The following is a 60,948-nucleotide window of genomic DNA, read 5'->3' on the forward strand; positions in this document are numbered from 1 at the left end:
CTGAGACCCATGTACAATTGTTGTTAGAAAAATACAATTCTTGCAAAATGAAAGAAATGGACTCAGTGACCGAGCATGTCAATAAAATGACAGTGCTTACAAAGGACCTTGCTGCAGTTGGGAATCCAGTCGCCGATCGCATGCAAGTGTCCATTGTCCTTAACAGTCTCACTCCATCTTGGGAGTCTGTTGCTGCAGCTGGGAATCTAGTCGCCGATCGCATACAAGTGTTCATTGTCCTTAACAGTCCCACTTCATCTTGGGAGTCTGTTATAATTGCATTGAACCATTCTGCACAAGGGATAACCATGTTAAATCTTCCCATGCATCTTAGTATTGAAGCTGAGAGAAGAATAAGGAAGAAGTCAAATGAGCTCCACTTTGCCCAAAGTTCATATTCTCAGATCCTCAATAAACCTTTCAATTATCAGAAAAATAATAAGTATAAGGGAATGAGGAGAAAGTTTAAAAATAAAAAGAATATTGAGAAAACTTGTTTTTACTGTAAAGAAATCGGGCACATCAAGTTTAATTGTCCTAAGCTGAAAAATAAAAATAGGAACCAAAAGAACAACCTTATTCGAAATAATCAAAATAAGAGAAATGACATGATCTGCGTAGTCCTAGAATCAATAGTTGCCGATCATGACCCTGAGAAATTGGTGGGTGTCTCGAGGACCAAGGATGGATTCATAGAATTGAAAGAGATTGCAGTAGGTAACCAGCGGATTTATATGGGAAATGACACCTACTGCGATGTACTAGGTGTTGGTACTTTCAAGCTGTGTTTACCAGGAGGAACAAATCTCTTATTAACTAATACATTGTATGAGCCCAACATGCGGCACAATTTGATTTTTGTCCCAAGGCTAGACAGTAAGGTTAAGAAATAAGGTTCAGGTTTGGTCGGGTTACCATTGGGAAGCATTCTAGAGCTTTGGTGTATGGTACTAAAGTTGACAATTTGTATCGACTGAATATTAATGAAAGTTCATAATTTTCTGGTTATATTGATGCTGCTTTTGATGCTTTTATGTGTATGGATGATCCATATTTATGGCACTTAAGATTAGGACATATAAATGAAGACAAAATGAATTAAATGGTTAAAAGATGCTTGCTCCTCAATATAGGAGAAATTGTGTTCAAAACATGCGAGCCATGTATTTCTGGTAAATTAACTAAAAAGCCTTTCCCTAAAGGGAAAATGTCTAGTGAAGTACTTAGTATTGTTCACTCTGATATATGTGGCTCATTAAATGTGAAAACACATAGCGGTATGGAATATTTCATAACATTTATAGACGATTATTCATGTTATGGATATGTATACCTAATTAATAAGAAATCAAATGCATTAGAAACATTTAAAGAATATAAAGCAAAGTTAGAAAATCAGTTAGGTAGACATATTAAAATTCTTTGAACATATAGGGGATATGAATATTACGCCGCCTTATTTCATGAATTTTGTAAGGAGCATGATATAATTCACCAAACAACTATGCCATATACACCACAACAAAATGGTGTAGTTGAAAGGAGAAATAGAACTCTAATGGACATGGTTCGGTCCATGATGAGCCATTCAAATTTATCACCTCATTTTTTGGGTGAGGCTCTCAACATTGTAATATATATCATTAATCGTGTTCCAACTAAATCTATAGACTTGACCCCATAAGAATTATGGACAGGTAGGAAACCTGACCATACTATCTTGAAAGTTTAGGGTTCGTGGGCACATGTGTTTATACCATCATAAAATAGAGATAAATTACAAAGTAAAACTATAAAATGCTCTTTTTATAGGCTATTCAGAAAATTCTAAATGGTATAGATTCTATAACCATGATATTAAATCATTAGTAGAGAGTCGTGATGCTTATTTCTTAAAAAATATAGATGATGAAAATATTTTAAATAAGCCTATTGACTTATTTGAAATTGATAAAGATAAGGGTCTGGAAGCCCCTGTTTCTTAGACTCCCTCTACATTTGGTGAGAATGATTCAATTGAATTAAGTATACCAGATAGGCCTTAAAGAACTAGAGTCCTACTTACGACCTTAGAAGAATTTTATGTATTTATGAATGAAGATAATTATTCTTCAATGAGTAAGGATACAATAGATGAACCTCAAAGCTACAATGAAGCTATTAGCTCACAAGACTCAGCTGAGTAGACTCAAGTCATGGATGATGAACTTGATTCTATTAAAAGAAATCAAGTCTGGGAGTTCGTTGACCTCCCTAAAGATAGAAAAGTCATCGGTTGCAAATGGATCCTATAGAAAAAGCTTAATGCAAATGGATCCATTGATAAATATAAAGTTAGGTCGATAGCTAAAAGATTTACCCAAATGGAGGGTATAGATTATGTAGAAACTTATTCTCCAGTAGCAAAATTTTTCATCTATTAGGATCATCCTTACATTAGTTGCATATTATGATCTAGAATTATTTCAGATGGATGTCAAAACAGCTTTCTTAAATGGATAATTAAAAGAAGATATATACATGAAATAACAAGAAGAATATGTAATTAAAGGCCAAGAAGACAAAATATATAAATTTAAAAAATATTTATATGGTCTAAAACAGTCTTCTAGGCAGTTGTACTTTACTTTTCATAATGCAATCATTGAAATTGGTTATATAGCCAATAGGTTAGACAATTGTGTATATGTCTGGAATAGTGGGAGTAATTTTGTTATATTGTCAGTATATATGGGTGATATTTTGATAGTCGGTAATGTTATTGGCATGATTAACCATACCAAATCATGGCTAAGTTCTCATTTTGAGATGAAAGATATGGGAGAAGCCTCATATGTATTGGACATTAAGATAACAAGAGATAGAAGTTCAAGATTTCTATGTTTATCTCAAGAAAATTATTTTAAAAAGTGTTTTAAAGAGATTTAAGATGGAAAATTGCAAGCCCATAGATACGCTTGTTTGTAAAGGCTTATGTCTATTAAATTATCAAAGAAAATATGTCTATTAAATGATAGTGACAAAGCCGAAATGGAAAGAATTCTATATACTCAAGCTGTAAGATGCATAAATTATGTCATGTTATGTATAAGACCTGATTTGAGTCATGCATATGGTCTTGTAAGTAGATTTTAGAGTAATCCTATGATGACTCATTGGTAAGCTGTAAAAATGACACTCAGATATTTTCAGAAAACTAAAAATTACAAATTGTGCTTCCAAGCTGACAACTTAGAGGTTACTGGGTACTCTGATGCAGATTTTGCAAGAGACCCAGATGATAGAAAATCAACCTCAGGAATTGTAGTCCTCTTTGGAGGTGGATGTGTTTGTTGGTCTACTAAGAAACAAGGTTGTGTAGCTCGGCATACTATGAAAGCCGAGTATATTGCTTGTGGCATTGCTACAACTTATGCCATCTTGTTTAAACATTTAATAAAATGATTTGAAGCTGGATATAGCCGACGGACCTGTTAAAATTTTTTGTGATAATCAGACTGTTATTTCATCAATTAGAAATGAAGCTTATAGTTTCAAGGGTAAGCACATTGAAATTTATTATCATTATATTTATGATATTATTGGAAAGAATGAAATAACTTAAAGTTATTTGTCATTTTCAAATATGATTACAGACCCTTCAACAAAGAGATTGAGTGCAGAAATATTATCAAAGCATGTAGCTTTGATGAGACTTAGAAATATTTAAGCCAGGAACTCCCAAATGGGATATTTTTTTATGTCTTGGTCATGAGAGGAAAACCGTATTAGCGTGAAAAACCATGACATGACTTTGGATATTTTTTGTTGTGAGATGTATAATCGCACTTGCATGAAAGCCTCATGACAAAATATGCTCATAAATGTTAAATTCATTAAGTGGTAAAGACTTTATGATATTTCAATATATGTGGCCCTCATGGCCAAGTAAGAGATGTTGGTACGTGTGTGGCCATGGGGCCTTTAAACGTGTAATATTTCTCTCTCTTATAATTTAATGCTTATCACTTAAAAAATGAGACTTCTTAGAGAGAGAAAGTGCAGTTATCAAACGGCTAGAAAGTAACCACCAACTTCCTAGAATTACAGGGCCACGTTTTCTCAGAAATTTCAGGAGGAAACCGAACGTTGGAGAACGATCTCCTCTATCCCTCTTTAAGAAGAGTTTCATGGCCATGGAGAAGGACACAGAAATTTAAAGAGTTCTCACAGTTTTGGTAAAAGCCTGATCTTTGAGATCGATAGTCTCATGACACTGCTCCTAATCCTAGGAGTGGGTCCATCTCTTCCCTCAAGTTTTTCAACACAGATAATGTATTGCAAGATCCAGTATTTCATGGACACGAAATCCTTTTTTCTTTTCATATTCATACATCTCAATGTCTTCCACATCAAAACCACATTTTATGATGGATTTTTGAGGTGCACCTTAATTGTACATTTTAAGGTTGCCCTTATAAATATGCACAATCTATATAATTTTTAGAGCTTTAAATTCTATAATTAAAAGCGTTTTATTTCTTAGCTTTAAATTTTATGATTCTAAGTAAAAATTTTGGCGACAACAGAAACTATCGTCCATACTCATTTTTTCTTATTTTTAGACTTTTTTTTAACCAAAATAACATTCATGGTAGTCGGATTACCGTGAAGGCATGATACATTACGGTACTTAAAGTACCATAATGACTCTCAAAGGTTATATGACCAAAGTGTATTACGACACTAAAAAAACCGTGATGGTTTTTATATATTATATCCCGAAAACCCCTTTCTTTCGACTTTGCATGCTCAATACTTCCATACATTCGTCCGGGTCTAAAGAGAGGCAATGTCAGGACCGACATCTCGACCTCCATAGGCTGCCTTGTCTCATCCATCTCAAAATAAATGAGCTCCCCACCACTCAAAGCAATCACCACTTGAGATCTATTTGAACCCATCTTAACAATTGTCTTTTTTCTTGGTGTTTTCCACTCGTTAATTCGACCATCTTCCCTCATGAGTCTAATGCCACCAAGGGGAACTTGCATCAAAGAATCCTCACTCAAAATGGAAATAGCAAGAGAGGGGGCAGTATCAAGAAACCCATTATTACTAACTGGACCATCATGGTCTTTCGAGTGCAATGTAATAAACCTTATATTCAAAGTATCATATATATTTTGAAAATCATTACGGTATTTTAAGTATCGTAATGCATCATGCTTTCACAGTAATACGACTACCTATTTTGAAAAAAAAAAAAGAAGAAGAAGAAGAGAGGATATAAACGAGGTTTATAAAAGTATAATATATTTTTTTAATAGCCTAAAAATTAAGATATATTTTTCGAATTTTAAGTAAAATTTATGGCGGGACGGAAACTACGTCTTCTTGGAGGAATTAGACGTGCGCCTCACTATTATCGTTTAAGGTTGACGCCATACCCAAATTTACATCAAATTTATAACGAACTAAAACGAACAGAGAGCGTTCCCCCACCTCCCTCTCTCTGCTCGGTTGCCCAGAAATTGATGTTTCTCTAAACTTGTCTGCAACAACATGTAAGTGGCTGCAACTTTTGAAACCCTAAATCTTTGGCTCTCTTTTATTCACTTCTCTTGTTTTCCTAATAATGGAAAGTAATGGTTGTTTCTTTCTTTGAATCTGCAAAAGAATGTGCAAACCCTTGATGCAAATTCATGAGAAGCCTTTTTTTTACTTCACCATCATTGTTCCACACCGAAAAGTACAACATTTTGATCATCATAATTCTTTGTTATGCATTAAAGCAGTTTAAGCCCTCTAATTGACAGCCATTCTGAGATATGATTCTTGGATTACGCTTGAATGGTTTTTTTATCTGCAATAATGGTTTTGCATTTTGGAAAATTTCCTGGGTTCTTGTTCGGAAGCTGGTTTTGATTCATTGACTTTGCATTTAGGGTTCATTGATAGAAAGGAAGGAGATTGACAATGGAGAACCCTACGATCAAGATGGTTAGTATAAGGAAGACGGTGATGCAAATGCTCAGAGACAGGGGTTATTTGGTGGCTGACTTTGAGATCGAGAGAACCAAATTCCCAGTTCACTGAGAGATTTGGCGAGGATTTCAAGAGAGAGGACCTGGTTATCAACAAGGCAATGCGCAATAATCCTTCCCATAAGGTCTTTCTCTAGCCCCCAATGCGCATCTCTGGATAACTTGAATGATCACTCATTTGGATGTTGTTCTCTCTCTTTATGGATGCTTAGAGGAATGCATTATTCTGTCTCATTAGTTTTGTGATTACCCTGATGGACTTGCAAGAGTGAGTTTCCAAACCTGCTCTGATCCTCACTTTTATAATGAGCTGATGACTGCACAATTAGTTTTAGACTCCATAAGACTTTTACATCAATTTTGCAAAATAATGATACACAAATAACACTTAAAAACGAAACACTTATTTTGATGTACAAAAATTGTTACAGTATGGTGGGAAGAAAGAAAAATAAAATATTTGGAGGTTTTATAAAAAAATTTAATATTTAAAAATTAATACTGATGTATTGGGGGCCCAATGGGGTTAAATGGGCCCACCAATGTGTGGAGCGTGGAGTCCACATGGACACCACATGGGTGGTGAGCCCCACCCCATGCAAGCTTTCCTTATTGATTCATGTGCCTTCTAAGGAATGTCTTGTTTTAAAGTTTTCGAAAGTTAAGGTGTAGATTTGAATTGAAACTAGATGGGAAAGTGTAAGATATCAAATAGTACGTATTGAATATTTTTTCTATACAAAATATTTGATGCGAGTGGAGTTACGGAAATTGATGGATAAGATTCCACATCATTCATTTAATTATGATGGCTAATCTAAAGAATGAATGGTTGATATCTCTCCACCCCATATATCTCCAACATCAAAGATCAAGATTAAATCTAATAATGATAACAAAACCCTAACTCTAGAAACCCTAGCCTCTTGTCTATATATGCTAGCTATATGTGTTCTACTTCTCATATCTCTATATCTCTCTTCCAAGCAACCAAAGAGGCACGCCTCGCTTTAGCCTTCTCTCTTTCTTTCTCTCATAAAAAATTAGAGTTTAGGAAGGCTAACCCTAACGGGTGGCATGCCCAAGCCACACAAGCCCTAGCCCTAGGTTCTTGCCTCATGCTCATATGTTGAGCCTTGGTCAAGGAAATCCCAAGTGATGCTCTCTAAGGGTTTTGCCTAGGCTTCCCTAATTGTGAAATGTGTTCTTGAATCGAGATCCCATGCGCCATCGGTAGAGGAGACCCGATTGGAGGTGTACGAAGTCCTTGGGATAACCTGAGGCAAGGTACGAGTTGTTTCATGATTCTGTGCTTCTATTGCGACTTTTGCTTTCTTATATAATTGTCAGTTCTACATGATGATTTAATTTCTTTTTAATAGCATGCAAGTGAGAGGTCTTGGTAATTTCATTAAGTCAAAGTTTTACTTTGGACACTTGTAAGTGATTCGAGTGGCAATACATATAAAAGGGTAGAAAATTTTTAATTGGTATTGACCTACCCGGTCACATAGTCCACCTTTCATTGATATCAAAGTTGGGAAATTTTGAAGCCATTTGATTTTATTTTTTTTATTATTGTTGCTATAATTGGATTCAAGAGTCACGGCTGCAAAGAGTTTCATGGCCAAACTCTTGAAATCAGAATGATTCGATAGAAGCAATTACACGTCTCAGAAGTGTAAAGTGGGATATGTCCTCTATGAGGAAAATCTCCATGGTATGTTTACCCAAGACCCTCCACCAGTTTCAAGAGGGAGCGCATACGAGAGGCAACACGTAAAATATGATTATTGTCAGTGGGAGCGGAAAAACATGCTCGCTAAGCATATATTGCTTGTTTCGATGCATGACTCTTATGCATCGAAATATAAAAATTTGAAGATCGCCGATACATGAAAAGCTAGAGAAGGAGTTTGTTGATCTTTCTTTAGTCAACTAAACCCTTGCTCTAAACAAGTATCACGAGCTAAAGATGGCAGAAGGAGCAAAAGTTGCAGATCATATGCATGTGTTTCGAGCACTAGTACGATAACTCGAAGCCATCAATATGAAGCCTTCCGAGCCCATACAGATTTGTCACATTTTAAACACTCTCCCAGCTTCTTGAGATGTGTTTATATCATCCCTCTCTGCTCTAGAGAATACTGCCAAGTTAGAAGAGCTTTTTATCCTCCTTAAGGCCAAGAAGGAGAGAATAAATACGCATGATGCACCCACACTGCGTGATGTGGTGCATGTGGTGAACTTTAAGCCTAACGCGCCAAGTTTTAAGAAAAAGGGTAAGGGCAAGGGTAACTTTATTATAAAAAAAAAGGCAAAATATGAAGGCAGAGAGAGAGCCCAAAGAAAAGAGAGAGTGCTATAATTGCGGTAAAGTGGGACACAACTAGGTTTCGCAAAGAGAAAAGAAATAATGCCGGGGGGAATAAAGAACACGCTTATGGTGTATTTGAATCTATGCTTGCTGATCCCAAGGATGCTACTTGGTAATTTGACTTGGGTGCTACATACCATGTGTCAAACTCCAAGGAAAGATACTACAATTTCCAACCCATGGACCTTGGTAAGCAGCTTATCTACATGGATGGAAATCAAAAGATCGAGATCTTGGGCATTGGGGACTGTTATGAATCTTAAATATGGTGAACAATGGTATTGAAACAAACACTTTATGCTCTAAAGTTTTTTGAGGAAGTGTTCGGTCTCAGTCCCAAAATAGTATAAGACCGGTTATGTCACCATTTTTGCTGTTGATAAGGTGACTGTTAAGACTCATGGAGAAGTCGTTATGACCGGTATGTTAAACAATGGTTTGTTTGAAAATGAAATAAAGGATCAAGTTACTTATGGCTCGTCCCCAGAATGTGAGAATGATGTTTAATTCTAGCATATGAGATTAGGGCACATTAATCATAAAAGAATGGAAAGATTAAGGAATGATGGTCTATTGGAAAATTACAACGGAGATTTTTCCAAAGTATGCGGATCGTGTGTGCAAGGAAAATTGGTAAAGAAACCCTTTACGTAAGCTCAAAGAGCTTTTGACATTCTAGAAGTCATCTATAATGAAATATGCGGTCCCATAAATGTGGCAACCAAAGGGTACAAGAGATATTTCTTCACTTTCATAGATGACAACTCGCGTTTTGACCATGTTTATATATTGTATACCAAGTCCGTAGCCCTAGACCATTTTAAGGAGTATAAGGCTGAGGTAGATAACCAAACTAATAAAAAAATAAAAGTCTTAAGAACAAATAGAGGAGGTGAGTATTCTTCACAGCTCTTTAAAGATATGTGTGTAGAGCATGACATAATTTATCAATTTACCATGCCCTATACACTTCAACAAAATGGTGTAGCCGAGAGACGAAATAAGACCTTAGTAGAGATGGTGTAAAGCATGATGGGGTATGTAAAGCTCTCCCTCCCTAGGATTTTGGGGAGAAGCAGTATTAACGTTGGGGTATATCCTCAACTGTACTCCTACAAAGGCAGCCCCACTAACTCCACACAAAATCTTTACTGGTCGTGCTCCGTTCCTTGACCATCTTAGAGTATTGTAACAATCCTAAACTTTCAAAAAAAAAGAAAAAGAAACTTTTAATACATGACAATTCGTTTGAACATGATGGTCTAAGGACCATCGTTACTTTTAAAAGCTTTTGGTTTAAAAGCTTTGTTGTTTCCTTGCTCTTGCCACGTCCACTAAAGAATGTAGGCTTTAGGCATTTAAAGCATAAGCTAACGCTCACATCTGTAACGTAATAAAAGAATAAAATAATATGTTAGTAGAATTTAAATTCAGAGAGATGAAGACTCCTACCTTAGAAAACTTATGAGATTTTTCTCTCTGGTCGAAACACAGTGAACTCCTCTCTCTAGCCGAATTTTTTTTGGAAGTCCCTCTCAAATATTTGTGTGTAAGTGACATCATCTTCTTGAAAAATAGTCTGTTTTTAATAAATAGTGAAGATACATGAAAGACATTATGGACGTTTGCCAATTCGGGTGGTAAGGCAAGTCTATAAGCGACACCTCCGATTCTTTCGAGGATTTCAAATGGTCCGATGCAACGTGGGCTTAACTTTCCTTTTTTGCCGAATCTCATAATGCCCTTTATTGGTGAGATTTTTAAGAAAACTCGATCACCTTCCTCAAATTCAAGATCTCTCATTCGGTTATCGACATAACTCTTTTGCCGACACTGAGCTGTCCTGAGCCTTTCACGAATTAATGCTATTTTATCTGTAGTTATCTGGATAATTTCTAGCCCCAAAAGCTTTCTTTCACCAACCTCGTCCCAACTTATGGGTGACCTGCATTTTCTTCAATACCGGGTTTCATATGGTGCCATCTGAATACTGGCTTGGAAGTTATTATTATAAGCAAATTCAATCAGGGGTAAATGGTCATCCCAGCTTCTTGTAAAGTCAATAACACAAGCCCTCAATATATCTACCAAGGTTTGGATGGTCCTCTCCGTTTGTCCATCAGTTTGGGGGTGAAAGGCAGTGTTAAAAGTGAGTCTCGTCCCCATGGCTGACTGTAGCCTAGCCCACAATTTAGAGGTGAACCGAGTATCCCTGTCCGATACAATACTGATCGAAACTCCATGCAACCGTACTATTTCCTTAATGTACAACTGGGCCAGTCGATCCAAAGTGTACGTTGTGCGAATCGATAGAAAGTGGGCATCTTTGGTCAACCGGTCCACAATGACCCAAATGCTATTATATCCTGAATTTGTTCTAGGCAAGCCAAAGACAAAATCCATAAAGATGTGCTCCCACTTCCATTCTGGCACGGGTAAAGGCTACAACAACTCAGCAAGCCTTTGATGTTCAGCTTTTACTTGCTGGCTTGTTAGGCACTTAAACACAAATAGTGCTACCTCTTTTTTCATATTATTCCACCAAAAGGTTTTCTTCAGGTCCTGATACATTTTAATACTTTCGGGATGTATCGTATAACGAGAGTGATGTGTTTCTTCCAAGATAGTTTTCTTCATACTCTCATCATTTGGGACACAAATCCGACCTTTGAATCTTAGCAAATCCTCACCACATATAAAGAATTCATCTCTTTTTCCTTGCTTCACCTCTTCGACAATTGTTATAAGCTGAGGGTCTTTCTTTTGTGCCGACCGAATCTGTTGGATTTATTGGAGTTATGCCGTAATGTTGGCAATCATACTTACCACACCATTAATGGACGCAGTCGGATGCCAATCAACTATTTCCTTTAACAATCGCATTTCTTGGATCATTAAATGAGCTAAGACTCCTGTAGATTTTCTACTTAGAGCGTTAGCCACAACGTTTGCTTTTCTTGAATGATAATGGATTATACAATCATAATCTTTTAAGAAATCCATCCATCTTATCTGCCGCATATTTAAATTCTTCTGAGAGAAGAGGTATTTCAAGCTCTTATGATCCGTGTATATTTCGAATTGCTCACCATATAGATAATGCCTCCATATCTTCAAAACGAATACTATGGCAGCTAGCTTCAAGTCATGAATTAGATATTTTTTCTCATATTATTTCAACTATCTGGATGCATATGCCACTACTTTCCCATATTGCATTAATACACAGCCCAAGCCTTTATGTGAATCATCACTATAAATCACAAATCCCCCACTCCCCTCAAGAATAGTTAAAATAGGTGTTGAAGTTAATCGAACTTTTAGTTCTTGAAAATGCTCCTCACATTCACTTGTCCATTCAAATTTGACATTCTTCTGTGTCAATCGAGTCAATGGGGTTGCGATTCGAGAAAATCCTTCTAAATTTTTTTTGTAATATCCTGCCAATCCCAAAAAGCTTCGAACTTCAGTCACATTACTTGTTTGTTTCCAATTAACAACGGCTTCAACCTTTGAAGGATCAACTGATAGACATTCCTTTGATATGACATGTCCTAATAATGTCACTTGTTCAAGCCAAAATTCACATTTACTAAGTTTGGCATACAATTTCTTCTCTCTTAATATTTGTAATACCATTCTTACATGCTGCTCATGTTCCTTCTGATTCTTAGAATAAATTAAAATATCATCGATGAATACCACAATAAATTTATCCAAAAAGGGCTTAAAGATCCGATTCATCAAATCCATAAATATAGCCGGTGCATTGGTTAATCCAAAAGGCATGACTAAAAATTCATAATGGCCATACCTTGTTCTGAAAGCTGTCTTGGGAACATCTTCACTTTTAACCTTAAGCTGATGGTATCCAGATCTAAGATCAATTTTTTAAAACATTTGTGATCATTGTAATTGATCAAATAAATCATCAATTCTAGGTAATGGATACTTATTTTTCACTGTCACTTGGTTCAACTGTCTATAATCAATACACAATCTCATAGTCCCATCTTTCTTTTTAACAAACAGTACTGGAGCACCCCAAGGTGACACACTGGGCCTGATAAAACCTTTATCTAATAATTCTTCCAATTGTTGTTTCAGTTCCTTAAGTTCTGCAGGTGCCATTCTGTAAGGTGCCTTCGAAATTGGTGCTACTCCTGGCAATAATTCAATAGAGAATTCAATTTCCCTGTCAGGCGGTAATCCTGGCAATTCTTCTGAAAAAACGTCGAGAAATTCTCGGATAACCGGAGTGGTATCCAAATTAATCTCTTCCTTCCTATCTTGATATATGCAAGAAAGCCTTGACACCCTTTTCGAATGAGGCGATTAGCTCGAATACAATAGATTAAATATGATGGGGAGTCTTCTTTGATACTATTGAAATAAAATACTGGTTGATTCAGAATGCTAAAGGTAACTATTTTCTTATAACAATCAATACTTGCACGGTATGCAAAAAGCCAATCCATGCCTAATATTACATCAAAATCTTGAATTTCCATGAGTATAAAATCAACCAACCGTTTCTTTTTTTCTATCTTTATTACACATGATTTGTACACTATATTGGTGTTAATTGAATTTTCCATCGATGTGGCTACCTCTAGAATGTATTCTAATTGTTCTGATTCTACCTTTAAGTGGCATGCAAAGTGTTGTGACACAAATGAATGAGTAGATCCAGGATCAATCAAAACATGAGCTACTTTTTGGAAGATAGTAAGAGTACCTTGGATCACTGATTTTGAGGCCTGAGCGTCTTGCTCAGTAATCATAAATACTCTTCTTTTTATCTGAGGCTTTGGAGCTATCTCTCCCTGCTTTGGAAGCGGTTGCGTCTGTAAGCTAGGACATTGTCTAATCTGGTGTCCCAATTTTTCACATTTAAAACAGGCTCCGGTATTTTAATAACAAGGGCTTGATCCATGATTTTTCCCACATTTTCTACATGGTTCTATTGGGCTTTGAAATGGCGAGGGCCTTGGCTTCTTGTTTGGCCTTTCAAACTGTTGTCGATTAGATGATGTAGGTCTAACATGACTTTTCTGATTTTTCATCTTTTGGTAATCTTCACAATCTTTTTCGACAATTTGGGCTCGATCCACTATTTCAGCATAAGTTCTCAATTTCAAGACTAATATCCTGCTTCTAATAGCTGGCCTGAGACCCCTTTCAAAATTTTTCACTTTTCTTGCCTCATTGTTAATCATATGTGGTGCAAACCTGGCCAATTCAATAAACTTGGCCTCGTACTGTGCTACTGTCCGGTTTTCTTGAATTAATTCCAAAAATTCCATTTCTTTCTTGTCTCGAATAAAATCTGAGAAATATTTTTCATTAAATGCCTCTAGAAATACTTCCCAAGTCAAGGGTTTATTTTCTTTGACCAATACTCCTTTTGCCATTCGCCACCAGTGTTGTGCCTCACCTTCTAACATAAAAACTGCCAAGGTCACCTTCCTACCATCAGGACATTCCATAACCTTGAATATTTTCTCCAATTGCATAATCCATCCCTCGGCTTCCAGTGGGTTTACAACACCCTTAAAAGAATGTGGGTTCAATTTCTTAAATTGTTCGATATTACTCCCACCATTTCCTGTAACTGACTGCCTGGGTGGATTGTTGTTTTCCATCTGATATTGCATTAGAGCAATCATATTTTCTAAGGCTTCGTGAATTCCTTCTATATTGGCTTCAACTATTTTGGATCTTGACTTCGTCCCAATCTGTACACGCAATAAATGCGATTTTAAATATATTCTTTTCTTTTCTTTTTTTAAATTTCCTAAGAATCTTAAACCTATTGCTTTGATACCATAATTTGTCACACCCCAAGAAATTACAATATAGATATTCTTGAGATGTGACAGTCCAAAACATATATACATCTCTTAATAGAACAAATTTACAGTGGCGATGTCTTACAACGTAACAAAAGAAAGCTAGCACAACAACAATATCTTCCAAGGTTGATCTTGACTAGCACTCAAAATGAATCCGCAGTTATCCGTAAAAAATGTCGCTTATAGATTTGCCTTACCACCCGAATTGGCAAACGTCCATAATATCTTTCATGTATCTTCACTACGAAAATATCAGCCCGACCCATCCCATATCTTGAAATATGAACCTTTACCGATCAGGAAGGACCTATCCTTCATTGAGCAGCCAATTTTGATACTGGATAGAAGGGTGCAAGTGTTGCGCAAGAAGGAGATTCCTTTGGTCCGTGTATTATGGCAGTACCATTCAAGAGAAGAGTCGACTTGGGAACGAGAAGACGATATCAGAGAAAAATATCCTTATCTTTTTCAGTAATCAGGTACACAAATTAGAGGATTAAATTTCTTTAAGAGGGGAAGAATGTAACAATCCTAAACTTTCAAAAAAAAAAAAAAAAAATTTAATACATGACAATTCGTTTGAACATGATGGTCCTTAGGGACCATCGTTACTTTTAAAAGCTTTTGGTTTAAAAGCTTTGTTGTTTCCTTGCTCTTGCCACTTCCACTAAAGGACGTGGGCTTTAGGCGTTTAAAGCGTAAGCTAACGCTCACACCTGTAACGTAATAAAAGAATAAAATAACATGTTAGTAGAATTTAAATTCAGAGAGGTGAAGACTCCTACCTTAGAAAACTTATGAGATTTTTCTCTCTGGTCGAAACACAGTGAACTCCTCTCTCTAGCTGAATTTTTATAAGAAGCTCTCTCTCAAATATTTGTGTGTAAGTGACATCATCTTCCTGGAAAATAGTCTGTTTTTAATAAATAGTGATATTTCCGTCCAGGATCTTTATTTTATAAGTTTTGTGTGTAAGTGACCTCATTGTCTCGAAAAATAATCCATTGTTTTTAAAAATGAAATGAAATAATTATTTCTGCATATTATCATGAATTTTAGGTGCGATAAATTTCATGCGCACGCGACCTCATTATCTTGAAAAATAATCTTTTTAATAAAAATTGTGATATTTTATCTATGTTAGAAATTTTAAATGCTGTAAATTCTTAGAAAAATAAATTTATTTATTTTTCTTGTCTATTGTTAGAAAAGTTTAGATACAATCAAATTATTAGAAATAAATGTGATATTTCTGCTTTTAGTAAATTGTGAGATTTCTTTCTATTGTTTTTAAATATTTAGACATTGTAAATTTCATGTGCAAATGACTGCCTTATTAGCATTTTTGTGAAATATTTATTTGCAAATTAACATCCCATAAATTGTGATAATTCCATATTTTTGAATTTCTATAAGAGTTTTTCTATACATATTAAACTGGCAATTATGCTAGAATGTCTTTACGAACTACTACTTTTCTAAATTTGAGCCCAAATATTTGATTGGTTATTTTTAAAATGTTATTGAAAGTGACTGTTATTAATTGTTTCAGTGAAATTCATATTAATGATTTTAGTAATATATTGAGTACATGATATTGTTGCTTTTGAATGTTTAAAGAGATTTAGAAGTACTTTAAGTATACAAGTGGACTCATCCGGTTCGCCGATGAGGTATAAGTGCACCTATCTGGCACGCCAGTAGGGATTAAGTGGACTCATCCGGTACGCCGGTAAGGTATACGTGGACCTGCAGGGATTAAGTGGACCTATTTGGGACGTCGATAGGGATTAAGTGGACCCATCAGGACGCGGATGGGGTATATAGGTGACCTACTTGGGACGCCAGCAGGGTATTTTGTGAAATCATTTGAATTATGCACTGCCATTAAAGTGTTATATGCATTTCAATCATTTGGATTGTGTTTAATTGTGCATTTTTTAAAGTGAAATTGTTATCTATAAATGCTAGTGCTCGCATTGTTTTTTTTTATTGACCTCTATTTTGAAAGTTTGTTTATATCTTTCATCGATGATTATTTTTAAGATTATGATGATCACTTACTGAGTAACCAAACTCATCAAACTATGGTAAACATTTTTTCAAGATAACTGCGGATTCATTTTGAGTCAAGATCAACCTTGGAAGATATTGTTGTTGTGCTAGCTTTCTTTTGTTACTTTGTAAGACCTCGCCACTGTAAATTTGTTCTATCAAGAGATGTATATATTATTTTGGACTGTCACATCTCAAGAATATCTGTATTGTAATTTCTTAGGGTGTGACAAGTATGGGGATACTCGGCCCATGTCCTAATCCCATACCTAAATTGAACCAAACTTGATCCCAAAACAGTCAAATGCATCTTTATAGGATACCTAGATCATGGTAAGAGCTATTGTTTCTTCAACTTAGAGAATGGAGCAGTCTTGGAGAGTAAGGATGCTCACTTCTTCGAGGATGAGTTTTTCGAAGTAAGGTGTAGTCACAAGAAAGTCGATTTCTTTGAAATGACTAGTGACGATTGAAACTCGAGTACCCAAGCCACAAACCCTTAGTAGAAGCAATTGAATTAGAAGACCACTTGAGTTCTTCACCTATCTGCAGGAACACTATGAAAGAGCTGAAGAAGAACCCGATGATGAGCCTCAACCTATAAAAAAGCCTCGATGAATGAAGCATACCTCTCCATTATTCAAAACCGGGTTTGGGGATTAGTGCCTCTACCTCATTATCGAAAGTTTATAGGATGCAAGTGGGTGTTCAAGAAAAAATTGAACTCTGAAGGAAAACTAGAGAAATTCAAAGACAGATTTGTAGTCAAAAGGTTTACCCAAAAGGAAGGGATGGACTACAATGAAACTTTTTCTCCAGTTACTAAAATTCTCTCCATTAGAATCTTGATTGCTATAGCAACCTTTTTTTACTTTGAGCTCCATAAATGGATGTTAGAACAACCTTTTTGAATGGGGGCCTTGAGGAGGAAAATTACATAAAACAACTTGAGGTCTTCATAGAAAAAGGAAAAGAGGACTTGGCATGCAGACTTAAAAGATCCTTTTACGGCCTTGAGCAGGCTTCGCCACAGTAGTACATAAAATTCCAAGAGACCTTGTCTATAGCAGGTTTTGTCTTCAGTCAGGAGGATTACTGTATTTATGTCAAGGCAAGTGGGAGTGATGTGGCTTTCATCTCATTATATGTGGATGATATGTTGATTGTCAGTAGCTCGATGGATCTAGTTAGAGAGACTAAGGCAAGTGGGAAGCATCATATGTACTATGCATAAAGATAACAAGAAATAAACAAAACTGACCATTCAACTTTCCCAGGCCACTTACTGTAAAAAGGTGTTGGAAAAGTTTGAGATGGACAAATGTAAGTCCATATCTACCCCTATAGATAAGAAGACCAAATTAAGCTTGCAAATGTGCCCGATCAAAGAGTGTGAGAAGAAAGCCATGGAAAGAATATCCTATCGTAGCGCAGTAGGGTCACTCAAGTATGCAATGTCAGATACGAGACCCGACCTGTCATTCCCATGAGTGTGATTAGCCGCTTCCGATGCAATCTTGGATTGGAACATTGGAAGGCAGTTAAGATACTACTCAGATATTTGAGAGGGATTGCGGATTATGCACTCACATATGGAGGGGGGTCGGACATCGTCATACAAGGGTACTCAGATGCGGACTATCAAGGAGACCTGATGATGCCAAGTCGACATCTGCGTATGTCTTCATGCTGGCTGGCAGGCAGTTTCTTGGATGTCTAAGAAACAAGATGTGGTGGCACTAGTGTTCGTAAAATCGAACCGGAGCGGTTAACCAAACATCGGCCTGGAAGCAGTCTAACTGGCCTAACCGGTAAACCAGCCGATTCATCAACTCTAACTGCGCAAGTCTCGGGCCGTCAAAAAAGTGTTGAAAAAAATAAAAAGACAAAAAAAAAATCTACTAAAATATGAAAAGCATATAAAGAATGGTTAAAACAAAACACATTCAAATAAAGTTGGAAAATATAAAACGAGTTAAAATCCATTTTTTTCACTAATTTTCAAGGGCTATTTTTAAAATTTTCTAAAAAAGATGGGAAAATATAAAAGTGAGTATTAATGACCAAAACAAATTTTAATCTTTACCATAATGTAAAGAATATTTAAAAATGTATTACAAATCAAATTCCTTATTTTTGAGAATTTATATTTTTTTGAATTTTTTTTAAAAATACTTGTTGATCACCAAAACCGGAACCGGTCAGTGGCCGATTTCTATCTAATCGAGAGGTTAGTAGTTAGATTGGCCGGTTTTGCGAATACTGGGTGACACTATCCACCATAGAATCCGAGTACGTGGCGTGTTGTCAAGCAATCATGGATGCTGCATGGATAAAGAAGTTTCTCGATCAGCTTATGCTTTGAGCCTGTGAGATGCCCATGTGTGAGAATCTTTTGTGACAACCAATCAGCAATATGTGTATCTAAAGAGCCACATTCCCACAAGAAGGCCAAGCACATCAAGCCGGCATATTATTACTTTTGGAACAAGGTCCAACTTGGAGAGGTAGAGATTGCATATCTCCCCACAGGGGCAAAGATCATGGACCCTTTAACTAAGGGCTTAGTGGTGAATGTATTCGCCAAACATGTACATGGGATAGGGCTGAGAGAAAGTGAGGAAGAGATATCGTATGGCCTTCAAAGGTCAAGTGGGAGATATTGGGTTTTTGTGGCCATTTAAAAGCCTTATGAGAGCATGTACTAAAAATATATAATGAATTATTGACTCCAGTGGGAGTATGGTCCAGCTTAGACTGTATGGCATTCACAATGCCTTAGACTCACATGAGTGTTGAGTGGTTATGACTCAATGTGAAGTCCAAAACCCGTAGTCCTGTGCATCATGTAGGCACAACCGATAAGGGTTTCGATGTGGGGTTATCTCTAGATGAGATTAGATATGTGCCCAGGACAGTTGGCCAGAGGATATGGATTTGACCTCTGTGTGTGATGGATGGCCTGAGAGGACAAGGGCCTAAATCCTCATTAATTACCATCACACGACATGTATACTAGATAGTTGTCCAGGAAGCAACTATTTGGATAAGGGTGTGTGACGTGTACATGAGCAGAAGATATGACTCCCCGCAACAATAGATTGTGTTGGAAGGACCCAATGAGCATACTGTTGAAATGGGCTCTAGACTTGTCCTCAGGGAGGGACCTGTAATCTATGGTCTAGGATCGTATCTTCTCCACTTATTGGCTGATTTACGATGGGTTGTGGGTCATAGGATCAGTTGGTCAGTTTGAGAAGGTGTAGTGAGATGCGGTCTTTAGAGAAGATGGAGTCCTTGATATATTTGGCGTAATCTTAACTCTATGAATCCAATTCCCATCAAATATTCTTTAATTTGTTTTAAATAAGTCCTAACTATTTTATAGATAATTAACATGATCTTTTAAACTTCTTTAGGTATTTTATTTTATTGAAAAATGATTTTTATATGAGGAAAAATCAATTTTCTAGATTTATTTTAATCAAAGAGAAACATAACATATTTGAAGATTATGTAAAATTTGTTTTAATATTTAAAAATTAATATTAATATTTTGGAGGCCCATTGGGGTTCAATGGGCCCACCAATGTATGGGGCGTGGGGCCCACATGGACACCACATGGGTAGTGCGCCCCACCCCATGCAAGCTTTCCTTATTGAGTCATGTGCCTTATAAGGCATGTGTTGTTTTTAAGTTTTGGAATGTTAACGTCTAGAGATTTGAATTGAAACCAAAAAGAAAAGTGTAAGATATCAAATAATATGTATTAAACGCTTTTTCTATACAAAATATTTGATGGAAATGGAGTTATGGAAACTGAGGGGTAAGGTTCCACATCATTCTTTTAATCATGATGGCAGATCTAAAGAATGAATGGTTGAGATCTCTTCACCCCATAGGTTTCCAAGATCAAAAGTCAAGATTAAACCTCATAATGATGCAAAACCCTAACCCTAGTATCCCTAGCTTCTTGTCTCTATATACTAGTTATGGGGGTTCTACTTCTCATCTCTCTATCGCTCTCTCTCCAAGCAACCAAAGGGGGCACGTCCCACTCTAGCCTTCTCTCTCTTTCTTTCTCTCATAAAAAAGTAGGGTTTAGGAAGGTTAATGGGTGGCACGCCTAAGCCACACAAGCCCTAGTCCTAGGTTCTTGCCTCATACTCAGGTGTTGAGCCTTGGTTAAAGAAATCCCATGTAATTTTCTCTAAGGGTTTTGCCTAGGCTTCCCTAATTGTGAAGTGTGTTCTTGAATCGAGATCCCGTATGCCATCGGTGGAGGATATCTGGATTAGGGTGTACGAAGTCCTTGGGGATAACCTGAGGCAAGGTACGAGCTGTTTCATGATTCCGTGCTTCTGTTGCTTCTTTTGCTTCTTATGTAATTTTCAGTTCTACATGATGAATGTAATTTTCTTTTAATGGCATGCAAGTAAGAGGTCTTTGTTATTTCGTTAAGTCAAAATTGTATTTTGGACACTTGTAAGTGATCCAGGTGACAATGCGTATAAAAGAGTAGAAAATTTTTTAATTGGTATTGACTTGCCAAGTCACGTAGTCCACCTTTCAGTTCTCTGTACATGTACTCATGTGGTATTTGTAGACATAGGTGTTATTTGATGCCATGAAGTCTGTGTGCTAAATTGAACCAAGCCCTGATCACTATGCTTGCATGGTTGATTTACTCAATCGAGCTATTTTGCTAAAAGAAGCGAATGAGTTGATCCATTGAATTCCTTTTGAGCCTCAAGCATCAGTTTGTGGGGATTCTTTGTGTTGCAAGTAAGACTAATTCTCATATGGAAATGGCAAGACTGACCACTGAGCACCTCTTTGAATCAGAACCTTATAGTGTGAGAGCTTATATAGTATTATTGAACATGTTTACCATTGCTGGTAGGCAGTAAGAAGATAGAGAACCATGTGTGATGAAGAGAGAGAGTGGAGCAAACCTCGGTTGCAGTTGGATCCTCGTAAAGAGTTGTGTTCGCACTTTCTAGATTGCATCCAATCGAGGAGATAGAGTATTCTGGGGAACAGTAGAGAATGTAAGAATTGGGTTTTTTGGAGGGCTAGAAGTGCTAGAGCGAAGTACCATGCTTCACCATAGAGGGAATCTGGCAATTGCTTTTGCCCTTTAATCAGAATGTTGCCTATAGAGACGATTAGAGTGATGGAGAAGTTTGAGGGTTTGCATGGAGTACCATGCTTCTGCCCGAATGATCTCTAAGGCTGTAGAGAGAGATACTTTGCTGAGGTATTAGCGCTGGTTCCCTCTATAGTTATTTGGGGTGGGAGCAAAAAACTCTAGCATCGAGAGCGGAAGAGTAGGCAAGGAAGTCGTGAAGTTCTGTGGCCAAGGGAACAAGTTCTATACGTGGGCAAATGTAGGGATCGTGATCCTTGACTTTTCGGGATCGATTTCCATATTTGCAAAGGAGTGAATACTTTACGAGATGCGATCGCGTTCCGCCATATTAGGATCGAGGTGAAGTTTGATTACCCATAGTGTTGTAATCTGGGAACAAGTTCCTTTTAACAATATTTTTAACTTTTTCCAAATTCACAAACCCAAGTATCATATAAACAAGAATCATATCATTGGAAATCTCTTGGACTTTTTGTTATCAATGGAGTAAAATTTCACAAATGAGTAGTTATACTAAAAAACCAATATGGTGATGTAATACATAAGAAATCCTTTGGCACGAATGGACTTTTGTGTCCTTAGTGATCTCTCTCTCTCTCTCTCTCTCCATCTGGAACAGATACATTCATTTATGGACTTTTATGGACTCTTATTCTATTCAAATTCCTTGGGAAACATTTTGGTCTATCTCCCTCTCAACATTGTCAAGAATAAACTCTATCAACTCCCCTATTGTAGGTGCCCTGAAACCGGTGCAGAAAAGGCAGGAATAGAGAGGAAGCATTTCTTAGAGGCAATCTTACAATTTCAGTGAAGGAACCCTTTTTCAATAGAACTGCACCACAACTATCTATTGTATCTTTTCCCTACTTCCTTTTCTCCCCTTTCCTTCTCTTGTGGCCTTTTTTTTGAAACTAGACACAAGGCACAATTCACAAGGTGCGTAAAGTTGTGAACTATAAAATATATAGGAAATCATGGCATTTTAAGAAAAGTTCATTGGTCATTAAAAATGGAGATCGACACTCCAATGTATATGAACCAAACATATGCCGTTGAAACTCGTACCCAAAGCATAGGATACTCGATTCCATGTTGGTAGAATCGCGGTTCCACTTACTCATGAAACAATGATTTTTGGAATAGGGATCTGGATCCCATTAACATAGGATTGAGCTATTTGATTTCCCGGATCAAGATCCTTAATATCAAGGGATCATCTGGAATCGAGATATTGTGAAAATATATTTTAAGGCTATCACAGTGATTTCCGATATTGAAACTACATTTCTCGACACTATTGGAAGGTAGGCTCTAATTTGATTGTTTAGAGCCTAGGCTCTATATAAACAACACCCTTTTAAGTGTTGGAGTAGATGGGATGTTGAACCGTGAATGTATGATTTGTAACCCAATGTTTTGATGCCTCTAATTACCTTTCTTAGTATCCATGCAAAGCATTTGAGGAATGGTTCTTCCTTATTTCTCAATCGCATGCTTCAGAATTTTTTTACAGGCTTACAGTCTCCTGTAACAAACCAAAATGGGTTTCATGCATTTTTTCAATGGAGAAGAAGATTGTATCGCGTCTTGAAGGGGTTTCTTGTATCAAAGAAATGGATCAGGTTCATGCTCTAATTACAAAGACCGGGCTCAAAGAACGCAGACTATGTCGCTTGTAGAATGGTAAGCTTTTGTGTTGTCTCTGTTTCAGGAAACCTAAACTATGCACTCCCGGTCTTTGAGGAGCTAGCAAAACCTGTGCCATTTGTATGTAATAACATGATCAGAGTTTACGTCAATAGCATCTTTCCAAACGAAGCCATTCTTCTCTATAACATAATGCGCTCTGAAAATGTTAAGGCCGACAGCTTTACTTTCCCTTTCGTGCTCAAGGCTTGTGCTAGGGTGTCGAGGGGCATCGAAGAAGGGCATAAGCTTGCTCATCTCCATAAAGGGGTAGAAGCTCACTGCACAATTATACAAACTGGTCTAGAATTGGATCCATTTGTTCAGAATTCCCTTATTTTCATGAATTCAAGATCCGGTAGCATCAAGGCTGCTCGATTGCTATTTAACAAAATGACTGAGAAAAACATAGTCTCTTGGAATACCATGGTCATGGCATACCATAGGCAAAAAAATATTGAATCAGCGAATGGGTTGCTCAAAGAGATGCCAATACGAAAACACCATGATCACAACACATGTCCACTCTGGCGATATCAAGAGTGCTCAAATGGTGTTTGAATAAATGCCTGAAAGAGATGCGGCTTCTTGGAATGCCATTATAGCTGGCTATGTCAAGAAGAAATTTTACAGTTGGGCCTTGGAAGTCTTTGATAAAATACAGGGTGCTAATGTGAGTCCAACTGAGATTACATTGATCACACTTGTTGGAGCTTGTGCTGAACTTGGAGCCATGGAGATGGGTCAAAAATTACACGAATACATTGAGAAAAATGTGGGTTTTGAGGCTGAGGGCATCAGGGGCAATGCTCTGATAGATATGTATGCAAAATGTGGGCAGCAAGTTTAGTGTTTGAGAGGATGAGAATGAAGCGTGTGACTTCATGGAATGCAATGATTGTGGGTATTGCAGTTCATGGGCATTGCAAAGAGGCAATCGAATTGTTTTCGAGGATGCAGTCGAGCGGAACCAAACCTGACAGTGTGACCTTCTTGGGTGTTTTAACGGCTCGCAGTTACAGTGGGCTTGTTGATGAGGGTTGCGAATATTTTCATAATATGATTGAGAAGTATAAGATAGAGCCTGGGATCAAGCACTATGGTTTCATGGGCCTCTTAGAAGAGGCCCCTGATGTTATTAATAGAATGCCATTCGATGCCAATACTATTAGATGGAGGACTTTGTTGGGTGCATCTAGGACTCGTGAGAATGTGGAATTGGCAGAGGTCCTTGTGGAAAATTTGGGTAGATTGGAGCCTCTAAAGCATGGGGATTATGTTCTATTGTCCAATATATATGTAGAGGCTTACAGGTGGGATGATGTTGAGAGGGTGAGACAAATGATGGTTGAGATGGGGGTTCTAAAGCCTCCTGGGTTCAGTCAGATTGAGATGAATGGCTGATTGAAAAGCCAAAAGCTAAGTAGAGGGAAGAACATCATACATATTGATGATATACAAGGGATTGCAAAAACTACATTCTTATTCAAGGGGTAAGTCCAGTTTAAAGCTTTCAATCCTCAACACTTGGGTAAGTAAATCCATCTCTCAGAACTCGGCTTCGAAATGGAGAAACCAAGAATCGGTCCATACTAAAATTCCAGGTTTGGAGAGAGAAAGGCTCTTCTCTCTCTTCAATGGGTGTCTCAGTGCAGATCAAATTAGACAAGTGTATTCTCAGTTGATCACGAGCATTTCGGAGTCGAGATTGGATGCATTAATTAGGAACTCTTTGCTCGGAGCCTATGCAAGGAGCAACACCCCACAAGCAGCTCCCATTATATACAAACAAATGCAGAATTTAAGTTGCCCCCATAGGGATAGCTTCACGTATTCATTTCTTCTAAAGGCATACACAAATCCCTCCCTAAGAGATAAAAGGGGGAAGATCCATTGCCACATTATTAAGACTGGGTTCCATTTCCAATTTATGTACATACTTCTCTCCTTGTTGTATATTCAACAAGTGGGTGCCTATCTGATGCTCGAAAAGTTTGCGATGAAATGCCAAAGAAGAATGTGGTCATATGCTATGCCATGATCACTGCTCATGGAAAGCATGATCGATGATGCCAGCAAGCTGTTCAATGAGATGAGGAAACAGAGTGTGGTTTCTTGGAGCGCGATGATCGATGGGTATATCACAAACAACAGAACGAGAGAGGCCTTCGCGCTTTTCCGCTTTATGCTAATGGAGGAGAATGAGAACAAACCCAACGAGATCACTATACTCAGTATTCTCCAAGCCTTGCACCATGATCTCGGTGCTCCCCATATTGGGGACTCCATCCATGCCTTTGCTCGAAAGAGGGGTTTTCATTCATTTGTGCCAGTGAATAACGCGCTCATTGACATGTATGCAAAATGGGGGAGTATAGCAAACATGAGAAAAGTGTTCGATGAAATCCAAGAAAAAAGCTTAGTTTCATGGACCTGCATGATATCGGCATATGCAATGCATGGCCATGCCAAAAAGGTAATTCAGCTTTTCAGAGAGATGGAGGGGATGAGAATGAGGCCAAATGGGATCGCATTTCTCGGGTTGCTGTATGCTTGTAGCCATGCAGGGCTCATAAAAGAAAGTCAGGAGTATTTCACGGCTATGGTGGAGGACTATGGGATCGTACCAGGTGTCAAGCACTATGGATGCATGATCGATATGTTAGGGAGAGTTGGTTTATTGGACGAAGCCGAGAAGATGTTAGAAAGAGAGAACTCATTATTAGATGGTATTGTGGTGGTTTGGAGGAGTTAACTTGGAGCTTGTTGTGTTCATGGTGCAGTCGGTTTGGCAGAACTTGTTATGGAGAGGGCGGTGGAGCTAGAGAGAGAGTTTGGAGGGGACTATGTGCTTCTCTCTATCATTTTTGCAGGGGCTGGAGATGGAGTGATGCTGAAAGAGTGAAGAGGTCTATGGAAGAGAGGAATCTCATGAAAACTCCTGGTTTGAGTAATATACTTTGATGGGCAACATAACTGATTGAGGTAATTTTTTCCAAGTAATTTACATTGTGGGAGAGATCATTGATTGAGGTAATTTTGCCTTGAGGTATTTTTATTAAAACATATGGCTTGTGTGCCGATTAAAATTCTTGCACATCAAATTTTAAAGGAACTGTTTGATATTGTGATAGAGTTTGGGTATCCTAGATGAATACCAGACTATTTTGATGCATAAGTTGCTATTTTGGATAGGCCCCTTGATGTGGTTTGTACTATAAATATCTCTCCCAACTAACTGGGTCGGCTATATGAATCTTGATCTATCATTCTATTCTATTAAAGTTCATACTTTCAGTAAAGCCGTAAATCATTTATCTTGCATTTTAAAACACTAGACATGAGACCATCATGGAAAGTGTGGTCCAAACTTATCCTTGTTTGCTACTCAATGTGGACGATATTGTCAACATTACATGTGAAAGCGCATGTCATGGACGGTGGGGATCAACCATCCACGTGTATTTTAATTATCCCATGCATTAGTTAGGCTATCCTAAATATCTGATTTTCCATTATTCATATTTTGGATAATTTCCAAGACATTGGATGAGATGTTTTTATATTTGGAGAAAGATTACGTGGTCCCCCTGGACACATAATTAGGTCTTTAATCTTAAAGACATGGCTAAGTGATTTTCTTTATTTGTAAACTTTCGGATCATATTTTTTTTTTTCCATTGTGAATAACTCAGAGACAAAAGATAAAATTTTTTAGCTATTAAAACCTTTTATCTATCTCCCCTCAAATACGTGGTTCCGAGCAGGGGAGAATTATTTTGTTGCAATTTTTAGTTCTTTTTTTTTTTTTTGGGTAATTCAGTGAGAAAGACGGATCCCTACCCGTTTTTTCAAGTAGATTAGAAGTTAGCATTTTAAAAATATTAGTGGGGTGGTGTTAGTGGTGGGAATGGAAACCACTACGACTCAAGCTTGTTTCCCAAAAGGAAAAAGACAAAAGGGATATAGTTGAGAAGAGTGAAAAATGATATGAGAATTTATGACCTCATTAAAGATATAACCGTTGATAGAGAGAATAACGGAAGTACACCCATCCACCATACGTTAGAGCGCGGGTGGACGGGTAGCCGACACCAAATACTTAGAAAAAAAGTTGATGAAGATAATGATGATTAATTCATAAAAAATTATAAAATAAAAGCATATGAGCATTTACCACTGGAACAATGAGGTCACAATCACTTAAACGTTTAGATTTTAAATTTAAAGGCAGTGATTTCATGCAACGGTTGTATCATAATATAATGCAACGACACTTTTAGAAAATCATGTTTGTGATATTTGTATGACCCAAAATTTTACACACATACTCTCTACATCACAATAATCAATCCTCAAAAAAAAAATTCAATTTAAACCCTAGATATGGTCAAAATGAGTTCTCTCCAAAAACGAATCTCGACCATTCATTTGGTGAATTTTTAGATCTTAGCTTTTATAAACTCAAAATCATTTTTTAATTTTTTAACATTGTTCATCTAATGATAATAAAGCCATCCAAAAAAATTGAAAATGAAAAAAATCATTTTAAGGTCCAGATCTAAACATCTCATCAAATAAAACTGTCTATATTAATTGGGCTAAAAAATATTTTTTAAATTGTGTTTTTAATTTTTAATTTTTAATTTTTTTAATTTTTTTTGTGATTATTTATTGAAATGAAAAAAAATACATCTTTCAAATTTTACATAAAAAAAAGACCGATTTTTTTAAGATTTGTTGCATCACGTTACTAACATTAATATACTACCACCGTTGCATGAAATCATTGTCCTAAATTTAAAAAGTCTAGGACCTCACTCGTTTATAAACTTTATTCATAATTTATTGAAAAGACTTGTTTGTCCGAGTAGAGAGGCTAACTCCATACATTATCGACGGACGAGATCTATGACTGACACTTCCCAGGTCACTCTCAGCCGTCCATCGAATTTGGGTCACTAGATAAGGTTCGCTTTTCCCGTAGGCGAGGTTGGATGGTGACTGGATAAGGTTCGTTTTTGCCCTAAATGAGATGGCAATCATCGAGAGGGCATATCCACTGTATGAAATCTAAATCTGACGCTCTCAAATGAACCACGTTCGGCATATCTTCACCATACACGTTGCACCATAACGATCTCAGCGAACGGACCTTGGTAGGTGGCCGTGCTCTCAATCGGACGCTCTGGATAACAAAACAAAGGTTAGAGAGAGAAAACTCTTTCTCTCTCTACAAGAGAGAGAAAAAGCTCATTCTCTCTCTACAAGAGAGAGAAAGCTCTTTCTCTCTCTACAAGTGAGAGAGAAAGCCTTTTTTTCTCTCTCTCTCTCACACAAAGTCACTGGAGAGAGAAAAGGAGAAACCAGAGTTATCTCTCTCTCTCTCTAAAAAAATTCACATGAAAGAGGTACCGCACCCAACAAAGCTTCCACCTTTATTCTACTCCTTCCTTTCTCATTACTCAATCCAACGGGCTCCATTTCTCCCTCCTCAATTCCTTCTCTTGCATGACGCAGGACCCCTGTTCTTTTCTCGCTCTTCCTCCTCTGTTTCTCTCTCTTCTCTTCTCTTGTTGAACCTCCTCTTTCTGATCTTCTTTCTGCACGTGAAGAAGAGAGAGAGAAAAGCTTCAAAGATCGTTGATTTTGGTTCTGTTTTTCATCAGCCATGGTGGACGTTTTGAGAAACAGTATCTGTGTTCCTTGTTCTCATTTTGTGGGCCTAAGTTCGTCTTCTTCATCGGTGAATCAAGTCCCGAAGGCTTTCTTCAAAACCCAGTTTCATGGCCGGCCTCTGGTTCTTCGGCAACCCAATCCACCTTCTTTCCCCAATCCGAGCTCCCAAGGCCTATCCATCCAGGTCTGTCAATACCCTATTCTTGTTTTCCCTTCCCTCTCTCTCTCTCTCTCTCTCTCTCTCTCTCTCTCTCTCTCTCTCTCTGTTTTTGCCCCTTTCTCTTTCTTTCTCTCATATGGGTTTTTCATTTGGTCTCTTCCATTTCTTTAATAATTTCTCTCTCTAATGATGGTTTTTGCCCCTATTCATGTTTCTTTTTTCTTTTTTTTTTCCTTGGGCATAACAGGCACAAACTGCCAATCTGGTTATTGGAAAGGCCTTGAGATGGTGGAAGAAAGGGTTGCAACCCAATATGAGAGAGATTAAGAGTGCAGAAGATCTTGTCCAAAGTTTACGAAACGCCGGCAATAAGCTTGTAATTGTAGATTTCTACTCCCCTGGTTGTGGAGGATGCAAAGCCCTTCACCCAAAGGTATTCTTGTTCTTGAACCTTTGATCTACGAAAGTCCCAATTTTTGGGTTCGTTTTTTTAATCTGAAGAGCCATAAGATTCAGAATTGAATTATGAAACAGAGCAGGCCTTTACAGTTGAAATTCAATTTTAATTGTTCTTTTTTTTTGCATTTGTATTGCAGATCTGCCAATTTGCAGAGACGAATCCAGATGTTCAATTTCTCCAGGTTAACTACGAAGAGCACAAGTCCATGTGTTATAGCTTAAATGTTCATGTTCTTCCCTTCTTTCGCTTCTACAGAGGAGCTCATGGCCGTCTCTGCAGCTTCAGCTGCACCAATGCAACGGTATCCTTCTTTTCTTTCTCAACTTCCCTCTCTCTCTCTTTGAAAGAATATTGATCTCTCTATAAAAGGAAAACCATTGATCCAATCTGCTGAACTCACATCCTCTCTAAAAAGAAACCTATTGATCCCTTTTTATGAGAAACCTATGGCATCTCTCTCTCTCTCTCTCTCTCTCTCTCTCTCTCTCTCTCTCTCTCTCTCTCTCTCTCTCTCTCTCTCTCTCTCTCTCATATGGTATGAATTTTTAATTTTGCAGATAAAGAAGTTCAAGGATGCACTGGCAAAACACACAACAGAGAGGTGCAGCCTTGGACCAGCAAGAGGACTGGAGGATCACGAGCTCGAGGCTTTGGCTGCAAACAAAGAACTGTCATTCAATTATTTGCCTGCAAAACCAATGTCATTGCCTAGTGCAGACATGGCTCCTGTTCCTGTAAATATAGACTCGACCCAATTCGCAACCAAGAAAACTAGTCAAGAATCACAGGAGAGAGAATTGGTTGCGACCGGTGGTCGATAATACCGGAATATATTTGATACCGGGGTCTTTGAAATCAACGAAGAAGATCTCGCAAACCATCCACTTCTTGTACAGTCTGGATTTGGGTTTGCTGCTTGTTGTGGTGTACTATAAGGAGTAGAGGAGTTGGAAGAGAGAGGTGGCTTTCTCCTCTTTGTTTTCCCCTGTGTTTTCCCCTCTGTTCTTTGTACATGGGCCCCTCAAGTTGCAGGCCTTTGGGTTTTTATTCATGGCCTGCCTTGCCATACTGGTTGAAGCCCTGTAATATCATTTGCGCTCTGTATCTGTTCTTATGTTATGGTTGGTTTATCCGTCATTGTTGAACTGTTTTGAGGTGTACAGGGAAGTATGGTTTTGGACTCATTGGGTGCTGGGTCTGGTCGCCTTCAAGGCCATTCCAAGTTTCCTATAATGGTGCTTTCTCTTCTCTTTTTACCCCTTCTGGGTATAATATCACTTTGCTATCCTTTAACCTGTATTAATCTTGTGGAAATTGAACTGTATTTGGTTTTTGGGTTAAGGAATAGGATTGATTGATTTGGAGTAGTGTGTGATGTATTTGGTCTTTAGGTAAGAAACTGGAGTTTATTTGATTTTTTAGAACTTCAATTTGATTTCTGTCAATGAATTTGATGCTCATGGTGTGGTAGCAAGGATTTTGCTTGATTTGGTGTATTTTATTGGTTGGGTTGATTTGAACTTTGAAGGTGAGAAAGAAATCAGCTTACCATGCTTGTGTAAAGCAAAGCAGGATAATTCGATATAAAAATTGAATTTGAGATAATACTAAGATTATTTTACATCAAAATTGTATGCCTTCCAATAAAATTGGAAGGTGCACGTTACCTCTCTACTTACGGATGCATCCATATGCAAACTGCATCTTTTTATTAATTAATATTTTTCTAGATAATTAAATAGTAAAATTTATTTTATTTTTTTTCAAATACTCAAGAAAACTATAATGGGATATTTTTGGAAAAGGGATTGGGCCGTGGTGGTAGCAACATCCATTGTGGTTTTCATTCCCACTAACATCATTTCATTAATATTTTTATTAGAATTTCAATGGTATTTAATTTTGGTTTTCATTCCCACTAACATCATTTTATTAATATTTTTATTAGAATTTCAATGGTATTTAATTTTTTTTAGAATTTCAATGGTATTTTAAATAGTCATGAAATTAATTTGTTTTTAAACTATTAGTGTGGGTGGAAACCATGGTATTTCAAATAGCCAAGAAATTAATTTGTTTTCATAGTATTAGTGTGGTGATATCAATAGGACTGGAAAGCATAACATTGGGATGAAAGTGCGGGGGTGCTACCACCAAGATCCATCCCCTTTCTCACAACTACGTTGAAATTAAATTAAAAGGTCAACTCTTAAAAACTATTTAAAAAAATGGGTAAGGATTTGGCTTTCCTATTAAATTATTCAATAATAAATAAATAAATAAACCATTTAAGGGCTCTCATAACTTGATATGTCTGCCTAGGAGTTAATGAAAAATGGATGAGGGGAAGAGGTATCCTCCTTAAGAGGAAGGGAATAAGAATGGGATTTCAATGGTTTAAAGCAGCGTTTAAAAAATCGTCGAGTCGAACCGGACTCGCCCGGTTCGACTCGGATTTCACGAAAATGGACCGGATCGTTTCAAAAATCAGGAATCGTCTGGTTCTAGAGAGAACCGGACGATTCCGCACAGTGACTCGTCGATTCACTATGCGGAATCGGCGAGTCCGTGAAGAACACGGGTTGCACAGTGTTCGTCACGGATTCTTTCAAATTTGTCATTTTTTTATCATTTTTTTTGTTTTTTTTGGCATGTGATCTGATTTGCAGGCTGTAAACAGCTTTATTCAGCTTTTTCAAGAATTAAATGATGGGAAAATTGGTTGTTTTTGGATCACGAAAATTTCGGGGTTTAGGGTTTCCGCCTTTTCTGAAATTTCATGCCAAATAGGGCATGAATCTTTCAAAATTTGTAGGCATTTTGATCTGAAAGCTGTGAATCAAAACCTTTTGTTACTAATTTGTGATAATCGTTGAGAAAAACAGACTTTTTTGGAGATTGAAGGCTTAGGTTCACAAAAACAGGTAAGAACTTTGGGTTTTTTTTTTTTTCCGCCATTTGATTTATTTCACGGCATATTTTGAACAAAATGAGTTCAATAATTAGGGTTTTTAATCTTTATTGTGTCTAGTATGATTTAAAATTTTCAATTTTACGTAATCTAGTCAATTACAGCAAGAAATTTGATATGAACAGTGAGATGTCTGCGGAACCAAATTCCGTTGTTTTTTTTTTTTTTTTTCCGCCTTTTGATTTTGTTTTCATGATATATTAGAAATAATGTGTTAAAAATTTAGGTTTTTGATTCCTTATATTGTTGTTTATCAGAAAATATACTCAATTGGATGTAATTTATTCACTTAGAGGTGAATTTTTGAGTTAAAATCGCTTATGTAAAACGACTCTGTGAAGAACAATTTTTTTTTTTGTAGCCCATGATAGAATTTTTTGTAATCCATGATCGAATTTTTTGTAATCCATGATCGAAATGTTTGTTTTTTTTTCTTGTAATCCATGATCGAATTTTATTTTTTATTTTTTATTTTTGTAACCCATGATAGAATTATTTGTAATCCATGATCGAATGTTTTGTAATCCATGATCGAAATGTTTGTTTTTTTTTGTAATCCACGATCGAATTTTTTGTTTTTTGTTTTTTATGTAACCCATGATAGAGTTTTTTGTAATCTATGATTGAATTTTTTGTTATCCATGATGTAAATGTTTTTTTCTTTTTTTGTAATCCACGATCGAATTTTTTGTTTTTTTTTTTTTTTGTAATCCATGATCGACTTTTTTGTAATCCATGATCGAAATGTTTGTTTTTTTTACTTGTAACCCATGATCGAATTTTTTGTTTTTTTTTTTTTTTTGTAACCCATGATTGAATTTTTTGTAATCCATGATCGAATTATTTTTTTCTGTTCTTGTAATCCACGATCGAATTTTTTGTTTTTTTATGTTTTTTTTTTTTTTTTGTAATCCATGATCGAATTTTATGTAATCCATGATCGAATTTTTTGTAATCCATGATCGAATTTTTTGTAATCCATGATCGAATTTTTTGTAATCCATGATCGATTTTTTAGAAAATTTATGATTTTTTTTTTTTAATCCATGATCGAACTTTTTGAAAATTTGTTAATTTTTTTTTTTAATCTATGATCGAATTTTTTGAAAATTTGCTGTACTTTTTTTTTTTTATTTCCTTTTATCCATGATCGAATTTTTTGAAAAATGATGATTTTTCGAAAAGATGTGAAAATCGTGATAAAGTTTTGATTATCATGATGTGTTAAACCCAATTTTTAATTTTTAACGTTTGAGTTTGCTGTAATTTTTTTTTTTTTTTTTCCATGATCGAATTTTTTGAAAAATGATGATTTTCCGAAAAGATGTGAAAATCGTGACAAGGTTTTAATTATCATGAGGTATTAAACCATATTTTAAATTTTTATTGTTAAAGTTTTTGTTGAAAAAATTGTATGTTGATGGATTATTTATGCAAAAAAATGCATGTTATTATATTTTCAATACAAAACTGTATTTTTTTTATCTGTTGTTCATGGATTTTTTAGTTGGAATGACTGATGTTAGCCGGCTCTTTGAAGAATTGTTTTTATTATTAATTTTTTAATGCAAAAAATGTATGTTCTTGATAATTGAGTTGTAGCCATGTTTGGAGCTTGCATTTTGTATTATTCTAAATGTTTGTAATTGATATGTACGAAAATATTATTGTCCTTTTGCAATAACAAATAACAACGAATATGACTACATGAACTACCGCAACATATTATCATTACATATAGTGATTATTTTTCTTTTTGAACTGTCAGGTTAATTTAAACTTTTTACATCTTAAAACAGTTGAATCATGTCAAGATCTACAGAAGACCCTGCATGGCAACATGGGGTCAGACTTGATCCCAACAAGAAAGACAAAATTATTTGTAATTACTGTCAAAGAGTGATAAGTAGTGGGGTACATAGGTTCAAGCAACACTTGGCAGGGGTTAAGGGAGAAGTTTCTGCATGCACTAGTGTCCTTAGTAATGTAAAAAAACAGATGGTGGCAATTCTTAATGCTAGCAAAGGTAAAAAAATTGCCAAACATAGGATGAATGAGGAGATAACTAGTTTATATACACCATCAAGCAGGAATGATACAGAAGAGCAATATAATTATGACCTAGAAGAGCAATATAATAATGAGCTGGACATGGCCACAAGAATGAGTTTACATGAACAATATCAGAGAGAATGTGGGTTTAGAATGCCTGGTGGGTCTAGCTCAAACATGCATGGTGGGCCTAGCTCCGATATGCATGGTGGGCCTAGTTCAGATATGCATGGCGGGTCCAGCTCGAGCATGTATGGCGGGCCCAGCTCCAATATGTATGGAGGGGTTGGTGGCAATATGTATCAAGGAGAATCAGTTGTTGAAAAAATTGTTTCTAAGTTACCTAGGAGTGTCAGTATTGCAGGTCATGGTCGTAAAGACCCATTTCTCTCAAAGCCTAAGTCATAACAGATGACCCTAAAAGGCATGGTTAAAGGTACAAAAAACATGTTAGGGAGATATGTTGGTAAATGGTTCTACGATAAAGGGATTCCCTTTGATGCAGCCAATAGCCCATATTTTCCACCTATGGTTAGTGCAATCCAGAGAGCCGGGCCCGGGGTAAAACCCCGACGGCATATGAACTCAGTGGGCCAATATTAGATGAAGAGGTAAAGGAAGTTAAAAAGTGGATTGAAGAATATCAACAGAGTTGCCCAAGGACAGGAATTACTCTCATGAGTGATGGTTGGTTGAATAAAGTTAGCAAAAAGGAGTTTTTAAACTTCTTGGCATATTCCCCAAAAGGTACAGCTTTTTTGTCTAGCAAAGACGTATCAGGGATGAAGAAGGATGCAAACTTCTACATACGACTATATGATCAGATAGTGGAGGAGGTGGGAGATAAGCATGTAGTCCAGTTTATTACGGACAATGCACGTGCATGTGTTTCTGCGGGCAGCAAGTTGATGGATAAGAGGAAGCATCTAGTATGGACCCCGTGTGCTGCACACAGCATCGATCTTATGTTAGAGGAAATCGGTGAGATCAAAATTGTGAAGGAGACTCTTGATGAAGCAAGGTTGGTGTCGAGATTTATATACAACCACTCTAAAATATTATTTCTATTTAGAGAACACTCTAAGAAAAAAGAGATAATCAGGCCTGCCATAACCCGCTTTGCGACCGATTACTTAGATGTGGACTCCATTCGACAATCTGAAGGTGCATTAAAGAGATTGTTTACTTGTGAAGAGTGGTTAAATGACCGCCTCTCGAAGTCCAGTACCGGTATAAAAGTGGATAACATAATCTCAAATAAGCTGTTCTGGTCTCGATGTTCCAGTGTTGTAGAGGCCACTGCCCCTTTGGTCACGATGTTAAGAATGGTGGATGCTGATAAGAAAGCTACCATGGGTATCCTTTATGAAGGTATTGAGAGGGCGAAATCAGCTATTGGGGAGAAGTGTAATTTTGCTAGCAAAGTGATCGATATTATAGGAAAGAGGTGGAACACCAAATTCGGACGTCCAATTCATTATGCTGGTAAATATATATTTATATCATTACAATGTTTCAGTTTAAATCATTTTTTTATGAAATTGTAAATGACATTTTTCTACCTATATATTTTTTAGGTTACTACTTCAACCCAAAATTTTTCTATTTGACACCTGAACAACCCCACAAGATTATGGAAGGGGTCAGATACATTATTGCAAGGTTGGAGAGAAGTCATCGAAACCAAGTAGCAGCAATACAAGAGGTATTATTTAATTTTTGGGTAAGAATTTCATTGAGTTGTTATATTTGTGAGGAATAATGCACTAAAACGTAATATATTTATTTTAGCTTGCTATGTATAGGGATGCTATAGGATCCTTCGGAACTAGACTTGCCAGAAATTCTCGAACTATGATGGATCCAAGTTATCCCCTCGCTAATATTTTGTTTATTCATATATTTAATCTTATGAATTGTTCTTTCCCTTACAATGCTTTTTACATTTTAATCCAGCTGAATGGTGGGAGATATATGGTACTGATGCACCTCACCTAAAGAGGATAGCAATCAAGGTGCTCTCCCAGACATGTTCTGCTACTGGCTGTGAGCGCAACTGGAGTACGTTCCAATGGTTGCACACTACTAGGAGGAATCGACTCGCTTCTGAGAAGCTTCATAAACTAGTCTACGTTCATTATAATTTAAACCTTAGAGAGCGACAAATAAGAAGGAAGCTTGAAGACCATGGGCCGATAGACTTAGACACAATATTTGTCACAGACACAGCAGACCGATGGGTAGTAGAAGAGGAGGAGCCAGTGTTGCACAAGAGAGCGTTCCTTGAGGCTATCAGTGATGAAGATATTGAAGAAAGTGATGAGCGGCATGAAAGAGGAAGCAGCCAGCCAATGTATATCCACAATATGTCGGTGATATTGCACCTGATGAGGGAGAGTGGGAAGGGGGTCTAAGAGAAAATGAGAGAGATGATGATTCTGAGGCCACCCTATCCCAGCCATATTATTCACATATCGAGTCCCAACAGCAACAGTGTAGGGATGAGCACGACAGTGCAGGTGAGCATGAAGGATGGACAAGCTTCGGGGATTTTGGATTGGGAACACAACAAAACACTAACACTCAGGGATTTGAGAATAGTCAGACGCCCGCTAATATCGATGATTCGTTTTTAGATCGAATCAATGAATTGTCAAACGAATTCAATCAATGGCATCAGCGTGACCAAGAAGAACAACAACGTCATCTATCATTTTATTTTTAGATCTTATGTTACTAATTTTATGCTTTATTGTAGTCCATGTATGTTGATATACTTATTCCATGATAATTCTATGTTTATCCTTTTGTGTGATGTAAATTAAATGTTGAATGGCGGTTCATGCAGGGGAAGAACATATCAATATTCGCATATTCATTCAAAAACATGAAAATTCTTAATGGAGTACCCTCATTTTTTATTGAATTCCTAAAAAACAATATTTATAATGAATTTTAATAATTTTTTCGGATTTTTTTCAAGCTTTATTCTGACCGATTCACCCGATTCTAATCCGGATCGCCGATTCGCCGATTCGCCGATCCGGATCGCCGATTCACCGATCCGGATCGCCGATTCGCCGATCCGGATCGGTTTTTAGAAAGCCCGATCCGAGTCACCGATCCGGTTTTTAAACCATTGGTTTAAAGGGATTTTAAAATCTAGTCTAAAGGGAGTGTTAAAGAAAGAAAGAAAAAAGGTTTTCTTGCCCGGGAAGTTCATGAAACGAGCATTGATGCTCTCTCGCTCTCCCTCTCTCTCTCTATAATAACCTGTCTAATATATATATATATATATATATATTTTTGACAAATATAACTTATCTAATATTTTTACTAACACGTTTATATAAGGTTGTAATTTTAAAATGTAGAATCACATATGCACTTCAAAACTTCATCATAAAAAGGTTGTTTTAATGTTGAAAAACTCTCTAATTGATCATCGAGATGCATTTTGCAACACATTATCTAGACCATTCATTTTCAAGATACATATTTATAGATCTACTTGATTTTAATCATTTTTGGAGTTTAAAATTTTATAATTAGATTTAAAAATAGGTTTTCAAATAATCTTAAGATTTTTTTACATTATAAGAAATTTAGAGATACGCTTGTTTAAGGTTGCAACCTTATAGAAACCGCACCCAGCTTTTCTCTACAAATTTTTATTTTACTTTTATTTTGTTTTTATTTATTTTTGAAATTTTTTTACCAGATGCAATCCAAATCATCAATGTAGTAATTCGACGCGAATCTACAAAGGGGCCATCCTACAGATCCGAATTTTGAAATAGTAGATAAAAGTATTTCCAAGGGCAAAATTGGAGCGTGGAGGATTGCATTCTTACAACGGTGTACGTAGTTTGTATAAGGCTGAGGTCCTAAATATGACTCACTTTGAAATAGTGTCGAAACATGTTGTTTCAGTATAAAATTTTTTTTAAGGGCATGGACATAAAATTTATAGATTTAAAGTAGTGTAGATGGAATGGATATATGAAACATTTTCCTTGTTCTACAACTGACAAGGCAAATGTCATTAAGGTCGTTGAACTTTTATACAAGGATAGTAATATAGGACGAGTCCATGTACAAATGAGTCACCTCTTAAACATGTGCTTTTGACATGGACTTTTATTTAATTTTAAAAATGTGTAATCTCTGACATGGATCATGAATATCAAATAAATAAATAAATAAATTTTTGAATAGTAATTTTATTAAAAAAATATTTGAATAGTTAATTTCAATTATTTTTTAAATCAACCGATCCAACCTACCGAACAATTTTCCTAAAATATATTGTTGGACCATAAATTGTAGAAATACGGTCCAACCTACTAAACAATTTTCCTAAAATATATAGGAAGCGTGAGGAGGAAGGCAAATTTAATAATAATATTGATAAGACGACCCTATGATATGAGGCAAGTCTCTTTCTTCCCATAGAATATGGGCAAGTGTTATACACAATTAAATTAAGACACCTTTAAATTTTGATATAAATATAATTTAGATGTCAAAATTTTTTAAGATAGCTTAAAAATCTATTTTCAAATCTGGTTATAGAAGTTTGAACCCTAAAAATAGTTCAAATGACCTATAAATACATGTAAATATTAAAAATGCACAATCCAGATAACGTTGTGCAAGATACGTTATTTTTCGAATTCGAAATCTTTTTCTCTTTTCATATTCATATATCCTCGATGTTGAGATGATCAATTAAAGGGTTTTCCAATATCAAAACAATCTTTTATGATGGATTTTTTAGATGCACCTTAATTCTATATTTTAAAATTGTAACCTTATAAAAACTTTTTCCAACAATAGTACATGTTCACTTGCATTTAGCAATTATTTTTTGGTGCGATTTCTATAAGGCTGGGACCCTAAACTATCAAAGTACAGCACGTCTTTAAATAGAGCCAATATATGTTATTTTAGTATCAAAAATCTTTATATGGCCTAAAAATTCATTTTCATCTCTAATTATAAAATTAAAATATTAAAAAATAGTGTAGATCAAACAAATCTACAAACACTTTAAAATATTGAAAATTGACGGTTTAAATAATACATTATAGTATACACTATTTCCAATATTTAAAAATCTATTTTTTTATCATGTCCATACATCTTGAGTTGGAAATGATCCAAGATTTTTTAACATCAAAACAGCGAACTTTCCAATATTTAAAAATCTATTTTTTTATCATGTCCATACATCTTGAGTTGGAAATGATCGAAGATTTTTTAACATCAAAACAGTGAACTTTTGAAGTGCAAGTGCGCCTTTGATTGTTTTTTGGCCTCACCCTTATATAAACCTTTTCCTTTTCCACGTCTAGTGACTCCACAATAATGTCATGTCCTACAACAATATTACTTATTAAATTTATATTACTTAGTAAATTTACTAGACATGCGACACATCGTACAAATTTTCTTTGTTATTCTAAAATTCTAATAATACAACAACAGAGGGAACTTACCCCAGTGCCCCTTACAACTAGTAAAATCATCTTACAGTACCAATAAATGTTAATTTTTGTGACATTTAATATTTTAACATTATGCTAATTGCTTTTAAAATGGAGTTTGGTTCTGTAAGCTGTGCCCCAAAACACCAACGGTAATACCGCTGCGATCCTGCAAACTTTTGCGATACCTTGCAAACTTCTTTGTCCCCAACCATGGAATTCAAAGCTAAAAAACTGGTTCAGATCTCGCGATTTTTTAAACGCTTTATACGCACAATCCGAAAATGTATTGCAAGACGCATCATGAACTGTGATTGTCGAGGCTAATCGAGATCATCAATAGAAGTACTTTTTTTTTATAACATCAATTGCTGAGATCAAGATAAGATGATCAATTTGCATGACAATCGACAAGCAAGTCTCCTGATGCTAGAACAAAAATGCAGTGGCATTTGAAGTGCAGCTTCATAAAGTTCTGGCCCTACAAAATACTTCTACAAAGCCTTCCCCATTCAGGGGATAAAAAATGATTACTTTGCATGGAGGGATCTAAATTTTATCATAAACTCACATTAAGTATATCACCTGCTATGTATAACTTCCGACCATCCACTCCGCATACGCGTAATAATGGAAAATTTAGAGCCCAAATCCAAAGTCCATATACCCAAGAAAGTGACCCTGGAAAATATGTAGTCGAGAGGGGGATGACACAATGTTCCCAAGCAGCCCTAGAAACTGAGAGTTAACACTTGAATACCACCCAAAAGCCAAAAGAGAGTAACAAAAATTCAGTCTATGCTGTTATTTCACGGTCGGTATCCCTTTACCAAACGATTCCGCTCTCTATAATTATGCATAGAGATTGCGATTATTTTCCATCAGGGGAAAAGGGATATTATGCAAAACCACACCTCAACAAAAGAATACCAATACCCTAGCAATATTGGAAAAAAAAGGACCCATCTCTTCCCAGCAAGCGACTCAAAAGGAAAAAAAAGGGGGGACTAACTTGAAAGCGAAAATTAAATAGAAACTACAGTTTGCTCTCATTATGGGGACTGTAACTCATCGTTGTGGAGGGTCCACAGTCCGAACATTTGCACCCCCCATTGCTTCAAGACGATCCTTCGTGACCTCAACAAAATGGGAAACCATCTCATGAAACGGTTTCAACCCAGACAAGGGAAGGATGATCGAAGAACGATCTGCTCCAGCCACCTGAGATAAATCACGAGTTAGACAATGACTGCTATTTTTACTAATTAAAAGTCAGCACAAATTTGATGAATGTTGCATCACGATTATGAAAATTAGCCAAAGAAATGGAACTGAATTTCAGGGTAAGATCGTCGTCACATTTACTTCTATCATTTGTGTCAAATATTATGTAGAGAGATTCATAGCGATGCAGTTAGAACCCAGAAGAGAGAGACGTCTTCACCTAATCCAGATTCACAAGAAAAAAAACTCGTTCATGCATGGACGCATGTGCACATACAAGCCATTTTTCAAGCATAAAAGCCGAAAAGGGAAAAGGTAAAGGGAGAACCAATGCAAGAGTTCAAGAGAAAAAAGAAAGGAAACCTAATGAAAAAAAAAAAGTAATCCAGAAGACAATGTGAGCTAGAATTTCAATAGAAAACTAAGCCTCCCGTCCCATCTTCCTGACTCCACCCAACCCCACCACTAACACAAACACGCGACCAGACATTTTCTATATTTATTCAATTGTAACAAAAAGTCCCAAAAAACTGGTTATGTTCAGGCAGAAAAGCTCTCAGAAATACAATTTGGGGGGACAGGAGAGAGAGAAAGGGGGGGCAGGGGGAAGGGAGGGAGGGAGGGATGGGCAGCAGGGGGGGGGGAAGATGGGCATTTCTAGCAAATGTTAGGACTTGCCTTCAGACGTTGCGGTAGGCCAATATGTACATACCTCTGAGATCCTTAGGAAATGCCCCCGGTTGTTGCTCCCAAGGTCAAAGAAAAACCTCTTCTGGTCAACTCTTATAACTTTGGAAATCCCCATGTTCCCCATCTCTTCCGATTGAGGCAGTTCAACTGACCTCTCAACATTCAACTCAGTTGCCGCTACAGGCTCCGCACTGTGACCTGATATGAAACCAGCACCAACATCATCTGAAAGTCCCGCAAGTCGTTCCGATGGTTCAGAAGATTGCTGCCTCAAAATAAAATATGGGTTTGTTAGAACAAGCCAATGTACAACACAGACATAAACGAGAGAGAAGAAAAAGCAACTGGGAAATCTTAGCAGTATCAAAAACCTCATTAACACAGTCAACAAAAAATAAAATAAAAATAAAAAATAAAAACCTGATTGGGCAGAATGTATAAACGGGCAGCTTCATTGATCTCTCCAAGAATATTCCTAAATGCTGCCCATCCCTCATCGTTTGCAGGCCCTGCAGGTACTATTATCGTGCTGCGGTTTCTGTTACCAGATGCCTCAGAAACCTGTCAGATCTTAAACTTTGAATCAGACACACATTTTCTAGGAAAATCCACATCTGGGTGTGTAAATATTGCACAATAGCATAAATATGTTAATATCTTAAAAAAGCTCCCTAATAATCAAGAAATAAAAGTAAAAAAAAAAAGAAGGAAGAAAAGGAACAATTTCGCACAAAAACAGAAGACTCAAACATATTTTAGTAAAAACGAGAAAGATTTATCACTTTTTATTTATTAATTATAAATCACTAATAAAAAAATGATTCAATCAAAACTAACGTCATGGATGTTCACAGTAAGAAGCCAGACTTTGATTTCGGTAAGTTTAAAGTGTTCATGGTTCTAACATTTCTAGATCATTGTCTCTCCCTACATTGAGACAATGGACGCTGCCTAGGCAGGGGTCATTTAACTAATTTGATCGTTGTTTGCTTGGGAGCCATGAGTCAGTGCGGATTGGTGCTATTAGAAACAAATTTGGTCAAATGCTGCTGTCTTGTTTAGGCCTGATCAGCTCCACAAACTCTACGGTCGCTACGTCAATTGCCCTACTCGAAGGTGTCAGATGTTTAGACTCCAGTAGGGGGAACACACTACCAGTCGAAGGGGACTCAAAAATGTTATTTTGTGAGCTCCCGACCAGATAGGGTCCAAGCCAGACCTGAATTGCTGGGTCCAACACCTGGACCCAGAACCGGTGGGTGGACCCAACCTCATTGCCACCCCTAAAGCCTATGTTGGCCATTGCAAGTGTCTTTCAAGCATATTTGGTTAGAGGCAATGTTTTGCAAGTCAATGTTTTGCAATACCTTAGCTGAGACCTTTGAGATTTTGGCTCTTTGTAAAAATTGTATCGGCCTTGTGGGATGCAAGTGAAGCCAACTAGACTATATATTTCCATATTTATACAAAAAGTCAATTTCTTAAAAATAATTTCTCACGAGTATCCTATGAGGATTTTTCTTCTTACCCCCCGCCCCCCACTGATGATGGAACTTTACTGAGGCAGAGAGCATGGCTGTTGGACAATATACAATTCGAACTTTGAAGTAGTCCCTAGAGCACAGCTTTATAACTTTAAGTTGGCCTCTGACATGCATCAAAAGAAGTGATTGCTAGTTAATAACAACTTCTTATTTTCAGGAGGATTCTTACACTACATCCTTGTATTATACAATGATGTCATTGTATACGTAAACGATGAGCTAAACTCTATAACACAATTAAAGAGGCACTTGAAGAAGGTTTGCTATAAAGAATCCGAGAGTGCTGCATTGTTCACTATGCACAAATGTAGCCAGGTCCAATAAGGGTATATTCATCTTGCCGAGGAACTTTGGAACTTCTAAAGGAAGATGGGAAAATGACACCAAACCCTTTGGTTCACCCATTATAGTTAATTCCAGTTTAACATACGATAAGCTATCAAGTATTTAGGATGTTTAGTGCATTGACCTTAGACAAACAGGTATCACATACACAATTCTTATGGTAAATCCATTTATGCATGTCTCAGGCACATTCACAAGGAATCAAATTGAGGCACTCAAAGAATTCACCCAGGAAAGGAATTCTAAAATGAAGAGATAATTGCCCGAAACTCCTAACCTTTTTTTTTGAATCTGGTTGACTAACTCCCAACTTATCTAGTGCTAATTGAAATTGCCCAAGAGGATAGCAGATCTATAGCAGACTTTGTACCCTTAATAGAAATTCTGTGACTTGGCAGAGCAAGAAATTTTTTGTAGTTGGATGGTCCAGTACTGATGAGTATAGGATGATGGCATCCACAACCTGTGAATTGGTATGCCCAGTATGACATTGACATCAATGTTGAGTATCCTATAAGCACGCATTATCATAATAAGGTAGCTACATAGTATCTTCAATGGAAGGACCAAACACAGAGAGAATAACTATCACTTTGCCCAAGAGAAAGTAACCTACAAATTCATTTTGAGTTCTCATGTGATAGAGAGACCAGTCGATGGATATGTTTTTCTTTTTTTTTTATAGGTAACTGAGTTTCATTATCACAAACTCAATATAGGGAATGTGTAGAATAGGACTATTTATTTTTGGAATAAGGAGGTCATAACCATTATTGACCATTAGATGTGAAATCGGGTGGTCCGGCATGTGTCATTTTGCTTTTGGGTATATGTTAATTTTTATTGAGAGAAGAGGATACACTGGTCTAGGCCACCCACAAGTTGGGACCCTATACAAAAACCCTGAAGAGCGGAAAAATAGTGGCTCATTCGGCCCAAAAAATGCAATACAATCAGGAAGTGCATATACAAATGGAACAAGAGAATGGACAGTAAGCTTTCAAAAAATCTGCTGTGATACTGTGGTAGGGGCAGTTGCTTGGATGGCTCCCTGTCTAGGAGTGTGTTGGCTGCAGCGTTTGCTTCCCTCCAAGTATGCCTCCATCAGACGAGTATATCCCTGCAGAGGTAGTAAATCTCGTAAAAAATGTGGTCAAACTTCCATGGACGAGGTGATGATCTACAGGCCCAGGCAAAGACATTTTTGGAGGCTCCCTCAATGAGTAAGGTAGAGCCCGAGATAATATTGATATTTCTGAGGCCTTCGACAAGGGCTACGGCCTCAGCCATGTTGGAATCAGTATGATCTAATGAACGGGAGAAAGAGACGAGTGTGGGGCCGTTGTGGTGTCTGAAGATGTCCCAAATAGTTACTGGTCTGGGTTGCCCAGCAGCCATTGAAATTGAGTTTTATTTGACCAAGTTCAGGTGGTCTCCAAAGGGAGGCTCAGACAATCCTAGCAGGCCTAAGGTGAAGGAGGGCCTGCCAATCCTGATGGAAGTCCGCCATGGAAAAGTTCTTAAAGGGTTTCTGTACTTGGCCCAAAAGATGGCTAAGGCATTGATCTTGTCTATTAAGGCTTGGGCCAACTCCCTCTCGCCTCGGAAGATCCCTTTGTTTCTCTCAGTCCAGATGACCCAGAGTAAGGCAGCAATGGAGGCCAGCCAAAGGAGGATTCCAGATCTATGCTAGGGTGGGAGAGAATGAAGCAGAAGAGGTAAGGGATGGCTTGAGAGTCACCCAAGACCAGCCAAACAATTATAAAAGCAAGCCCCACAGGGCTAAGGTGAGATTGCAATGAATGAAGAGATGAGCGTTTGTTTCTTCGTCCTCGAGGCACATGCTGCATCTATCTGGGATTCGTAGGCCCCTGCACTGAATACGGTCCATAGTAAGTGCTCTCTGAATGTGTAATCCAAGTGAGGACCTGCACTTTGGGAGGAACAAGACGGAACCGGGCATTGGCCCCTATGGCCGGTGGTGAATGGGTGGGATTAGAGGTTGAGATGAGAGAGATAGGTAGAAAGGGGTAATAGTGAAGACCCCAGAGGGCAATAGTGTCTAGATGATTTAGTCCATCCCATGAGCAGGGAGGAAGACAGACTGTTACAGGGCCGAGAAGTTGAGGAAATCGTTGACCTCATGGTCCGCCAGAGGCCTTCCAAGGTTAGGGTTCCATATTGCATGTGTCATTGACCGGGCACAAAGTCCAAAATAAAATTTTTCAAATGTTGGAATACAATACAAACTATCGGATTTTACATCCAATGGCTCAAAGTGATTATGCCCTCTTGTACCAAAAGTTAATGGTCTTATAGTTTACAATCTCATTAATATATAACTGTGTATCCTTTTCTTTACAAAAGTGAGTCTAGGTACACTACTCATAAGACTCTTGACACTAAAGAAATCAGCTAGGACGACCTCAGAATTGGAAACCCGTTAAATGTATCCACTTCCACAATGGATTCTCTCCATATATGGCTAAAATATATATGTATCCTACTGTGAAAACCTCAATTTCATCAAACACATTGTGAGGATGCCAAGGACGTTTTTCCTTATTATTGCACCAGCATATTACATTACTACTACTCGAACCCCCCTCAATAAAAAACTTTTGTCCATTTTTTTATGTATGCTCCATAATCCATAGAGGAGAGACCATGCCTCTGCCCAATATTGGTGAGGGTACTGTTCCGGTCCAAATCAGCCAAACCAGCGGGTTCACCAATCGGACAGGTCTGGAAAATATAAAAAAATGTTGATCTATTCCAAGGAATAGCCAGGGGCCTGCATGTCTGGACATTCCCGATCAAGGAGCCTGGTGGCTCTGTAAAACCAACATCCAGTCAACAGTAGAAGGGTGGATGTTATGTCCCTAATGACTAGACTAGGCTAGGGAAAGGACAAATGGTCCTCATGTCTTTGAACATGGAAGGAAATCACCTATAGCAAAGGGGAGAATAGTCTTTAATCCTAACTATTAGGTGCAGCCTGACAGACATTATGTGATATAAAAGTATTGGACGACTTACAAGTGAAAACAGATTTGACCAAGTCATTATGCGACATAAAAGTGTGGACTATGTGGACTCTCTCACTGAGTAGAAGTAGAATGTCGTGATAAAAATGGCCCTTGGCAATTTCTTTAGCGAGTCATTCACCAAGCACTTCATTCATGAATTTATTATGCCTCGTTTGGATCCTAGGGTATGCCAGCTCACTTATCAAAATACGTGGTTCAGATATACTTGTGATTTTCCACTTGAGGAATATCACTATTTCAAGGAGACCCTAAAAACCACACCATATCTGCCATCAAATATGAACTGGGGAGAGTTGCGTGTGTGTCATTCTCAAAATGAACACCAAATGATACCCCAATTTGAAGGACTTTTATAATAGAAGTCAACAAGTGCCAAATGATACCCCAATTTGAAGGACTTCTATAATAGGAGTCAACAAGTGGTGATGGGTTTCTTCGACACACATTATGTGCCCTAAATGAATGCTTTCATTAATTTTCAAGTGATTGTGGTATGATCGGTTTAATGAATGGTAAAATAGGTTTTAGACATTGACAATAGAAATGGTGGTATGATCAGTTTAATCTCAGTTACTATTTATATATTATTTATTTCTTAACATTGGGGATTCTAATTTCTTTGTAATCCATGGGTTGGACACGAAATTTACCTATCTAAAAAATAATGAAAGTGCATAATGCAATATTCACGTACTAGGTTGCATAGTTTCAAAAAGTGCTAGACGGCCCCTAGGCGGCCATGGGGGTCCAGGCCGCCCAACGCCTAAGCGGGCACCCAGAACTTGGGCGGCCTAGTTGAAAAAAAAAAAAAAACTCTTGAGTGACTGATGACTGATAATGATTAATCCATCCATAAGACCACAATCCATAAGAATTTTGATAATCCATAAGACCATAATCCCAGTTAAAAAAAATATAGAAGTTGAGAAGAGAATTTTGATAATCCATAAGACCATAATCCATATTTTCATACAATGCTAAAACAATAAAACCATACAAGCATACACTGATAGTCTGAAACACTGTAGACTGTACACACAAAACTTAGAGAGTAGAACTAGAAATTAGAAAGTAGAAACTAAAAATAAGAAAAATATAATATATAAAAATTCAGAAAATATACATTCCAGAATACAATAGTCAACACTTAACACAACAGTCAACACTCAACACCAAGAATCTTCAGTCATCATCATCATCAGCATCAGAAGGAATAGGGCCAACTTCATCATATGCATCAGAATCAAGGCCATCATCATCGGAGTCATCTCCCTCTTCAATATAACGTTCGTCGTCCTCTGTTTCTTCTGAATCTTGCCTCTTCCTCCTCTTCTTCTACCTCCCTCTTACTAGTATGTGCAGATGAGGCCCTAGGAGACTTGGCTGCTCTACCCTTTTCTATCTTTTTGTGCTTCCCTGAACTCAAATATTGTATAATTTCCTCCCTGGTAGCCTTAGGAACATTTTTGCACGGGGCAACATCCCCCTTAATACCGGCAAGGTGTTTTTCCAATCGGTAAATGTCCCCCATTAGTATCCTTTCCACAATAATTACATTTAATACGATTTTTGTCATTCGGATTCGGGTTATAACCATACTTCCAACCCGGATCCACTTCTAGAAGAACCTGGAGAAGATATTTCTGTAGAACAAGGCTCATTTTCATCATTTTCTAGTTCTTTTAAATTCAGAAGTTGTCTAATCTCATCCCGACTAGCTTCAAGAACCTTTTTACAAGAAGCAACATTCCTTTTAATACCAGCAAGGTGTTTCTTGAATCAGTTAATACCCTCATTGGTATCTTTTCACAAAAATTACACCTTATACAAATTTTATCGTTTGGTTTTGGGCTATAACCATACTTCCAACCCGGATCATTTCTTCTAGAAGTAGCAAAAAATAGATTTCTTCTACTGACAAGCATTTTGTTCCTGTTTTTGTTTTACAAAACTCATCTATTGCTTAATCTCCTCTATTATAGCTTCAGGATCATTTTTACAAGGGGCAACATCCCCCTTAATACTGGCAAGATGCTTCTTAAACCAGTTTATTTTCCCTTTCGTAACTTTTTCAAAAAAATTGCATCTAATGCAATTTTTGTCATTTGGATTCGGGTTATATCCATATTTCCAACCCGGATCTCCACTTTGACTAGATCCTGAAAAAGATATATCAATATAAAACAAGCAATCTAAAATTTTTTTTTTTGCAAATACTTTGATTGCTCGAACTCCAAACTCCCACCTCTGAGATGTTTTCTAGAGCTAAAATAATTAAAAACAACCTCTAATAGGATTATAAAACTCCAAAATCTAATCAAATCTACCTAGGTGATGTTTAGATCCGTTTTCCATAACTTTGAGAAGCACTTCGATCCAATGAAAGTCACAAAATTTCGTTTTCTTGAGGTTTCTTTCTCTCTAAAATGGGTTCTTGTAGGTTTAGATTTGAAATGAACCTAAAGCCCCTCCTTCAAACCCTTTATATTTCAAAAAAAATCAATACAACTATAAAAAAAAAAAAAAATTTCCGCCCTTAGGAGGGGCGCAGGCCCTGGGCAGCCACCCAGGGCTGGGCTCTGGGCGCCCACCTAGGCGGGTTCCGTACCGCCTATGCGGCCGCCCAAGGACTACCGCCCAGTTTGGCCGCCTAGGCCTGAGAGATCCGCCCAGGCCTTCTGGACCGCTTAGGCACTGGGCGGTCCTCTTTTATGAACATTGCTAGGATGTATTTCAATTGTTGTATGCTCCCTTTCGGACTATGTATTTATATCCATGATCATAAGTCTTTTATATATATATATATGGACAAAAAAACATCGCACCAATTCTATGATCCAAGACGTCGATCCACCAATCCAACTAGATTTTGGCTTGGTCACCGTTCCATTTTTTAAACACTGATGTGCTCAATTTTACCCCAACAAATTTCAATTTTCCAACTCGTGATTATACCCCTGAAAATTTGACTTCTATTGTGGATATCATGTGCTCGATTTTCCAACTCATGGATCATCATCATCATCATTTTAGCTTTTTCCCAATTAATTGGGATCGACTATATGAATCCTGGTTGTCCATTCTACTCTATTAAAGGTCATATCCTCAGTGAGGCCATAAGTCTCCCTTTCTTTTCAGACTACTTCCAACCACATCCTTTTGGGCCTACCCCTTGCCCTTTTCAATCCTTCCACTTGAATTAACTCACACCTCCTAACAGGTGATGATGTACTTGATCGGCGCCACACATGGCCATCCTACCTAAGTCTACTCTCTCTCATTTTATCGCCTATTGGTGCCACGCCTAAATTCTCTCGAATATATTCATTTCGAATTCTTTCCCTTCTTATGTTGCCACTCATCCATCTTAATATCCTCATCTCCGCTCATGGATATACCCTTGAAAATCAATGAAAGTACTAATTTAGGGCACATAAGGTGTATCAAAAAAAACCATCCCCACTTGTTGACTCCTATTATAAGTCCTTCAAATTAGGGTATCATTTGGTGTTCGTTTTGATAATGACACACACACAACTCTCCCCAGTTCAAATTGATGGAAGATATGATGTGGTTTTTAGGGTCTTCTTAAAATAGTGATATTCCTCAAATGGAAAATCACTACTATATTTGAACCATGTATTTTGATAAGTGAGTTGGCATACCGTAGGATCCAAACGAGGCATAATGAATTCGTGAATGAGGTGCTTGGTGAGTGACTCGCTAAAGAAATTGCAAAGGGTCATTTCTATCATGACATTCTACTTCCACCCAATGAGAGGGTCCACGTTGTCCATACTTTTATGTCACATAATGACTCAGTCAATCTGTTTTCACTTGCAAGTTGGCCAATCTGCTTTCCTAACAACAATATGCTTTTAGGAAGACTCTTAGGCGCAGCCTAACGCCATGTTCTCCTTTTTTATTCTCTTTGGATTCTCAGTTTTTGTGCATACTTTTAAGGGCATCTAGAAATTTGCATTTTGTGTTTTGTAAAAGCCCATAAAAATTGATATTAAAAACTTAAAATACAAAAAAAAATAAACACTTTTATTTTTGCATTTTCTATGTTTATTTTTCAAAAGGGATTTTTTAGAAAATTGGAATTTATAATAGTCCTTATTTTAAACATTGAAAATGCACAAAAAGAAAGAAAAAACATTTCAGTTTCTCCCCCTTGCATTTTCGATTATGGCTTTTCTCAGGCTTTTACAAATTGTAAATGCCCTTCAAAAGACCGATTTTCTTCTTTCTTTCTTTTTTTTTCCTGAAATGCTCACGATAAAATTGTATTATTATGGACCAAAAAATTACAATGCGTCATGTAGGTCCATTAACTGGGCACACTTTAGAGATCACATACAAAAAATGGTGCCCAAGAAGGCAAGTCATACAGTAAAGAACTCAAAATGAAACCAAAAAACAAAAATGGTGGAACAGAGCTTCAGAAGATGTTGTTAGGTTCCACTAGTGACCCTTGCAACCACACCCTCCTCTGCGGGTAGGTCCGCTCCCGAGTTTGCCTCCTACTAGGTATGTCGAAAGGAGATGCGAATATGCCTGTAGAGAAAGGAAAGATGCTAAAAAGTATACTCAAGGCACCACAGGCTGGTGGAGGCACCTGAGGTGCATGCTATAAAGTTTTTCGAATCTCCTTCTATGAGCAATTAATCCCCTCGTCCCAGTTCTATCTCATGATACCCTCTAGGAGCACTACTGCTTCCCCAGTAGTCAGGTCGGCATGACCGAGATGACCAAAATACACAAAGATTGGTATTGCCGATATGTTCTCTGAATGAACCCCAAAGCCTTTTAGCCAAGGTTCCCAAGAGAGCAGTTGTCAAAATTAAGCTTTATCTGGTGTGCCTCCAAGAATCTCCAGAGGGAAAAGACCGAGAGCCTAGCAGGTCTGAATGCCAAAATAATATGCCAACTGTTGAGGAAGTTGGAGGTGGCAAGGCCTCTTAGGCATTAATGGTTACGGGCCCAGAGGATTACCAATGTCTTGATGCAGACTAATAGGGCATTTGGATTGGATTCCCTTCCTTTGAAGATTCTGACCTTCCTCTCTATCCGAATAGTCCATACAGTTGCGTCCACTACCACTCGCCACAAAAAAAGAGGCCAGCAGAAGGGCAAGGAGGTGAGGAGAATGCTTGGAAACGATGCGAGACTTGGTGGCACAAAAAGCAGATCTGACCAAATGGTTTCGGCCACCTCGCAGTGGAGGAGATGATCATTGGTTTCTCCTGCTGCACTCTGCACATGGCACAACCGTTGGGTATAGGCAGCCCCCTGCACGGCAACTGGTCCACTATTAGGGCCTTCTTGAGAATAGCAATCTGGCAAAAGGTTAATCTCTCACGGGATTGTGTTAAGCCAAGCTCTTCTAGCCATTGAGTAGTGGGGAGGAAGAGGGGTGGAGAGGTTGTGGAGGGTACCATAGAATGAGGGGACCGATAATAACCGAGGGCTGGTGACCAAATCATACGATCCAATCCTTGCCGGGGAAGATAAGTATTTTGGAACAAGGCCAATAAAGAAGTAAAATAGAGGCCTTCTAAAAGTGGGGCTCCAGACTCAAATGCTCCTCAAAGTGTCAAAGGAGTGTCCCATGGTGCTTTCCGGGCATATTGCTAGGTGGAAGAGAGATAGGAAGCACTCCATTCCTACAAAATATTGGCAAAAGTTATTGCATCTCACTTGAAGGAGGAACTCAATTGGGTAATCTCTCTGAGCCAAGGGGCTTTCATCAAAAGATAGGCAGATTCTAGACAGAGCACCCATCATTCATGAGTGTATTCATTTCAGACGTATACGCAAAGTCCCATGGGTGGTGGTCAAGCTCGACTTTGAGAAGGCCTATGACCATGAGGACTGGGCAATTCAGGAAGATATTATGTCCAAAATGGGCTTTGGGGCCAAATGGAGGCAGTGGATCAATGGTTGCATATCAAGGCCCTATTCAGCATCAATCAATGAAGCCCCTAAGGCTCCTTCCCATCATCTAGGGGTCTTTGACAAGGAGATCCCCCTTCGCTTTTGCACTTGCAGCTGAGGTCTTTAGCAGATCAATAAAGAGGCTTCACCAAAATGGCTTTTTGGAGGGCTTCAAAGTATAGAGTCAGTGGCATCAGATATCGCACCTACAGTATGCCAACGCCAAAATGGCTTTTTGGAGGGCTTCAAAGTATGGAGTCAATGGCATCAGATATCGCACCTACAGTATGCCAACGACAACCTTATCTTCTGTGGTGCCTGTGCACAGCAGATGGATACCCTGTGGGTCTACCTCAAATGCCTTGAACTCACCACTCGATTCAAAGTTAACTTAGCAAAGTCTAAATTAATGGGGGTCGTTTTGGACCACCAAATGATCTTGGCCCTTAGCAGCCAGATTAGGGTGTGGCATCAAAACCCTCCCCTCTAGATGCCTCGGCCAACCTTTGTGCATTGGTAAGCCCAATAAGCAATTGTGGGCCCCCATTGTAAAAAGGTAGACTATAAACTAGCAGCATGTAAGGGTAGATTCCCATTCCAAGCAGTTTGTGTCATCCTCATCAAGAACACCCTATCCAACCCCCAGGACACATACTGTCTCTATTCAGCCCCCCTGCCCATGTAACCCATCACCTAAAGGAACTTATGCGGACTCAGATGATCGTTGTCATATTCACCTAGTGGCCTGGAACGTGATCACTCTTCCCAAGCATAAAAGGGTGCCTCGGCATTCGGAGCCTCAAACATTGCAACTTGCTCTTCTGGGGAAGTGGTTGTGGCGTTTATCCACTCAACCGAAAAGCAATCAGTCATCAGTCAAAAAATAACCAAAATCAAGAACCAATAATGGGAAAAAAATGCAAAAAGAAACTAAATAAAAAAAATCAAAAAGCCCTTAATTTTTATTTTTGCATTTTTCAAAATTCAAAATAGTAATCCTTGAGGTTGAGTCGGTTGCCTTTTGGCCAGAGTTTGATCGGAAAAATGGCCGCAAATCTCGAAGTTTGACTTGAAATCTAGCTGGAGTTTCGGTGCTGTGACGAAGTTCTAAGCATGTCAATTTCCCTAAAGTGCCCGTTTAAGATCTCTAAGTGAAGTGTTTACTACGTTTCAGGTTGTGAAACTTACAGATACCTCTAAACTAGCTAGTATCTTTTATAAACCTAAGATTTGTTTTAATAAATATTCTAAAAACACAGTTTAGGTTGTGAAGTATAAGAAAGGGATTCATAATGTGTTTTGAAAACATTTAGTTTGAGAGTAGTTTCATTATGTTATAGAGATATAGGAAAATTTCTAAATCTTATAGATTAGGTGTTACACAGTTCAACATCTTTTTGTTCTGATAGCATTCTATTCCTGCTAGAACATTTATCCACCTTAAGTCACACGCCAATAGCACCTGCAGCCAAGTCAAGTTCAGTGGAAGAAAGCTTGAGGCAGTGGAAGTGGTGCAGAATATGAGAGGAAAGATCCAAAAACAGAGAAAGATTCAAAATCCAGAGGTAAAAGAAGGAGCACTTGTTCATCCATTATGCCTGAGTACATAACATGATCATCCATTATGCCCGAGTACATCCTTATATAAGAAAACCCTAAACAAGACTTAATCCAGTCTCATCCATCTAATCTAATCATGGCACGTTACTAAAAAAGACTTTAAGTGAATAAAAAGGCATAAAAGACTCTAGAAATACTATTTATGCCCCTAAGTGAATAAAACAACTCAAGAAATAAATAAAAGACATAAAAGGATAGTCTCAATAATTAATTTGCCCTTTCGTGGTTCCTCTTGTAAACTTTAAGTTTCTCTCTCTTGTCTAGATACTCGAGAGCAGTACTCTAGGCTACATCAATCCCCCCTTCCTTCAAAGAATTTTCCCTCGAATTCGGTGGCTTATCATCCGAGGTATCACCACGATATGGAATGATATACTTGACATTAATAACATCGGAAGTGCAAATTTGGGTGGGAAGCTTAAACTAATAGGCATTGTCATTGATCTTCTTCAAAGTTTTGAATGGTTCTACCTTGACGAGAATTGAGATCAAAGCATGCCATTTTACCGCATTCCCCATAAACATTAGATTAATCACGTTTTGGGCCCATTGAGAAATGACATACTTGTAGTCATAAGCACAACACACTTGGTCCTGAACACATCAAAGAATATTCCACCATGAATTTTGAAGCGGCTCAAGATTAATCATGCATTAGCCCTGTGATTTCCTTCAATTCACAGATAATGTTTAGATATCGAGGTTGTCCACTCAAAATAAAATAATGGTTGAAGCTGAACTCCAATATTAGGAATCATATAAGCAACCATTCGAAGGCCACCTTCTAAATTGAACTCACTAGCAAAAATTTCATACGAAAATATCATCAAACCCTTGGGGTGCACCTCACACGATATTCAGGTAGGACATCAAGAAAACAACATCCGTACTGCCACCATCATCTCCTTGATCCCCCTTTTCTTCGCCTTGTTGTTCCCCATAGGGATTTTTACCCATCAAATCATCATCAAAGATGGGATCACTATCAAAGACATGATCACTATCTCCATCAAAACGTTCCTTGCTAAAGATTGGATCACCATTAAAGCTATGATCACCAACTTGTTCTCAACACCCAAATCTTCATCCAGATACTTGTCAAAGACTGGCAGTAAGTCCCAGTCCATAACACGCTGATCTTGAGAACCATTTGATTAGAACAAAGTTTCTCCATGGTTTTCCTCAGATAGACTTCCATAAAACTCTAGGATCTCAACCTCGAGACTGGTTTCCCACCTCTTACTATCTCTATCTGTCTGATCCACTACCTATCTCCTTGAAGCATGATCGTGGAAGAGATTTATGGACACCTCATCTGCCTTGATCTCATACTCCTGAGATGGGACTTCCATCTGTGCCAAACACAGAGCTAGGGCGACTAATCTTCTCATATTTGCAATCCCTTCTTGCGAACAAGCATCAATTGCTTCGAAGGTTGTCGCTTTTCCTCCTTCTTAGGCATGGTTGTTGATCTAGGGAACAAAAATCGATGCTACAGTATTGTGCTACAGTACCATCCTTACTGATCGTCTGGCTCTTATACCAACCTAGCCCAGACCTAATAGCTTAGAGCTAGGGTTTAGCAAAGAAGAAGATAGGGACGATCCAAAAATGGAGAAAGATAAAGATCTAGAGGTAAAAGGAGGAGTACTTGCTGCGCTAGGGTTTTAAATAAAAGTCCATAACATGATCATCCATTGTGCTTGAGTACATCCTTTATATAAGAAAAGTCTAAACAAGACTTAATCCTAGCTATCCATCTAATCTATCATGGCCTTTATTAAAAAAGACTTCAAGTAGATAAAAAAACACAAAAGACTCTAAAAATTACTACTTATGCCCCTAAGTTAATAAAAAGGCTCAAGAAATAAATCATCATCATCATCATCATCATCATCATAGCCTTTAACCAATTAATTGGGGTCGGCTAAGACTCGAGAAATAAATAAAAGACAAAAAATGATAGACTCAATGACTAATTTGCCCTTATGTCGTTCCTCTTGTAAACTTTAAGTCTCTCTCTCTTGTCTAGATACTCGAGGGCAGCATTCTGGGCTGCATTAGGAAGGCAACTTTGGAAATTTCCATGAAAAACTACCTCAATGGTCCATATTGGTGTGAAAAATGCCCAACATATGGAAGGCTAAAGGCTACTTCGATACCATATCTAAGGCTGGCAAGTACGCTCACTTCCCCTTTGATCTTTATGAAGATCTACAAACAGCTATAAGTGGAGGTCCATGGATCATTAGAGGGTGATATTTGATACTGAGAGAATAAAACCCTCATATTGAGTTACCTAAATCCAAGATCAGGTCTACACACATTTTGGGCCAAGCTACTTGATTTTACGCATTATCTATTGATCAACATTTATTAGGCAGCATTGCAATGTCTCTATGGACCCCCAATTTCCATGAACAACGCCTCGAGAGACGAGAAACAGGTGGAGTGCAGCTGTATCTGTGTGGACATGATGCCTGATACCACCCAAACCACTAATATCTGGGAGAACATTAGAATGATTTATGCAATCATTGAACACATGAGATGCTAAAACTCTGCAGGAAGTGTAAGCAGTTGGGTCATAACTCAACACAATGCCCCTCAAGAGAATCCATACAAACAAGAGAAGAACCATCCGAAAAACCTCATAAAAAACAGAGGATAATGGACAAATAGGTAAAACCCAAGTGGAATCCAAACAGATTCATGAGTCACCGTCGACAACTTCATCTTCAATAACCATGGAAAATAACAAAAGCATCCAAACCAGCTGCCAAGGATCAATGCTTGGAGCCCTTGTCAGGGTCAAACACAAACCCATTGGAGAGGATAATGAGGAAACCTCCACCTTCAAACAAGGTCAGCAGATCAATCATACTGAAGCAAACATACAACACCAGCAGTTTGGCTCCCATCCATACTTCTAAAGCTTCTCAAAAGTAGCCAAAATCTGCTGAAATAGAAAAGCCTGTATTGCTGATGAAAAGATGCTCAATGCAGCAGGCCTTGACAGGTTTTGATGTAGAAGCCAGAAAAGCATCCAAATTTATAAATAAAGCTGGTAGTAGGGCTGAAAGTCACAGTCAATGTAGCATAACCGAAAAAGGGCTGAAAGTTGGCGAGGCCAGGCCAATAGGCCAAGTAGGTATGGCCTGTAATGGGCCAGGTTTGGGTCCCATGCAATGACCCATAAGGCCTGATGGAGCCTAATGTTATAAAATTGGACGGGCATGGGTCCAGGTTGTTCGGCCTAGGCCCGACCCAGCCTGAACCTTGGGCTTAGGCTGTATTATCCTCCTTATTTGTGTCCTTACTAATTCACCACATTCCCATCACGAACATATAATGAAAAGTATTGTATCTTATATACAAGTACCTACCATGTTGACACACAGGACCGTATTGATACATATTTTAGTCAAAGAGTTTAGTTTATATTATATACAAGTACCTATCATGTTGACACACAAGACCGTGTTGATACATCTTTTAGTCCAAGAAATTATCCGTCCTCATATTTTCCCTATTGTGGTAAGATCTCTCATGCTTTCTTTTTCCAATATAACACAGATGCAAACTTTCTCTCTACCATTTGATTTGTTGATGAAAATAGAAAGCCTTCCTTTATCAAATGAGATCTATGATGGACAAACATAGAATATTTACCGCATGGTTTTCACTTTCCCATAGATCTACCAGTTGAGACTGACTTCTAGTCTATAGCTTCACTCCTTGCAATTAAGCCCATGATGCCCCCAGGTCAGCCCTTGGGTTATTGATCAGGCTGGTTAGAACTCAAACCCTCACACTTGCAGTCCTAGCTAGTACTCCTCTTTGGACCTTTGAAGGCTTGAAGCCCCAAACACCAAGCCACTCATGCTTCAACTCAATGTCAACTTTTGACCACTGAGACCTAGTCTAATTGATAACCAACAGCCAGCAAGTCATGAGGGTTGCAAACAGAAACTATCCCTAACATTACCCAAAGTACACATAAAAGATCTAGGAAGGATCTACCTAACAAAGGGAAATGCAGCAGGCAAGCAAATTATGGTCCACCATTTCATCATCCTCACTACACTTGAAGCACATGCATGCAAACAAGAGGCTGTATATTGGAAGGTGATTTCCCATAAGAGTTTTGTTGCATGAGAACATCCAACTAAAAGCAAGCACACAGAGTGGGTCCAGGATCACCATGGTAAGCAATCTTCTTGTGTCCGAAAAGAGTTTACAACAAACTGTTGATATCCCTACCATAAAAAAATTCTATGGTGACCCCAAGGTGGCAAGGATAATCCAAGGGATGCTAGTTCCAAGGGGCTACTCAAGATAAAGGATGGTGGGGCTGTTCAATCTACTGGACATGGTCTACAGAATGGAATGCTACCTCCATTACTGGAGGCATTAAACAGCAGTAGACATATTGCATTCTGATCCATCATGGAAGTAGATCTTGGCATTCATATGATCATGTAGGGGCTATTTACAGTATATCACACACTGCATTTTTGCATTGAGAATGCCCAACAAGTCCAAGTAGATGAAGACATAAGATAGGTAATATAATCTAGGGGTGTTAGAATTGATCAAAATTGCCTTTTCCCCGCCAACTTTGAAGTTTCAACTATCACTTTACTTCTTTTGATCTTAATATGAATCAACCAAAATAAACTAATCATGAACAGAAAAACAAGGCTTTATCGAAAACAAAGGGCATATTTGTTTTGACAAGCCAAAATGAGTTTCGCCAAAGTCTGCACTCTGCAGTGAATGAAAGCAGCGTCATCTAAGCACCTACCAAGCTTTCACGAGTTACCCAAAATAGGTATACACTATGCACCTTGCAGTAAATACATGTTCTAAAAATAGAATAGAAAAGTCCACCCATTGTCTGTCTGTCCATCCAATGTTCATAGATTTTAAACACCTCAAGTCCTACATAAACAAGAACAACTGTTTTGGATTTATCCAATACAGACCAATAGTCATAAGACCTAAACTTGTACAATACTCAGATCTGTAAGTAGTAAAAGACACATGCAGTAAGTAGCTTTGCAGTGGACCTGCTCATAAGTCATAATTTGAAAATTGAACCCAAGAATAACAAGAACTAGAGGGGACAATCTCAGATTAGAATGTGACCCCAGCTTAAAATCTATAACATATTTTCAAATTGCAACAAATTTATCATTTAGAATGGATACTAGCTAAATTAAGTAGTCAGGAAACAAAGGGATCTGCACATGATAAAAGCATCAAAACAAGTCAAGCAATTTTTAGAAAGCAATATACCTAAGTAGAATATTAAAGGAGTGATCTCTGAGAAATTGAGCAGATATTCATGACATGGAAACAAAAGTAAATCGAAAATCGAGACAAATATGGGAAAAAGAATTCATAACGAAAGGAACATCCAGAAGATGGAGGCAATTTCAGTACACGATTGCTAAAAAAAAAAATTGAAGCACCAAATGAGCAGAGATTAATCAGAATTACCTTCAAGAATCTTCCTCGCTTGTTCTCTCCAATGTCAAAGTAAAATACCTGAAACAACATAGAAACAAAAAGCACCAAATTACAGATCCCCCTTAAAAAATCTCCAAATTCAAAGGCAATTCTTTCAAGAAAGAAAACCCAGAAATTGAGAAGCTCCAGAGAGAGAGAGAGAGAGAGAGCAAACCTTAGTCTTCAACTGCAACTCCTTACTGGAAGCATCGCGGTCATTGACATAGTAATTGAAGAGATCGAGAAACCATGGGACTCCATCGACTGGTATGATAATGGTTGACCTGGTAGCCGAAGTTTTCTCAGAAATCTTGAGGTAAGTTCCTCTAGGGTTTTCCTTAAGATCGAAATAGAAGAGCTTGTGCTCCACCTGTAGGGTCTTACACACCAGCTCCACATCGTTCCCCCCTGAACCTTCCATGGCCATTCTCCTCGCCCTTGCCCTGCTGCTACTAATTACTCACAAGCTCGATCGATCTCGCCCTAATTCTCTGAACATCATTGATTTGTTTTTAGAGAGAGAAAGCGAGAGAGGGTCGCTTGTTGGTCTCACTCTCTCTCTCTTCTAAGGGTTGTTGTTCGTTTTGTGCGGGTTGTAGCAAGGAGAGTTAAGCGTGGTGGCGTTTGACCACGCCTCCTCCTTCTTCATCACTCTCTCTCTCTCTCTATCTCTCTCTCTCTCACTCCTCCATTTCATCTCTCTCTCTCTCCTTTTTTTTTTTATTTTTTTAGGCTCCCATTTCTCCGCTTCTCTCTCCATCTTTGATTTTCCAAATATTTTAACGCTCACTGCTCCGCTCTTTAACTCGCTGCCTCCCATCTAAGGGTGGCAACCGGCTGGACCCCGGCCCAAACCCGAATAGTATTTGGGTTCAAATTTTGGATATGAATTCAGATCTAAATAGAATTTCAGTCTAAATTTTGGACCCGGATGCAATCTTTTAGGTTCAAAAGTTAGACCTATATCTGGATGTGTCCGGTCTTGAATCTATGTCATCAAGTCCAGTCGGGTCTATTGCCACCTTCACTATAAGTTTTTTTTTTTTTTTTTGAAA

The 60,948-nt window shown here is 37.7% G+C and overlaps 5 protein-coding genes across 5 annotated transcripts; 4 read left to right on the forward strand and 1 right to left on the reverse strand.

The window, feature by feature from the left end:
* The first annotated feature begins 23,045 nt into the window (after positions 1 to 23,045).
* Positions 23,046 to 24,691, forward strand: LOC18425153 (putative pentatricopeptide repeat-containing protein At3g15930). The gene is given in 3 exon segments (XM_020661906.2): positions 23,046 to 23,652; positions 23,654 to 23,991; positions 23,994 to 24,691. Coding segments are annotated over 3 exon segments (1,407 nt in total). The 5' UTR covers positions 23,046 to 23,149; the 3' UTR covers positions 24,560 to 24,691.
* Positions 24,692 to 25,214: 523 nt separating this feature from the next.
* LOC105421899 (pentatricopeptide repeat-containing protein At2g02980, chloroplastic) lies at positions 25,215 to 26,060 on the forward strand. Its single transcript, XM_020661919.1, has 2 exons — positions 25,215 to 25,884; positions 25,939 to 26,060. Exons 1-2 carry the CDS (start codon positions 25,215 to 25,217, stop codon positions 26,058 to 26,060), a joined length of 792 nt encoding a protein of 263 aa, XP_020517578.1.
* Positions 26,061 to 28,618: 2,558 nt separating this feature from the next.
* On the forward strand, positions 28,619 to 30,821 carry LOC18425155 (thioredoxin-like 1-2, chloroplastic). The gene is made up of 4 exons (XM_006829723.4): positions 28,619 to 29,018; positions 29,242 to 29,427; positions 29,591 to 29,755; positions 30,012 to 30,821. The coding sequence occupies exons 1-4, from the start codon at positions 28,827 to 28,829 to the stop codon at positions 30,273 to 30,275; spliced, it is 807 nt and encodes a 268-aa protein (XP_006829786.1). The 5' UTR covers positions 28,619 to 28,826; the 3' UTR covers positions 30,276 to 30,821.
* Positions 30,822 to 35,058: 4,237 nt separating this feature from the next.
* Positions 35,059 to 36,571, forward strand: LOC148783463 (uncharacterized). The gene is made up of 3 exons (XM_088863013.1): positions 35,059 to 35,962; positions 36,055 to 36,182; positions 36,434 to 36,571. The coding sequence occupies exons 1-3, from the start codon at positions 35,155 to 35,157 to the stop codon at positions 36,473 to 36,475; spliced, it is 978 nt and encodes a 325-aa protein (XP_088719139.1). The 5' UTR covers positions 35,059 to 35,154; the 3' UTR covers positions 36,476 to 36,571.
* A 4,129-nt stretch (positions 36,572 to 40,700) lies between these two features.
* LOC18425156 (purin-rich alpha 1) lies at positions 40,701 to 60,452 on the reverse strand. The gene is made up of 5 exons (XM_006829724.4): positions 60,069 to 60,452; positions 59,885 to 59,932; positions 42,301 to 42,441; positions 41,903 to 42,145; positions 40,701 to 41,187 (listed from the first exon to the last, which is right to left on the reverse strand). The coding sequence occupies exons 1-5, from the start codon at positions 60,318 to 60,320 to the stop codon at positions 41,035 to 41,037; spliced, it is 837 nt and encodes a 278-aa protein (XP_006829787.4). The 5' UTR covers positions 60,321 to 60,452; the 3' UTR covers positions 40,701 to 41,034.
* Between the last annotated feature and the right edge of the window lie 496 nt (positions 60,453 to 60,948).

The sequence above is a fragment of the Amborella trichopoda genome, chromosome 1 (genome assembly GCF_054954075.1).
Source record: "Amborella trichopoda isolate Santa Cruz 75 chromosome 1, AtrichopodaSantaCruz75HAP2 v2.0, whole genome shotgun sequence".
Lineage (NCBI taxonomy): Eukaryota > Viridiplantae > Streptophyta > Magnoliopsida > Amborellales > Amborellaceae > Amborella > Amborella trichopoda.

Bases quoted from the DNA above. Each gene is read 5' to 3' on its own strand.
- LOC105421899 (XM_020661919.1), top strand. From the start codon at position 25,215: ATGATCGATGATGCCAGCAAGCTGTTCAATGAGATGAGGAAACAGAGT. The intron at 25,885-25,938 runs GTATTGTGGTGG...TTCATGGTGCAG, and splicing joins AGAGAACTCATTATTAGATG to TCGGTTTGGCAGAACTTGTT.
- LOC18425155 (XM_006829723.4), top strand. From the start codon at position 28,827: ATGGTGGACGTTTTGAGAAACAGTATCTGTGTTCCTTGTTCTCATTTT. The intron at 29,428-29,590 runs GTATTCTTGTTC...TTTGTATTGCAG, and splicing joins GCAAAGCCCTTCACCCAAAG to ATCTGCCAATTTGCAGAGAC. The intron at 29,756-30,011 runs GTATCCTTCTTT...TTAATTTTGCAG, and splicing joins TCAGCTGCACCAATGCAACG to ATAAAGAAGTTCAAGGATGC.
- LOC148783463 (XM_088863013.1), top strand. From the start codon at position 35,155: ATGAGTGATGGTTGGTTGAATAAAGTTAGCAAAAAGGAGTTTTTAAAC. The intron at 35,963-36,054 runs GTAAATATATAT...TATATTTTTTAG, and splicing joins ACGTCCAATTCATTATGCTG to GTTACTACTTCAACCCAAAA. The intron at 36,183-36,433 runs GTATTATTTAAT...ATTTTAATCCAG, and splicing joins AAGTAGCAGCAATACAAGAG to CTGAATGGTGGGAGATATAT.
- LOC18425156 (XM_006829724.4), bottom strand. From the start codon at position 60,320: ATGGCCATGGAAGGTTCAGGGGGGAACGATGTGGAGCTGGTGTGTAAG. The intron at 42,442-59,884 runs GTAATTCTGATT...AAGATCTGACAG, and splicing joins AGCGAGGAAGATTCTTGAAG to GTTTCTGAGGCATCTGGTAA. The intron at 42,146-42,300 runs GTTTTTATTTTT...ATTTTGAGGCAG, and splicing joins TATACATTCTGCCCAATCAG to CAATCTTCTGAACCATCGGA.